This window comes from Lissotriton vulgaris, chromosome 6 (genome assembly GCF_964263255.1).
Source record: "Lissotriton vulgaris chromosome 6, aLisVul1.2, whole genome shotgun sequence".
Lineage (NCBI taxonomy): Eukaryota > Metazoa > Chordata > Amphibia > Caudata > Salamandridae > Lissotriton > Lissotriton vulgaris.
In genome coordinates this window covers 537,861,513-537,933,601 of record NC_141694.1, presented here as the reverse complement: position 1 = coordinate 537,933,601, position 72,089 = coordinate 537,861,513, and the positions used below count along the sequence as shown (strand labels likewise).

Here is a 72,089-nt window from a genome sequence, read left to right as displayed (position 1 = left end):
GCTAGCTCAGAGGTCACTGGAAACTTTCTTGAATGAATAGGAAGTGATCAGCTTCCCTGGCTCAGACAAGAAGGGATTCAGCTTCCGACAACCGCATTAACATGACAACTTTGCTCCTCCGAATAAGAGTCAATCTCTAGAGTCGTGTGAAACAATAGACAGCTATTTCACTCAGTCAGTTGTGCAGTTTTACTTTCACCAGGATGCAGAGAATAGAGAGACGGGCGTTTTCAATAAAAGATATTATTTATTGAGCAGTCTTCCTTCTCATGCAAGAGAAATGAATTGCCACAATTGCAAAACTTGTTATTATGAAAAGTGCGTACAGTAAAAGGAGTATTACGAAATAATACTGTAAAAGCATTGATATGGTTTCTTAGCCATAAGATAGTTAAAATGAATAAAATATATACATTCATATATACATTGGCTAACGACCTCAACTGATGTTTCTAACTACGCCTACCCCAGTGTACCTGACCTAAGACTAATACAAGGGAGGGAGTAGGTAACAATTTAAGTTAGGTTGGTTTTGGCAAGAGTTTGTTTCAAGAATTCTCTCTAAGGGTTTAGTCAGCACCGTACCTCTGGAATAGAATGCAGGAGGTCTGGTATCTCCTCTCAGGACCCGATATCCCAGTCACCCGCAAGGGTAGGCTGGAAACGCCGGAGCTGGATTTTCTCGGCAGGAGAAAAGACAGCGTCTTTCTCAGCGCGTCAAGGAGGAGGGGCAGCGTCCGTGGGCTTCTCGCATCTGCTGGGCTCTGCAAGGGGACAGCTGATCTGCTCCAGTATTCACCACCTTCGTGTGCTTGCTTAAGGCAACGTTGGTATATTTATACCTGAAAGGTGCCGAGTTTGACAGAAGTTTTTGGGCATAAGACGTCAATAAAGATGTCACTAAGAACTGGTCGTTCTTACAGTGCTCGAGGAGTTCTATTACTAATCAAAACAAAGCAAGCAGGGCTTTCCCAGGTTGCTGGGGGGTTTGAGATGTCGAAAGAATGTGGTGTGCTATCTAGGAATCTAAGGAAGTGGCTTCTGCTGTGTCATGGACTGTCATGAGCTGCAGAGACGAGTTACTGAAATATGGCTCTGATCGTTATGCCATTATAGTGATATGTATTGATTATAGCCGTATAGGGGCATGAGGTCACAATATTGATCGGGGTCCTAGATAAAACACAACACCCACTCCACAAATTTATGTCCATCAAATTACTAAAAACTAAAGCAATAAGAAGCACGTGTATTCATACCCACCCCAAAATACATTTTGCATTTGAAATGGTGTACTTGAAATACATGGAAATGAATGGGTACTGTACGTTATCAAGCATAGTAATCATTCAAAAATATTGCATATGTAATCATTTGAACGATTCTGCGAGGGAAAGACTTGCATTTCCCGACGCCATTACCGGCGAGCCACGAAGACACGCCCCCTCGAAGACACGCCCCCTCGGAGGCCACGCCTATCCCTCTCACCCTCTGCATAAAAACATGTGTGCTCCACGGACGCGCAGCGGACGGGCGCAGCGGGCGCGCCGTCAGCGCGCCGAATGCGCGCCAAGGGCAAGCCCGTCTGGGCCCGTCCGGGCCCGACCGGACCCAGGCCCAGGGATTATGCCGGATGCTTCTCATGAACGTCGGGTTTTTTCAAGGGAAATGCTTCAAACTTTGCAACCAGCGAAATCTCTGCCCTGCTACCATACGCACACGGAAGGTAAACCTTTTTTTTATTGTGCTCGATGCAACCCAATTACCCATAGCCCAGCTAAACCTAGGCTTAAGATGGGACTTCTTAACTGCCGCTCCCTCCCTAAGCACGCAGACGAAATCAACTTACTAATACTAAATCAGGAGTTGGATACACTGTTTCTTACTGAAACGTGGTTATCTGACTATTCTGATGCGGACATCGTCACTGCCCTCCCCCCGGGCTATCTGTGTCAAACTTTTCATAGACCCAGAGGGAGAGGTGGGGGATTGGCCCTAATCCATAGACAACAATTCATCTGTAGAACCTCTGAGGCTCACATTGATGACTGCGAGGGATGCAAATTCTCTATTCAAACCTCCCCGGCCCACACCCTGTCGGGACTCCTGATATATCGCCCCCCAGGTACCCCTGGGAAATTTCTTAACGCCATCACTGAAGCGGTTGCACAACTAGCCTCCTCTGCTTCTAATTTTCTTATAGTGGGCGATCTAAATCTGCATTTCATGGACCCCACCGATCGAACAGCGGTCGAGCTCCTTCAAGACCTGTCGTCTTTTAATATTCGTTTGATTAATAATGAGCCTACCCACGATAAAGGACACCTGCTGGACCCAGTCCTCACCAATGTCACTAATATCACCACAGGCCCACCCCTGACTCTACCATGGACCGACCATTTCCTAGTCCCGATCTCCTGGGATGTCCCCATTAAGACCCCTCAAACTAGGAAATCTCAAGTCACTGATAGACGGTGGCACAAACTTGTAGCTACAGAATGGGCCACCACTCTTTCACACTCCATTCCTGAGCTTTCCTCCGAGCCCAATATGGCTAATGAACAGTTTAACACCTGGATTACTTCCTCACTTGACAAATTAATCCCTAAAAAGGTCACTCTTAAACACACCAAAAGAGCGCCCTGTGCTCCTTGGTATACAGCAGAACTCAAAGCTCTGCACCAGGAGTGCAAGAGGGCCGAACGCATCTGGCGGAAAGATAAATCTATTACAAACAAAGGAGCGTATTCCACCTCCCTTGCAACTTATAAATCATCCATCCGCAAGGAAAAAACCATATTCTTTCAGCAAAGAATAGAAAAAGCAGTATGCTCGAGCAAGGAATCTTATGCTATTCTAAAAGAGCTACTGAAACCCCCAGCTCCTGAACCGACAAGCCCCCCAGACCCTACTGTGGATCAGGAAAAATGCCAACAGTTGGCTAATTTCTTTCAAGAAAAGATCCAAAAAATCCTTGCTTCAATCCCCCCCGCCAGTCTATGCGAAGATAGTGATCTTACGAACACCCACACACTCAGTTGTCTCCCCTCCTGGGGTCAAGTAACCACCGAAGATGTGGAAAATACTCTAAATTCCATTAAAAGTGGATCTCCTAGAGACCCCGTCCCGCTTCGGACCCTGAAAGAGGTGACCCCCATCATTGTTCCCCCTCTTACCCACCTGATCAATGCCTCACTCCAACAGGGAATTGTTCCCCTGAACTGGAAGGCTGCAGTTGTGAAGGCCCTATTGAAGAAGCCTTCCCTTGATCCCGAAAACCTGGCCAATTTTAGGCCAATCTCCCTTCTCCCTGGGATAAGCAAGATTGCCGAAAAATTGGTTAATAAAAAACTGTCTCAGTTCCTGGAAGACAATAACAAATTAAAAAACTCTCAGACAGGTTTCCGGCCAGGGCAGGGCACTGACATCGCCCTCCTGGCGGCGGTAGAGGAGGCCAGGACACTCTTAGACGAGGGAGGATCAGTGGCAGTGATCCTCCTCGACCTGAGTGCGGCCTTCGATACCGTCAATCACCAACTCCTCATTAAACGGCTCGAAAGAGTCGGTGTGGTAGGTTCTGCCCTATCCTGGCTCTCATCCTTCTTGGACCAGCGTACTTTTCAGATTTGGGAAAACAACACCTGCTCCTCCGAAACTCCCCTCCAATGTGGTGTGCCTCAGGGCTCCTCCCTGAGCCCCACATTATTTAACATCTACATGTCCCCATTGGAGGAGGTTATCACCCCGTTCGGAGTGAGCGTCGTCAGCTATGCTGACGACACACAATTAGTGGTATCACTATCTCATCCCAATCGAAAACCAGCAGATCTACTTAACTGCCTTACGCAGGTTCAAAACTGGATGAACAGCTCAGCCTTGAAACTAAACGGAGCAAAGACAGATGTCCTTCTTCTTGGTCAGAAAGGAATCATTCTCCCCCCAAATATCTGGCCTGACTGTTTGGGTCCCATTCCAGAACCAAAACAAGAAGTAAAAAGCTTGGGTGTGTGGCTAGATACTACCTTGTCATTTTCCTCACAAGCAAAAAAAGTAGCCGGGACATGCTTCGGCCTGCTGAAATCACTGAGAAAGATCCTGCCCCTCCTGCCACCCAACTCCCAAAAACTGCTTATACAAGGCCTGATAATTTCTAGGCTTGATTTCAGCAACGTGATATATCTGGGCGCCCCGGAAGCAACACTGAACAAACTTCAGAGAATCCAAAACATAGCCGCCCGGATTCTCACTAAGACCCCTGCCAGAGACTCGGCCAAACCAGCATTGAAACTCCTCCACTGGCTTCCTATAAGGGAGAGAGTTAAATTTAAGGCCTTGTGCCTAGCTCACAAATTATTACAAAATCAAGGCCCTCCCATTCTGAGAAAATTTATCAAACCCTATAAATCCTGCAGATCCCTCAGATCGGACACGGAGAATTTCATCAGCGCCCCTAGAATCAGGAAGGCACGCACAGGGGGAAGGCGGTTCACAGTCCATACCGCAAGCCTCTGGAATGCACTCCCCCGCGACCTGAGAATTGAACCACACTACCTCCGCTTCAGAAAGCGGTTGAAAACTTTTCTTTTTCCCCAATGATCCCTTCCCACCCGAACCACTGTATCTCAGCCCCATCCCTCACCCCCCCTCCTTCTGGCCCCCTTGTCAGGTTTAGGGTAGGGTTCTTAGCGCTGGGATACCTTCAGGTGACTACGCGCTCTACAAGAGTTTTTAATATAATAATAATAATAATATTACACATGAAAAATCTCTAAATACAGAAAAGAAGGGCGAGACTATTTCATCACATATAAATACAATTGCTGTAAAATGTGCTAGAGGCTAAGGTAAAATGTTGTCTCTAGATCTACTAAAAATAGAAGCTCTGTTCTTTATGAATAGTTCTACTTTAAGCAAAGGACGAGTGCCAGAAAAAAAGGTAAATATTTTGGAAAAATTAATTTCATGTTGGGCGGGGAAAAATATATCAAAACGCTTTTCAATAGCTTTTTGTTTATCAAAGCTGAAGGCCGAATTCAGAGTTCATGGGAACGCTGTGTGCCGGAATGTTTTTCCAAAAAGTTATTGTTTCTGTTCAGGGGAGAACATAATTTCAGACAGGCTCGCAAAGAATTGGTCTACATATTCAGGTGACAGTTCGACCAAGTTCGATAATGCTGTAACTTGGCAGTTGTGAGAATGATTGCTATCATCGATTTCAGGATCAGCAATGCTCACAGAAGGTTGTACCTGGGTGATGCTGCTTTCATTTCTTGCCTCACTGCCACCACCTAGTCGTAGTGCAGGAGTCTCAACGAATGCCGTCATCAGGATTGGTAACCGCTGGGGACAACACGATGCGTGAGCCGTTACTGGACTTAGCAAAGTATCGATGTCCATTGGTATTGCTGATGGTAGTGCAAGACAGGTGTCTAACACGCATTCTTCGCCGCATAGCATACATCGAAGCACAGGTAAGATGCAGGTCTGCCATATAGGTCTGAATGAAAGAAACCAGGTCATATTCAGATCTCGTCTCAGTGCTATCCCAAGGACTTTAGTTATGCGGTCCCGGTAGCGTATTGCTAGGATCGTTTCTTCCATCCGTGCCGAGTCATGTCTGCGTTTTGGTTTGCCATATCGGAGCAGGAGAGTCAAAAATAAAATACCTGCTACGAGTCCCAAAAGTAGTGGTACGCCGCCAAAAATCGAATGTACAAAATTTGGAAAGATACCCAGGACCGCTTCAAATGGTGTTAACAGTCCCGAAAAAACTGTCTTAAATACATTCCAGATACCACTGACATTCGACATATTTAGTATTTGGCTGAGCATTTCTTTGAAATGCATCGGACAATTTGTTGATAAAAGTGCATGTATCTCTGCCGCCGTCCTTGCAACTTGGAGATCATACGTCTCTTTTGATGACGAGATGGGCACTGTTGTCTGCAAAAGTACAGACTTCATTCTGCTTAAAGTATCAATTCGTATAGAAGAGATATTCAAATTAGGCCAAATCGGAGCCACTGAGTCTCCAGGGCCGTTTGGATACAATGCTTGCATACAGCAAGTGACCATGGAACTCACGCTTAAGAGATATGCTTTCCCTGGCACCAAGCCACAACAGCTGTGATCCGTTATTAGAACGTAACTTCCGTTAGAAAGTTGCCTAAAGAATGGCTCTATTTGTGCTGTAGGTGTGCCATGCTGGTGGCATGAAAGGTTGTTTGAAGTACCCTCACAGGCCCCATGTAAGTTAATACCTTGGCACAAAAGTATACCGCTTAGTGAATGTTTACACTCATTACCACTAAGAAATACATTGTTGTTGTTATCACTATAACATGTGTGTGTATAAGGTAATTTCCATGATGACTTAATGTATCCTTTACCCAACTTTTCATACTGGCCTGCCGGTATATACTCAAGGCAATTTTTAAATTGGAAAGTTTTTATCGGAATTGTGATAATCCTGTGTGTTATCCATTCAATGACAGGTCTTTCTGACATTGTCAATGGTAATCGCTCAGGTTTTTCGATGCTCAGGATTGTATAGTCTGCTCCTTTCTGTGCCAAACTGATTTGTTTATCAGTAAGGTTAAAGATGGAAAACAATGACGTTGTGTTGATTAAACGCCATGGCATATAGCCTGAATGAAGATTTTACAACGTCCAGCCTAGCTGTACAATAGAACGTAATTGGGACTAGCCATGTTGTAACATTAGGAAGTCCTGGACTATTATATCAATAGCAGATGATACAATACTGTCCAGTGAATATATTCTGGAGGACAGAGTCATTAACCCATTGTCCACAACAGAAAGTGATTTTTCCAAATTAATACAATCAATTTCTCGTATTTTCTCTGCTGTTTCAATTTGAGTTTCTTTCCAAGCCTCGTTGTATGCCGCATATATGCTGGCCGCTATGAAATGTTTTGACGCTGTTTGCGTGGTCCCATAATGAAATCGCGCAAGTCAGCACCATCTTTAAGTAAAGACAAGTGTTCCTTAATTTGTGCCAGTGTGGATGTTTGTAGCCATTCAAGGCAGAGTTTCCCTACACTGTATGTTGTTACTATCCCTGGATGTTGTCTCTGGGAGTATCTAGGGTCTGGTCTGGACATTTTTAACCCCTGTATTTTGTTCAGGAATCTATCTTGACAGTTATTTGTGTCTGTAGGCCAGATTAACCACTTTTTCCAATCAGGATGTGTTCTGTTTTCATTTAAAATTTGTGATACGTCTATCTCAATATCTGTGGTTGCATTATCAGGTATTGGCTTTGGAATAGACGGTTTGTTAAGGTCTTTAATCTTAGCTAGGCTAAGCTAGGTTTGTTGAATTGTGTCATTCAAGAACATTATTTGTTCTGGGATCATGCAGGCTGGAAATAATGCTTCTAGGCCTTGTACCTGCCAATCTTTTGTACCCCAGATGGTTTTTTGTTTCAATGTTATTTTTCCAGAAATCAAAACCAAATGTAATCATTTTCTCATAAAATGCTTCTGAATATATCAATTTAGTATTTGTCAGCATGGTTTTCGTCCCTGTTTTTTCCAACAGTTTATAATAAAATGTTTCTGCATTACTCGTGTTAAACCCTGAGAAGTATTGGAATTTCCCATAGAATGTTTTTGAACTGCTTTTAGGTGGAGTAGCACAATGCTCCCATTGGTTATATTTAAAAACATTTCTAGGTTGGGCAGATTTATGTAAATAGTGGTCCGCGTAATGTGAAAAACAGTACATCTGTTCATAATTAGATGAACCTTGTAAATAATCATGTTCTGTAAATTTTGCTGACAACACCAAATCTGACATCATATCATTTATACCTTTAAAGTCCCAATCATCAGAGAATGTACTTGGTTTTACAAAGTCACTTAATGAAACCTTAAATTGGTGAGGATATTTCAAGATCTCGACCGGGCCATATATTTCATAGTCTGTCTTGTCCCAAACTACCCCGCTGGGTACTGGAATGGCTGTGACATTTACTGATGATAGTTCTCTTTTCTTGACGTGAGATGATCTGTGAGGTTTCAGAACTAAGTTGATGTTCTGACTTGCTGTGTCCATTGAACTGTATTTTCCCTCAATGAATTTTCCCAAACAAAGTTCCATGATGAGCCAAAGCAGGAGGAAAAATACACCTAGCCCAATCCAAAGTTCTAACCGTGGAGAGATAAGATATGTTTCTTTGAGTTGATGAAAGAGTTCTGTTGCTTTTTCTTTAAAAGTCTTTGTTTCTGGCATCACTTCAGGGTCGCTTTGATCTTCAGAAAAGTTGTCGAAATTGATGAAGTAGCCAGATGCAATTCTGTCGATTGTTGGAATTGTTTTCCCCATTTGGCTTTCATTAGCACATTCTGATGCCACATCATTGTAGACTGGTATTTCATGACGAACTGTTTCAATTTGTGTTTCAAGAGGCACAAGTTCCATGGCCTTTCTGCATAGTCCTTTTTTATTCACTGCAGGTTTATCAAATGTGATTAGTCTTTCAGTTTGAACCTCTTGGATACTTGCAAATTTAGGTATTCTGTTACTTCTTGGGAGTCCACTGGGCCTGCTATTGATTATAGGCCACATGATTGTGGTTTTACCAGGTCGATTGATACAACTCTGTTCTCCTTTTTACCAGCAAGGGGCAGTAGTACTACTGATCTTGTTCCGTTGATTGCTAAGACAGGTACTGCTTTTCTGTAAGAAGGCCCAAATTCCTTCTTCACCGCTATTTTCTCTCTGACCAGATCCCCAATTTTTGGAATCCAGACAGGTCTTGCTGGGACAGGTGGTGTGTCTTCAGTGGTGGTTGGCTGTTGTTTTAACTTTATGTTGCTCAGGGCTTTTCTTGTTTCATTTAAGTCCTGTAAAACAGCCAAATGATCTTTGATATCAAAGTTTTTATTCTTATCTTCTACCACTGAAGCAAGACTATCTAAGTCCTGAACATGCATTCTAGTTCCGAACAATAGTTCGTACGGGCTGAAACCTTTTAGAGAATTTCTTGGCAGGTTGTTAAGACTACGTTGGACACTTATTAAATGTTTGACCCACCCATCACCTGAACCTAATACCTTTGCCGTTAAAGATTGCTTTATGTCTCGGTTTTTTCTTTCCACTACGCTATTTCCCTCAGGATGAAATGGACAAGAGTATCGCAATCCAATGCCCATGCTGGTCATGGCCTCCTTATAAGCCCAAGAGCAAAAAGCAGGACCCTGGTCAGAATGAAGCATGGCAATTGCGTATGTGCCGATAAAGACTCGCAAATCTTTTATAACGGTTTTGGCGTTAGCCGAGCGCTGGGGCCACATTTTTATAGTGAATGTAGTCTTAAACAATTAATAGGACGCTGGATTGCATGTGTAGATAGCTCTATGCTACCTTCATACAAGGCCATGGCATCACCCCGGCTTGACTCGTTACTGCGGTCTCTGTCGCAGTCTGGACAGCTCTTTACAAATTTATAATGGTGCAGGCTCATCCCCGGCCACCAGTATACTGATTGTAATTCAGTCAGAGATTCCTTCATCTGTTTGTGCTTTGGACCTTCACCCATGTGTGCGTCTGCTATTAATAACTTTCTCCGGTTCATGTTTGGAATTACCCTATCCCCCACTCCAGGGATTCGAGCAAAAGGAACGGAGTTTGCATCAATTACGTATGAATAATTGAGTGGATAGTTCACAGGTAGTGCTGCACAGTTGCCTTTTGAAGACGTTTTTACTGCCAACACGGTTTCCCCGTCTATGTATTTTTCTGAACGCTTTTTTGTGGCTACAGAAGCCGGTTTACTTGCTTCCGCTGTGGCTGTATTAGCCAATGAATTCCTTGCAACGTGTGTATCACGTGAGTCTTTTGTAGTTCTTTCTGTAAAAGAACTACTTGTTTCCAAAGCATCTTATGCTTGATTGTGGCACCTGTGTCGTCTTTGTAATCATTTTGAACCCAGTTCTGCAAATCATTATTGTAGGAGTTGACGCAAAAATGCGAATCGCACACGATTAGTGTCGGGAATTCACGTTCGGCATTTTCAAGCGCCATCTTTAAAGATCTGATTTCAGCTCACTGAGCCGAACATTTTCTCAATGATTCAGTTTTTGTTATTTTCGGTCTGAATTTACCGCAGAGCCAGCGACCTTTAACAATCGTGCAGGCTGCATCATAGGATTTATCTTCTACATTGTAATGCTGTACAAATCTGTCTGTATAGATTATACAGGAGTACTGTTATAGGGGCAGAATTTCGATTGGCAGAGGATATTCTTTTTCATATTTTAAATCATTCAGTTTTTTCATGTGCGGGGCAAAATAGTATTTCACGTCTTCTGCAGCAAAAGAATTTTCCCACTGTATCCATTTCGGATCCAGTGACACTGTAGGCAGATTTACTGGGCTGAATAGTGCCTCGAAGGCGGATTCTGCTGTAAGAACAGTGATCCTTTTGCCTTGTGCTAGTTCTCGTTCTTTCGCTATAGCAGTTTGCACTGCCTTCACAGTATTTTCTGCGAGACTGAATGTTTTTTCTGCTTGTGTGTACAAATGTGATTTGTAAGCTATTGGTACCGTTTCTCCCTCATTAGAGGTCAGGTACGTGAATCCGCATCTTCCTGGGATGACTCGGATTACAAGGTTGCGTGTATTGTCACGTGTTTCTAATTTAGTTTTTGCTAACATGTCTGTTTGCAGTGATCTCAAAATTTCCGTGTGTTTTTGAGTCCAGTTGATTGGTTTAAAATCAGGTTTAATTAATTCGTAGAGAGGTTTAATACTCTCTGCGTAGTTTAGAATGTAAGTTCTTCCGAAATTCAGGAAGCCTAGAATCGATTGTACGTTCTTCCGCGTTTTTGGTGCTTGGAGTACAGCGCATTTCTCTAAGAAGTTGTCCGCTAGGCTTTTTCCTTCACTTGATAATTCGTATCCTAAAAATAAGACTGTTAGATGGGCAATTCGTGACTTTTTAAAGTTGAATTTGTAACCCTCTGCTGCGAACCCAAGAATTATGGTGTTCACTCTTTTCAAGTGAGTATCCAAGTCATCGTCTGTGAGATAGATGTCATCGACATAAGATAATGCCTTATCATCATATATTTGTAGTAACTCTGTTACTCTGGCTGAGAATAGTCCTGGGCTGTTATTAAATCCCTGTGGGAGCCTACAGAAATTTTTCTGTGACCCCATTATTGAGAAAGCGGTTAAGTACCTACTTTCTGGTGCAATGTTTTGGCAAAAGAACCCATTATATATGTCCAATGTCGTTTTGTATTTTTTGCGAACTATGTTATTCATTAGTGCCGCACTGTGCGAATTTTGTACCGCAAATGTTTTGCAACATGAGTTAAGGTGTCTGTAGTCCAAGACTAGACGATACGAATCGTCCGGTTTGGAGACAGGAAACAAAGGATTGTTCATTTGAGAGGTGCATGTTTCAATTACCCCTTGGTATTCAAGTTGATCTAAAATCTCCCTGACCTGTTTTTTAGCTTCTTGCTTAATTGGGTACTGCCTTTGTGCAGTAGGTTGACTTTTTAACTGGATTTTGTGAGGAGGAGAGTCCTCATCCCATCCTACATGATTTTTATATAATGCTGGTGCCTGGGCTACTGCCCATTTCCTTGCATATATATATTTAGTGTGAATTGGAATGTGATTTGAGAAGGCAGGCATAATCATTTCTTCGCCATGAGGGCACTCCCTGACAAACTCTGGGGGCCAATCTTTCTCGGCTAACAGGATGTCATAGCCTTTTGAGAGGTTATCCCAAAATAGACCCCTTATTCTTCTAGTCTTATCTCCCTCTATACGCAGTGTTATTTCGTATATCTTATGAGGTTCGCTAACTCTGGTGTCTACAGTTTCTATCCGAATGTATTCATTCGTGTCCACTGTCTCCAGATGACTCATCAGGATCTTGCGAGCTATGCTGATTTCTGCTGCACTGTCTAGCAATGTCTGTGCCCACTCTCCGTTTTTCAACTGTGTCCTCAGTATTCTCGGCATGTTCGATTACTCTAATACTGGCTACCTTCTTCCTTGTGAATTGTAATTTTTTACTTTGAGCAGGTTTCTTGTCTTTGGACTTGGTGTGCTCTTCCCTTGGGTCTGACCGTCCTCTTCTTTCCGATTTCTGAGAAAAAGATCGAGAGGGACGTGTATCAATACTTTGATATCTATCAGGCTTTTTCAAGTTATCCCTATTTCTAAAGTTATATCTTTTCTCAGAGTGCTCCCTCTGGGGAGACTGGTGTTCTCGAGTCTGAGTTCTTTCCCTCCGTCGAGGAGACCTTCCTCTGGACTGGAAAACTTTTTCTTTGGGAGTGGATTGTTTATTTCCATCCCAGCTCTTTTTAGGAGTGTTTAGATTATTTTTAATAAATAATTTTTCAGGATTTTCGAGTAGTTGGGGTTTTACAGGTTTCCCACCCAAACTATCTCTACCTAATTCTTCATAGCATTTTTCTATAATTCTGGCAAGCTCAATTGGTTGATCTGTTATATCTGTTTCTTTCAATTTCTGGCGGATCGCCACAGATGCTGCTTCTCCTTTTATGTTGGCTAGTTATATAGCCGAGACCTGCTTGAAGTCTTTTAGTAATTTCATACCAAGAGTTAAAGCAGGTTCTGGACCGTATTCATTCTGAATTTGTTTTAGCACATCCGGTATTACCGCCATGGACGGAACACCATGTGTTTTTTTGTAAATGGAAGCAAAGACTGTACCCCAAGTGTCACAGTCCTCCACATGTGGTGCGACCCCCATTGGAAGACAGTCAGAATTCTGTGTTTCTCAATAGGGGTACTATTCGGGAATACTGCCTCTATTTTAGTAATTTTCTGTGCTAACCAGAAAGGAATTTGTTCCCGTTTTGTGGGAGTTTTTCCAAGACATGATTGTATGTTCTGTGGTGTAATTTTATTTGTGTTCCCCTGATGAGGGGTCAGCTGTAGAACATTAACAGCTGTTTGGACTGTTGCAGTCCGCATTACTTATTGGACTAACTGTCTATGTATTTTAATCAATAATTTTAGCTGAGCTAAAAGTTCTTCTCTTGACATTTTTTCAATGTCTGGATGTGGTGTGTAGCTGGCTAGAACCGGCCACGTTGCTCCTGGTCTACCTAGTGGACCGAGCCTGGTGATGTGATCATTATGTTTTAGGGCGCCTTTAAACCAGAGCAGGTGCTCTTGGTATTTTAATGGGATTTCAATCTCCTCGAAAGGAGCGTACTCTTCCGGTGGTTCCTCTATTTTGTAATAGTGAAACTCGTGTGTTGTAGCATTTGCCGCTGGAAAGTTTATCCAAGAATAGAATACCTCTGTCTGCCGATATTCGTGTGCCTCTATCACGAAAATGACTGTACCACCTCGTGATGTCAGTCCGTTTTCTATAAGTTTTAACGTTATAGTTCTTCTTATGTTTGCCGGGATGATAATTGCACCCGGTTCATTATGGAGGAGACTTGTGTCATCCTCTTTTGGTTGGGCTGCTAATCTAGCTGCATCCCTTTCTTCATCACTATCTGGCATTTTACTGTCAGAGAGGTTATTTGTTGCAGATCAGGTTTCAAGGAAACAAAGATTAGGTGCACAATATTTTGGAACACTGTATCCTTCAACGTTGACTAAACCAGAAACTTTACATAGGAATCTCTTCCTACTAAGTTCCGGCGGATTTTAACCTTTCACCCACTCCAGACGTCTAATGGAGTATTTACGGGGGAAAGGGTCTGTGTGAAAAAGCACGACTGAGTTACTCTAACGTCTTGCGTTAGTTTTATCGCCTTACCAAACGTTGGGCGCCATGTAGTGTAGTTCCTATTTTCCCTATAGGCCCTGCGCATTGGAATAACATAAACAGCAGTGTAGACTTAGGACTGCGGTCTTCTAGGTCTCTACTGACTATGTTAGACTTAATTTAGGTTTGCGCCAGCTAGCTCAGAGGTCACTGGAAACTTTATTGACTGAATAGGAAGTGATCAGCTTCCCTGGCTCAGACAAGAAGGGATTCAGCTTCCGACAACCGCATTAACATGACAACTTTGCTCCTCCGAATAAGAGTCAATCTCTAGAGTCGTGTGAAACAATAGACAGCTATTTCACTCAGTCAGTTGTGCAGTTTTACTTTCACCAGGATGCAGAGAATAGAGAGACGGGTGTTTTCAATAAAAGATATTATTTATTGAGCAGTCTTCCTTCTCATGCAAGAGAAATGAATTGCCACAATTGCAAAACTTGTAATTATGAAAAGTGCGTACAGTAAAAGGAGTATTACGAAATAATACTGTAAAAGCATTGATATGGTTTCTTAGCCATAAGATAGTTAAAATGAATAAAATATATACATTCATATAGACATTGGCTAACGACCTCAACTGATGTTTCTAACTACGCCTACCCCAGTGTACCTGACCTAAGCCTAATACAAGGGAGGGAGTAAGTAACAGTTTAAGTTAGGTTGGTTTTGCCAAGAGTTTGTTTCAAGAATTCTCTCTAAGGGTTTAGTCAGCACTGTACCTCTGTAATAGAATGCAGGAGGTCTGGTATCTCCTCTCAGGACCTGATATCCCAGTCACCCGCAAGGGTAGGCTGGAAACGCCGGAGCTGGATTTTCTCGGCAGGAGAAAAGACAGCGTCTTTCTCAGCGCGTCAAGGAGGAGGGGCAGCGTCCGTGGGCTTCTCGCATCTGCTGGGCTCTGCAAGGGGACAGCTGATCTGCTCCAGTATTCACCACCACTGTGTGCTTGCTTAAGGCAACGTTGGTATATTTACACCTGAAAGGTGCCGAGTTTGACGTAAGTTTTTGGACATAAGACGTCAATAAAGATGTCACTAAGAACTGGTCGTTCTTACAGTGCTTGCAGGAGTTCTATTACTAATCAAAACAAAGCAAGCGGGGCTTTCCCAGGTTGCTGGGGGGTTTGAGATGTCGAAAGAACTCAGTGTGCTATCTAGGAATCTAAGGAAGTGGCTTCTGCTGTGTCATGGACTGTCATGAGCTGCAGAGACGAGTTACTGAAATATGGCTCTGATCGTTATGCCATTATAGGGATATGTATTGATTATAGCCGTATAGGGGCATGAGGTCACAATATTGATCGGGGTCCTAGATAAAACACAACAATTACAGAGGGACACATTCATTTCTAGGCAAAGGGAGATTGCATGATTTGCCAAGAATCACAGGATGGTGAGTGTCCCTGCCGAGACGTGTTTGCGTGTTTGACAGAGGAGGAAAGGTGGAAGGGAACACGGCCTGGGGGAAGCTGGCTGGGGAGGGGGAGGAGAAATCCGAATAAGTTGTATGCTTGGAAAGAGTGCACGTCTGAATGTTGTCGTGCTACAGAGGAAGGGGTGGGTTCAGCAAAAGGCGCGCGCTGGAGCTTAGAAAGGGTAGAAGGAAAAAGCAGATGGTGTGCGTGAATGCGAAAGAGTCTGGAGGCTGTTGGTTGTGTATTAAAATGTTTTGAGAGAAAAGCGGGCATAAAAGTAGAAGGGGGTGGGAGAACGTGCAGATGAATGAGAGAGAAGCTATGGTGTGCGTGTTGCCGTGCCTGAATGGGAGAGAGTCTGGGAGGGGGGGGGAGAACGTACAGATGAATGAGAGAGAAGCTATGGTGTGCGTGTTGCCGTGCGTGAATGGAAGAGAGAGAGACTGGGAGTGTGGGGGGGCGGAGAGAGAGTCTGTGGGCTGTTTGAGTTTGGTGTGCGTGTTTCCGCGAGTGAAAGGTAGGAAGAGCTCGACCCGAATATATCAGAGCACTTTTCATGAGCACCAGGCAGTTGTATTACAGAGGGACACATTCATTTCTAGGCACAGGGAGATTGCATGATTTGCCAAGAGTCACAGGATGGTGAGTGTCCCTGCCGAGACGTGTTTGCGTGTTTGACAGAGGAGGAAAGGTGGGAGGGAACACGGCCTGGGGGAAGCTGGCTGGGGAGGGGGAGGAGAAATCTGAGTAAGGCTGTGGAACAGATGGCTGGGCAGAAATGCGAGTCATGGCAATCAAGCAAATGGTAAGGGGAGCCTTTGAAGAGCAAGGCAGGGGGATAGAAGCGCGTTCACGAGCACGTGCACTTCTACAAGTCCGGATCGTAAAAAGTCAGCTTTGTGGTTTGGTCGCAATAGGTCTCTCTGCGAGACCTAAAAACAGACAATTTTGGACCCAACCACTAGATGGCGGAATAATGCATAGCATGTGAATACAGAAAATTCTTCAAGCTGCAAAACTACTCCTACTGGTAAGTAATCATTTTGTTAATGGTCACCCTGAATTTGTTATTTGTTTATACGTTGGTGTAACCCCTCTGTATCTAATCTATATGTGAATAAAATTAAGATATTAATGATCATGTTTGACATCATATGCCAATAAAAATAAGTTTTAAAAAAACACCTTATTGATAACATCACTAAAACATCGGAAATTACATAATTCATGAAAACACTTCATGACAGTGGAGTTCTACTTGAGATAACTATAACTTGTTAATTTCTGTTTGCCATATAGATTTATACACCTTCTCCCCCTTTCTACTAACGGCTCCAATAATCAGTACTTAAATATGCTAACGGCTGATGTAGTGGGCAGCTCAGCATTTGAACCCAACCACTATGTTTTCACTGGTCGAAAGCTTTTATCAACTGCCGTAACCCAAAGCCATCCCTATACTTGCCCCCTTTCCATTGGCGGGCGCGCCCCTCTCCACCCCGTGGAAGGGCAACGTCGCTATTATCCGAAGGGGCGGTATAAGTGACGTCACCCATGCAGGGGGGTTAGAAAATGTCCATGGGAGGCGCGGCTGGTTAAACGGGGAGCCGAGTCTGTGTAGTTCAGCGCTCACTTGGAGCCCACAGCAGCATCAGCACCATTCGCGCAGCAGCGTCGTAGCTGTCACCATCATGCCGAAGAGGAAGGTGAGGCCTCAGTCGGAGTGCTCCTTTGGCCTAGAACGGTTGTGGGGGCGTATTAGGCGTAAGCTTACTGTGCATGACTGACTGAGCCGTGGAGATGGCACAAGGAACATCCCAGTTGGGTGTATCAAGCGGGCTTAAACCTCCGTTTAAACGAAATGCTGCGTACGCTGCTCTTTGATGGCACGCACCCGGTGCATGTCGCGGTCTGTGTGGGCTGCGCCTACTCCTATCCTACTCCTATAGTCGTTAGTAGCTGTCTGTCCCGACCGCAACTCAACGCACCTGGGGTTTGACCACCTCTGTTCTGGCCAAAGTACAGCGGGGCAATTCCCCCCACCCTCACAACAAAGAAACTCATTACGTGTCAGTGCGCCCCCTCGAATCTCTTTAATGGGGAACGGTTTTTTTTTTTAGTGGGTGGGGGTGTGGCTAACCAGAATCGTTCGACGTTAATCTATCGCAGCCATTTAATATTAATTTTGTGTTTGATTACTTTAGTTGATTATCATAACTTTCTTTTCTGCTGTGCTGTACTTCGCGTCGGTGTGGATTGTTGACTCGAGCCCGGCGCCCATCGGTTTCAGGTTGTAGGTGCAGATTTGCATACACGTTGCTTGTGTGCGACTGGGAGGAAAGCGACCATGCTCTTAGCGGATGGTTCTCACTGGGTGGCGAACTCGCTGTCGTCCATTATTCTGATAACAGGACATGCTCTACATTTTAGTGACGATGTTAAAACCCTTAATTGTGTTCTCATCACAAGCGTACTCCTAGGCGTTTGGAAAGTGTTTACTTCAAGGGCATACACACCTTGCACTGGAGGCGTAAGATTCCAAAGCAGCCACATTAATTCTTCATTGTTCGCTCATACGCCACCAGCTGATATCTTGCAGTAGTACAGGAACGGTTGACTACGCCTGCATTGTGGGTAAACGTGACGTTACAAGGCTGCCGTAGTTCCAGTCAAAATCCAACTAACTCCCGTTCCCTCGTATGTTTCCTCCTCGCTTTAAAGTGAACAGTTTCACGCAGGTGACCAGCAGTATCTTTCTCAGGATGTGTAGAGTTTTTATAAAAAAATATTTTAATTTTTTTTTTTCTGCTACTAACCAGTTTATGCCTAAACTGCGTAAAAACAAGACAACGGGCACTGTTATGACTCGGCGTACCGTTCAGACTCTCGTCATGACTCTACGCCTCCCCGGAACTCCCCCCCCCCCCCCCCCCCATTCCCACTACACACTCATACACACACCTGCAGCATACCTCACAACATCAGACAGAAACTGGGGAGTTATTTTTGTTACTTGCAGTTTTTTAGGGTGCCCATGAATTGTTTCGATATACGATTGGCCTGTGGCCATAAGGAAGTTATTTTTCGAATTCTAAATTGATCCCAATTTTCTTTCAAACTCCTTTACCGAATTGGAGAAAGGAGGGGAGGTATTGTCCTATTTGCCTACAGCAGGGATACCAAAGGATGGGAACCGTTTAAGTGGGGATAGTCAGATCAGGGGAAGTGCTGGGCACCACCATGACTTCTGGAAATAGAGAACACTATGATGTCCACCAGGAAGTATCGTATCTTTGCCTTTTGAAGTGGGTCTGGACAGATGTCTTTACACAATGCTTGCCACATAGCACACACCAACTTCTCTGCTACAACGTATTCTAGCTGTGGTAACCAGACTTTTTCTGAGGAGCCTCTTGGTGGATATTACTTCTCTATGTGCCTCATGGGTAGCGCAACCTTTTCCTGAAGCATTCGGGGAAATACCAGAAATGTTTCATATAGGCGAGACCCTTCGGATGACAGGCTAGCTTCCCTCTTTTAATTCTTTATTGCCCTGAAATCTTTTAAGGAACTGTGAGGCTGCCTTCTGTGAGTTCTTTGTTGTTCGTGCCCTCTCCAACTCAAGAAGTGTCTTTACCATGCACAAGGTGGGGCCATTGCCATCCACACTAGTAAACACAGAGATACTTGTTTTGCCTCTCCATCCCTAGCAAATCCAAATAATCAGCTTTTTTTTTTAAATTGACTTGCATCATTTTCTTAAGGAGTTTCAAATCATCATTGTGTGGCTTGCAATTTCTTTTAGTAACATGCAGTATTTGTGTAAATCATATCAAGTAATATATTGCACAAAGCCATTCCTTTTGCCAAGTGGCATATATATATATATATATATATATATATATATATATATATTTTTTTTTTTAATGTTTACGCGATGTACACGCACAGTGGAATATGGTTGGTTTTAAAATGCCTACAACAAAAGACCCTGTACAACGGACGTCAAAACATATCAGTGACTAAAAGAATAGAGCAGTCTATATGTACTGTTACCTATTCCTGTCCCCTACAATTTATGAGGGGACACTTCACTGTACTCCGCCCAAATTTCAGTTAAAAAAGGCCTATCCTCCTTGACAGACACAGAACAACAAGTACTCTGACCCTTCTAGGTCAATATCAAAGATCCACACCGCCAATGTTGGACCGAATTCTGTTTAGAAAAAGTGTGCGAGAAACAAGTGATACCTCACGGAAACACCACCAACGGGGTAACTGGTATGTAATTTCCAGACAAGCCCCTGTCTCATCATCGGTAGTCACTTGATTCTCAAAGAAAGTAGAAAGAAAGAAAGTGTCCAAAACAAACCACCAAATACGTGTGACAAACAGTGGAAAGCAGAAGCATCTGCTAGTGTTAAACACACAACATAAATAAGTGCATAAAACACAGCATATAGTTCCCTTAACCAACTTTATTTATAGGGAAATGATTATATGCTGCATATATAAAAAGGCTGGTAGCTATTCATGCATACCATTACCTATTGCCAGTGCCGACATGTTTCACTGCCATATCAATTTAAGCAGTTTCACCAGGGCTGCACTATATGCTGCCACTCCACTCTTGGACACTCGTTCTGTGTTAACCAGAGTCAGCCTAGTTGCTCATACCAGCCGCCCCGGGGTTGAGAAGAATGCAGGAGTACTCCAAACGTGAGTTCTCGCCTTCACTTAGCTTTGAGCTTTCGTGATGTTGCCTCGTTGGTGCTTCGTATCCTCCACCTGCAAAATGCGACATAACTTGTGGTAGGTATGACTGTTCCTGCAAGGGCTTTACCAGTACTGATTTTTACTTTGAAATTAATAAACAAGGGGTATTTATCTTCCCCCCACAAAGAATGTTATGTAGCCTCTGTAGTAGCAGTGGTAGTCAATGTTGAGATTTTCCTTTTTTTTAACATAGTTCCTTTTGAATAATTAACTGTGTACTTAAATACACAAAAGGACAAAGTTCAGAATATGGTAGAAGGTGGTCAGGGAAGACTTAACGCTGAAGTCTTGCACAATTGGTGATGCAACACAAACAAGCCGTTGTAATGCTATTCTAATTTGTATTATCAAAACACCCAAACAAGCAATATGAACTGCCCCACATAAAACAGAACCCAAAAAATAAATACAAAAATACCACCATGTACATTAATACAATAAAATAAAGTAAAAGTTTTTCAACACCAAAAAATAAACAACCTCACTTTGGTTTAAGTAACATTTCACACCAATCTTTCCAGGCAAACAATTTGATATTAAGTTTGTTTGGTATTGACACAGTTCGGACCCACTGTAGCATCTGAGGTCTCATCAGGACTGAAAAGTGTGAGGGACACTTAGTGATGGGAACATAAATGAATACCTAGTGTCACAACCTCGATACGGGCCAAGGTGTAGTAAAGGGCACATTAATCAGCATACCTGATAGCCAGGACACAGCCCAAAGTGCCAATCACCAGAAAGTACAAAATTAATAAACCTACTTGCATGTAGACACCCAAATTAGCAGAAACTGTATAAACACAAAAGAAAGTCATTTAATTACTTGTAAAGGCATCAGTTGTAATGGGAGGTTACGGGTCTGAGAACACTTAGCCCCATGCAAAGAAACCGAAGCCCAATGGCCAATAATCCGTGAGACTCCCAACATATCCCTGTGTCGACTGGTTGTGAGGTCTGCCCTATAAAAGAGGGTCGTCCTGACCACTCTTTTGGGGGGTATTCCCCTGAATATCAATTTATCTTGCTTCTCAGAAATAATCCTCTTTAAGAGAGCAGTTTCTGCGAAGATGCAGGAACTGACCAAACTGGTCTCTAAGCGGTCTTGGATGATAGCTGTCATTAGCTAGCAACGCATTTCGCTTTCGACTTCCTGTAGACTCTTGTATAATTTGCCCTCTGTAAAGTCCAGGAATGCAATTTCTGAGGTGTACTAGCAGCAGATAGCACCCATTGGTTTAAACCCCCACTCTGGGTGCGAAAACTCCACAAGAATGTGTGCTTCCCTATTCCAGCTCAACCCCTAAGGCGAGGGAGGCAAGTTGGAGTACATTTTTCAGTCCCCGCCATCTTGAAGATGGGAAGGCCCCACAGGAGTGTAGCATAATGGAGGGTGTAGTCTTCCCCCCCATTGGACTCACCTGCTACTTCCTGAAACATCCATAAATTTAGTATTTAGGTGGCTCCCCCAGGCCTAGAAACTAGATCTGCAACCACGTAAGACATCCTTGCAGAGAAGACTTAAGATGAGGACTGCCTTGGCCCCAGCCGTTCCGGCCTGTCTCCAGCTTATGTGAACCAGCAACCTCTGAAACCCTGGTAAGACTGCTGCCTTCGAAAAAGACTCCAAATCCCCAGGGACAGCAGACCTGTCTATCAGAAACAGAGTCCAAGGGTTCCAGATCCAGCTGGAACAGCGATCCTTGCCCACTCTTCATCCGATGCCCACAACCAGAGTCTGAGTGTCTCAACTGTGCAGTAAAGTCTCCGTCACAATCCTGACCTAGTGTTCAGCGTTGGCTGACCTTTACTGATCTCCACGGCAGCACCTGCATCGTGAATCCAGAGGCTCCCCCCTAACCGTGTCAGGCTAAGCTAAGAAGACTCTTGTCGAAAGACACCCCTGAACCTTGGTGAGATGAACTGACTGTGCCCCTACATCTCTACTTACCTCTGCTGTCGTTGGTCTCCTACCTACAACTTCTGGTGCAATGCCTACAGCCTGTTTGCCAAAAGAAGAATATCCGTTAAGAAGCAATACGTGCCCGATGCTGAAATTACACTAGGCACCCGGCCACTGGTGCTGCTTTGTTCCCCAGTGCTAGTCCTAATCCCTAAAGCTTGGCCCCTGTAACAGATTTACCTACTTGCAAACAGTGTGGTTCCAGGCACCCCAGTCCATTGATAATCATTGGGCCGAACTCAGATTTTGACCTCTGCATCCTGCTGCCCCTGTGCCGCTGGTGGTGCAGTATTGGTACTCACCTTACCCTTCCCCTTGCTGGCCTGTGGTCCTGAAAACTAGAATTGGAAGTGATTTCTCACCTGTTTAGCCGCGATAATGTTTTCGAAGTGTCATTTCAAAGTGAAACTAATTTTGATTTATAAACCTACTTACCTCATTGGGCAGATCTTGGTCTTAAAAATAAAATACAAAGTATATTTTTCTAAAATTTGTCTGAATCTCCTTCTTGAGTTGTGTCCATTATTTGTAAATATTGTCATAAAAGTCTTAAACTCCTCTGTTAGGCCTAAGGTTGCTCGCCCACACTACCACTCACTAATGGAGCACTTTGGGTTTTACATTGAGCCCGGTGCACTTTTGGGGAACTCCTGGACTCTGCACGGTATAACCAACTAGTGGCAATACCATATACAGAGACCGCTTCTTACACAAAACCTAATTACTTTTTTTTGCAGTTTGAAATGTGGGGTGGGGGGAGGACTGCAGGTATTTAAAGCCTGAACTAATTAGCCCCACCCCCAGTATTCTGCAGAATGTAGTTGAATACAAATGCAGCCCTCATTTCTATGCAGTCAAGAGCTCCTCTCCCACATTTATCTGAAGAATATCTGTCAGCTATGTGAACGTAAAGCCAACATTTCCAATTTGGAACTTGGTGTAAACCACAACTTTGCCGTGTTGCCCCACCAGCTCAGATTAACCACAACTATCGAACTAATCAACTTTTTGTTTATAAGCTTATTGCCACCACTGGATGGCTTAGTGAAGAAAGGACTACAGAAATGTTTGGCAAGCCGAGTTCAGAAGCCTATAGTATTGACGACCAAGAGCTAAGTTAGTGTCAAACTCCCTTTGCTCACGCCTTTGTCTGAAGAGGCACCATTATGCTCAGAACCTGCATAACAGGATGGATTTACTGGAGTCTGAAGTCCATCTGCACACCTATCTGGCTTGGACAAACCAAAAAAGACTTATGTGCTACATGCTAATGCGCTGGAGGTGTGAACACCCTGTCTTCATGGACCCAGAAAGGTGAAAAGCATGATTGAAATGAGAAATTATGCCATTCTATGTTTTTCCCAGTCGATTACAAGTTAGAGGGTTTAACGGCCGCAATGTGCTGCCATAACACAACCATGGCCCCATTCTAGTTAAAGCCTCCTGCATTATGGGGCTAGTTTGAACATTTTTGTTGGCTGGTTTTGGTTTGCAATCTGGCTGTGTTAAACTACCTGCTGTATGTTTGGGAACTGGGTGCCTCAACCACTTGATCCCAGAGATCCTTGTTGCACGTGGGTAGCACGAACAATCTTGTCTGCGTGAATTGTAGCACATTTTCTGGAACAATCGAGTCTACTTCAAACATTCTAAAAAACATGCTATTGCAGAATCAAGGGCTTGAGGTCCGGTTCATGCGTGTGGGCCCACAAACCAATGAAACAACACAACTTGCAAAGGAAGAAGGAAATTAGTTACAAATTAATGAGCTGTGACCCAATGCCTAGCCTATATAATTCCGTTCAGTGTTTTATAGTCAACCACTAACCTTGTCTGGTAGCTGTCAGTATTTCTTTAATAGAGTTAGAGCTCTTTAGACTTCACACAGGAGCAACCTATTCGAATCAACCTAGCAAGTATTTTGCACACCTGAAAGTGTTGTGGGTGATGTGGCTGAGGGACTATAATTGAAGTTAGGTGTACTGAAGAAATGTGGTCTGAGGAAGGAAGTAAGTTGGTAGGAAGTTGAAGGGACCACGCTGCTGGCCCAGCCCATAGCTGACCCTAAAAAAGTTTTTCCTTTGACGTCCTAGATGGAGAGGTTAAGAGGATTCCAAGTAGTAGGCAGAACCTGCTCCAACTCCGCAAGAAAACAAAAAAAAATGCTTACTAAACAAATCGAGTTTTAAATGACCCAATTCTTGCAATAAACCTTTCTGCCCCAGAACGTTAAAAAACCGATCTGCATGCCTGCTTTAAGCAGGGGAAGATCGTGGCTCTTTGGAAGTTATGGCAGGTTCGAGGTTCCAGTGGGTGTCTTGACCAACCCAAGACTATAAACTAAACACAGAGTGGTGTTGTAGGTTGTGGCAAGCTGTATAAGGTTATGCTCATGTACTATATACTCCTTGGAAAATGCTGGACTTAATTGTTTGTAATGTGGGGGTTGTTGACTTTGACAATACAGTTGGGATAACTGCTAAACTGCTTTTTTTTTTTCCAACAGACTCCAGAGGGTGCGGAGGGAAAGGATGCATCAAAAGCCAGGAAGCAAGAGGCAAGTATTCTGGGGATTCCAGACTCTATGTGAATATCTGAAATTGAACGTTTAGGTGCAGGTTTACTTGGGTAATGTATGACGACTTACTTGTTTGCAATACATATTTTTAGTCCTTATAAAGTTCCTTCTATTGTGTTCAGCTAAGTTTGTGTGTAACACTTTTGTCTTGTCCCTCTAGGGGATTGAGAAATTCAGAATTTACAGTGGCTGTTCACAATATGCATCAGGGTTTTTATGTCGTGGTCAAGTTTCTCTAAAACGATCTTATTTTTTTCTTTTTAGTTTAATTTCATGATTTTGCCCATTGTTCCACCAAGTGACACTGCCTTGGCGAGGAAAGAAATTAGTATCAGAAAGTTGTTTACCTGAATTTAGTTTATCCTAGTAATTGCTGACGTTGAAAGTTTAAGTACTTGTTGGCCTAATCTTTTCAATTGGCCATTCTACAGAGCTAATCTGTTTGCATTTTTTATTTTTACAAAGGTTTTAATTATGTCTGAACTGTAGTGCTTTTCTAGGCTATTGCACCGCACCCTACTCCATCCAGGAGATAGTAAGTTAATTTTAAATGAAGTAATTTGGAGGTAAGTTCTTGAGGGGCTTAAGAATAATGCCCCTCAGGATAGGAAATACTAGGATGTTGAGAACAATGAACTGCATCATTCTAGTTGACCATGTCTTCCTGTACAGAGGAACATATCTTAGACTTAACAGGGAGTATGAATAAATGTGATGTTTTTTTGGCCTCTAAGGAGGTCTTTACAGAAGGATTATTCTTGATGGTGTGAAGCATGGCCTTAATTAAAACTATTTAAACTTTCTTTTATCTTTCCTAGCCTACCAGGAGGTCTGAAAGATTGTCTGCGGTAAGTGGTGTCATTGTCCTGCTATTATAGTGGTGCTGCAATAAACTACATAGGGTTGATGAAATCTAGCGGGTCTTCAGATCCACTTCATAGTAAACGTCATGAGTTCGGAGCACCAAATTATAATTTAAAAGGAGTCTTGTTGATGGTGTGGTTTATTTTAAATATCAAATGCTACTTGTGTGATTTATCACTTTAATTTACCCGAAGACTTGAGTCTCTCTCACAATGTCAACTTTATAATTTTGGGCTGGGCTCCCACTCCCGAGCCTCTGAGAGGCCCCTGGGGCCGTGGTAAACGAAAGGGAGTGGGTACACAACCCTCTCCAGAGCCTAATTAGGCCCTGGCAACCTCCTACCCCAGGGTTGAAGTGGATAATAAAACGAGAGGGTGCCACAGGGCCCGCCTCCAAACCAAAAAAGGCCCTCAAGACCATCCTTGGGGCCAAATATTTGCAATGAAATTGACGAGAACTGTGCACGGCAGAGGTGCGAGTTAAAGTTACCTTAGGGCACGAGTTATAATTATTTGAGTTAACTATAACTGGTGAATTTCTGTCTTTTTTTGAGTTTAAAACATGACCTTGTTACTGCGCATTTTATCGAACTGTTACTTTACACTTGACTTTTTTTTCCCCCCAGTGAATTTCTAGGATTTTTAACGCAAAGTTACATAAATATTGTGTATAAACATATATTGCTCTGAAAAAAACAAAGGTTAATGTGAAGCTATAGTTACGTGAATTCCACGGGGTCAATGAATTAAACAAAGTCAGCAGTTGTAGTTAGTAGCATTAATTAACTTGCACCCCCCCCCCACATGCATTGCTTATGAACACACATATGACCTCACTCAAGACATGTTCTATGACCTCGCTGATGACATCATCTAATGAGTGTGCAAGTTTATTTTACAGTTTATATAGTGGCTATTCCGTCTATGTAATTTTATTCAGCTTATGCAGCCAATGGGTGTTAGCGTTTACTAAACATGTTTGCTCCTAATGCACCATAGCTGTGTAGAGGTATTAAACATATTTTAAATGTTTGCATTAAAGAGTAACTGTGTAAGGCAACAGTTGACTAGCATTCATTATGTTCCACACACCCTTTTGGTTCTACATAAAGTTTCCAACAGAAGAAAGATTCTTAGTAGTAGATACTAACTTGTTTTCCCAAAGAGCTTTTCACTCTATAAACATAGTGTAGAATACATTTACCAACATTAGTACACTTGTACTTCACAAAGTTTATAAAATATATTCAATACCTGAACTTGTGTTTTTTGTGTGTTTTTTTTACTTAAATGCCAGACCCCCCAGACACATACAATCTCGCGGGATCATAAAACCCCTCCTGGCAGGCCGAGTAATTTTCCATGTTAGTTGCGCGTGTGGCTCGCGAAACTTGTGGCAGGCTGAGCAGTTTTCCAGCTGGGTCTTGCAAGTGTCTTGCAAGGTCGTAAAAATTTGTTAAAAACAATATACATTTATTTTATCCAAGTAGGTATCCCTTTTACACCTCCTTTCTAAATCTAGAGGGACAGGATGCCTTTCTGCTGCCCCCTTATATAGCTTTTTACTTCACTTCCACAACCCCTCCAATTTTCATAGTAAACAATAATGGCAGGCAGTTAAAATTCTAACTTTCCAACAGCCAGCAAATCAGAGCTCTTGTGGGAACCATCACACTTCCATAGAACATGAAGGCTCGTGGGGAAAAAACAGGCCTCTCAACCAATGGAGCTCCATTTTAGAATTTTGAGCTCCTTTGGGTGGCTTGCTGTACTCTTGCGAACTCAATGGCCAAAATATAACATTATTTTTTACGCTTAATTTCTCAAACTACTGATCAGATTTACATCAAATCACAAAAAAAGCATAATCTGCGGACCAAGATCTAGCTTCCTGCGAAATTTGGTGTAATTCCGCTCAGCAGTTCTTGCTGTAGCCCCGCCTAAAGGAGTTTATAGAAAAATCCATGGAGATTTAGGCCCTAATTATGATGTCGGGCGACTGTTACGGTGTGGGAACCGACCGGTAGATCAGCGGTTCCGAACACACTATTACAATGCGACACTCATTCTGTGGTTGAAAACTCTCCTTTCCCTATGGGAGCTTGTGCAGCAGTCGGTAACAGGCCGCAGCACAAGCTCCCATAGAGAAATGGGAGTTCTTGTAAATATTTGAGCCTCGTGGCAGGCACCTCACGGTGCCTGCCAGTCAGTGCCGGGATTTGCAGGACCATACGTGCCCAACTGGAGGCATCGGAGCCCTGCTAGGGTTCCCCAAAGCCGCTTTCAGGTAGCCTTTTTTATGTCTGAAAGCCAGACCTGAAAAGCTTGTCGGAAACCAACATCATAATCCCAATGGCAGAAACATCGCTTGTAAAGGATTGTGTTGCGGCTTCCGACTTGCGCCTTTAGTCTGTCGGTAGCCAGCCGGGTTGACTTCCGACCGCCGTATTATAATTCTGTGGTCGGAAGTCAAACGATGCCGGTAAGGGGTTAGACGCTTCCTAATGAGGCCCTTAATGTTTGGGGACCCCTGTCCCCCCTTTTTAGGTCTCGCCTGAGCTAGCGCGCACGCACTGCTCTGCAAGACTTTAAGTAAGGTCTTTTCGACTCAACACGCATGCGTGTGCTTTCCTCACCCTCCCCCACACGCTATTGGCATGTCCGGCCTTGGCCTAGGCTGCTTGGGAGCGAGCATTAATGCCATTGGTTTCCAATTATCGCGTTCACGTAAATTGGAAACGGGTGGCACGATGGCAGTCAGTGCTGGTCGTACAGGTTTCTCCAGCGGCGGGCACAAGCTCGCCCGTGCGCGCACCACTTCCGGGCTGGTTTGCAGAAACTAGGTGCCCAAAAGCATCCCTCCTGGACGAAAGCTAAAGTGTCCTACATACAAGGGCATCTTCATACCTCCAATAATACTTGATAATTCGGCATCTCTTCTTCAGTCATCAGTCGCACTGATTTCGTGATTTCTACCTCCTAATAAAGGGAGGCGCGTGGGCTGCTTGCAACAAGTGTCTGCTGCTGGGAGTTTGTTGCCAGACAGAGCCAGCCTGTGCAACGCTCTGTGCACAGCCAGCTGCTTCGGGGAGAGGGCAGACTGGAGGAGACCGGCTGCAGACAAAGCAGCAGTCTGGCTGGCATGCAGACAGGCACCACGCACTGATGGTCGTGGAGGACGTGCCGCTTCTCAAAAAATTAATCTGGAGTTCACACACGTCCACGCGTCTCTCGAACTGCTAACGCTGTGAACGGGTGACCTCTGACATGGAGCCGCAGGTCCACTCTGGCATAAACATGCATTGGTCTGGATTGATATTTTAGAAAAACAGTAAATGAGAATCATCGGACCAACCTACCAGGTGTCTCCCGACAGATATGTGCTGGGTCTGAACTGTCAGTGCAGAGACGTAAAATCGAATCCAGACGCCCCCCTCCATTGTGTGGTCAGTTTTATTTTATTTTATTTTCCCCCTTGGGGGTCCCAGCAATGCAACCGTTTAGTGGTAAGGTGTCTACTCAGAGGGCGACAGTTGATCTACTTGAAGCCTCATCGTCATCCCTCCTCCCCTTAGACAACCAGCACCCCTGAGGAGAGGCTGGTGCCCGCCGGACCTCCTGCCAGAGGGCACTGTGCAAGGGCCGGTCTGCGCGCTGTCCGAGGCAGGAAGTCAGGCTCCAGCTACCTGTCTGTATTCCCTGCAGGTGTGTGCCTCAAGCATGCATGCACCCCTCGGTCCCCAGGCTGCTGCTTCCAGCACCCCCACCCTTACTGGTGATGTGTAGAGCAGCACCGGGGTGAGTGTCGGGGTCTCTGCGGGCTGGCAGCGAGGTCGTCTGGCTCCCCGCGGGGCATGCATGGGGCGAATCCATGGCACGAGGTGCGCTGTCTCCCCTCCGTTTCTCCCGACGGTTATGGTAATGATAGGTTTTAGCCGAGCAGCCAGCATGTGAAACCAGTAAATCCTGTTTTACATTTCCCTCTGGATTTAATAGGAGAGATTTCATTATGCCCCCAGTGTTAGAAAGTGAATGACAACCGCATTGCTTTCTTTTCTTTCCTTCTCTCAGAGCTCCACACACTGCTGCCTTCCCTTCTGCGGGAGGCCCCCTCCGCTCGCTCCCTACTCCCCACATAATTACACTCTACTCAATGCAACATAAATGGACTCCACACAGTGCCACATAATTATATGCTATATAATTACACTGCACTCAATGCAACCTACTCTAATACCACTCTACATATTACCACTCACTGCCATATAATTGCACTCTACTCAATGCAACATAAATACACTCCACATAAATACACTCTATACCACGCACCACCAATCCACATAATGCACTCCACACCATAACACAATTTCACTAAGCATAATTTCACTCAACACCACAGTTCCAGGCCTCACGATTAAACTCCACACATTTCGAATCCACTACACATAATTACACACAACTTTTTCAAATCACCAACGTACCTCCAATCCACACCATATAGTGTCACCACCTCCGCACCAAACATCATTCACCACCACCATTTTGCATCAGCGCACCACCTAAGCATCACGTCAGTCTGCCCTTCAAATCTAGCATCTATTAATTCTCCCCTAGTGTCTGTCCGCTGCTCGTATTCTAATTAAATTACTGTTTGTCAAACTCCACTCCCCTGTTATTTATGTCATGAGTGATGTCACTGACCATGTCATGAGTGATGTAATATGTGACGTCATCAGCAGTGCATTGCGGGCGCTCGAGTTAGTTAGCTGAACGAACTATAATTGGGGAATTTCAGTGGTTTTGTATGAGTGAAATGTCCAGCTAACTATAACGTGTGCAACCTATGGTTTTTTTTCAGTCCATTTCTAAGGTTATTTTAAATGCTAATTCCTAACTATTTTTTTTTTTAAATCGTTTTCATAGTATGCTCAAACGATTCTCATACATATTCATACACAATACATTGGCCTTGCAACACTTGTCCGATAGTTGTGTCCATATCATGACTTTTCCTCGCTAAACTTGTTTAGTCAGTCAGTCTGTTCCACATAAGGAGTGAGGCCTTTCATATGGCAAGAGGCATATCCCCGTTGACCTGATTCACAGTCCTACAGGGCTGAATCATGTTGCTCCTTGCTCCTTGCTCGTGCAAGCACTGTCCGCCTCTTTGCTTCAGAGCAGAGAACACAGAACATCGCGCGCCCCCCCCCTCAACCCCCCCCCTCCCCACCTGTAGTAAAGAGGGCACTCCTAGCCTGAGAGATCAATCCTCATTGTCAGTCGGGTTTTTGAGCAGATCTGCCCTCGCCACCCAGGTTCTCGCCGAGTCTCACAATTTTGTCATTGTCAGTCCTCCGAGCTAGTTGAGCCGGAGTGTCCCCTCGCAGTCCGCCCACTTTAAAGTCAGCCAGCGTGCAACACTGGGGGCCGTGACCGCCTTCCAATGGCTAGTGATTTCACGCTTGGCTAGAACAAATCCCAGGTCCAGGAACCTACTGGTGGTTTGTTGCGGAAAATGTGGGGGGAAAACAGTGTAACAGGCACACCCCTGGAGTATACTGCAAGTCCCTCTCCGTCACCTCTGTCGATTTGGCCAGTATCTCTCCCCAGTATCCCTGAAGCAATGGACAATCCCAGAACATGTGCATGAATGCTGCACCTTCCAGTCTGCATCGTGGGCAGGTAGCGTGGGAGCCAAATAACTCCTTAATCTTGTGAGGCGTAAGATGCGCCCGATGAAACACCTAGAATTGGATACGTTGAAATCTCGTGTTTCGGGAACACTTCCAGGCCTGTTCCATTAGCAATTCCCAGGGTTTATCCTCTGTAGGTGTTCCCAGATCAGTTTCCCACTTAACACGCAGTTCCTCTAGAGGAGTCCTCAAGCCCTGAGTCGGCCTCCAATATAGACACGTCACCGCCTTGATCTTACCTGCGGAGGTGACCACATATTGGCAAGAAAAACAAGAAAAGTGGTAAAGCTATCTTGCGCACTAGTCAATATTTGTACTCCCCAAATCAAAAACAATAAACAGTCAGTGTGCTTCCAAGGACAGGGACAGCCACTTGTATCCCCCGATATGAACCAGTAAACTAGTCCAAACTGAAAATTAGAAACAATGTCCTGAGCGCAACTTCGCTTCGAGTGTAAAGAAGTCCAGTCAATCTTCTTTTATGGTGATTTTATTCTTCAAATCAGATACAATCTTCTTGTCAGTCATATATGGCAATCTTCAAATCATCCAAAGCCAACACGTTTCGTCAGTAACAATGCCTCTGTATCTGACTTCTTCAGGGCTACAATTAGATTTAAAAACCATGCTGTATCATACATGTATATTTATTAAAACACCACCATATCGCCCATGTGACAAAAGATAATCACACAGTGACTCATAGGTGAGGGAATCAGTTCTAATAAAAGATCACATTACACTCCGCTACTCAAGATTCATTATGTTGCAAAGGGTCTAGATTGATTCAACTAAGTTCAACTGGCAAATGAGAGTACACAGTGCAACACCTTTATCTAAAGAAAGCAAGAAAGTAAAGATCAAAAATCCTTCAGTGAAAGAACCCCATGCTGATGTTCCAAAATCTGCTCCCCTATCAGGATAGTTCTTCAAATCCAAAATTACCAACAACTCCGTAGTACAGGAAGAAGATTTTGTTATGTCAAATTCATATACAGCTCTGTCAAAAGTAATAACCTAGTGTCACTAACCACACAGTGTACATATTCTGTTGTATCATAGTATGCAGGAATATAATTATTCTTACCGCTCAGTATTCCATTAGGCGTCCAAGTGAGAAATAGAAATTCACATGATCTGTTATGTATCCTGTAAATTGTAGATATATTCCATAAGGTTTCATCCCTTCATGTATTTTAAAACACAAATCCTCTCAAAGTTAACCCTGCCTTGTTATGAACTCCAGCATATGTAAACTTCCACAGTATCTACCCATCTGTACTACAAACTTCGGACCGATCTCACTCTCACATACTGCACCATCCTCAAATTCTATATCGTTTACAGTACGTGAAAACAATTTACCCAGCGCAAAAAAGGATAATACGTCCAGCTCCATGGATACAATCGTCACATCAACCTCTTTATGATCATAACACAATGCAATTCCTAAAATAACGTGACTATTGCTTAAAGCCCACATGCCCGTGCAGCCACTTACCGAGACCCGGAGAGTGCTTCTCATAACATCGGACTGGCAATCAGAGAAAGCAATATCTCCGTTTATAGGGCAGTATTTATATTCTAAAAGCCGCGAAATTGTGCCTCCGATAATTCAAAAACAGCACCTTATTTCCGCAATCAACGCAACATTTATACTCCTATTCTACTGATTATTCAGCATCTCGAGGAGTTTCATGTACATAATAAACTCTCAAACCGGACAAATTCTTATCCAATATGGCCGCCCAAAATTTCACTTCACAATCAGAGTGATTTTACTTCACTCGTTTTTCATTCAGAAGACCAACTTTATTGAACCTATATACGTGCAAAACCTACGACCTGTATACATTTAAATATACATGGTTACTACATCAAAATTAATCTCCGTATCTATTTGGACGGTATTATCAGCCATGTAATTACGGAGTACCAGTTCCCAACAATATAGTTTAAATATTCCACAGTCCGAGATCCATCCCTAGAAATCGAACGTTAACTACGAGAATGGAACATCAGCCAGAGTCATCCACAGAAGAAATTAATGGCAAAATTCCTATATACATGAAATGAAATACAATAAAAACATCATTATCATTTGAATGTTATCAACTGGCATCCATACATTCACCACAGATTGTACCTTATCACCTTAACAAAAGAAATTCATATATAGAACTTGTCATTAGAGTCTTAACCAGGTCGATTACAGGAGCAGGTACATGTATCCGATTTTACAACTCCTCTGTCGGTTACATTTCTAACATCATAAAGCAGCATGTGAACCCAACGTATTGGTACTCAATGTGACATGGAATTTTGAGAAAAGACAGACATCAGGTGAGTGTCTGAGGAGTTTTCATCATAGTTATCATGTGTGTCTTAAGCTGAGAATGTTCCAAACAAGAGAAGTGCAGCTCATAGTTCCTAAAAGATTTTTGCAGATGTTCGGGACCATTCATGTCCCAAGAAAATATTGCATTTCATGGTCCAAATTGAGGCCTTGTTTGATAGCATCTAAGGTCCTAATCCAACGTGCCTCGTTATGGCGCAATCTCAGCTCCCTATTGCCACCAATTCTATCAATAGGGGTTGTCTGTATTCCATGAAATCTAAACTGGAGAGGTTTGCCCTGAGCACTACAGGTGTTCATATGTTGTGCTAATGGGTATCTCATATCATTCTGTTTTATGGAGTGTTCTACTATCCTCTCTAATGGATCGGATGGTACTTCCTACACATCATCTTACAATTGCAGATCAAAATGTACACCACATATTTAGTCATACAGTCTATGTGATTCCGAATTCCAAACCTCCTTGACCCATTGTATTCAAACTCTTTGTCATCCAAAGCCATTTTACACATGCTGCATCTACCACACATGTACAAACCATTACTCAAGTTATGGAGCCATGTTTCTGTTCTCGCTGTTGATAACTAGGACTCACAATCCCTCGTATTGAAGTGCCCTTCTTGTACGTAATACTAGGTTATTCCTTCACAAGTTTGTGTGGATCCTTATTTCTCAATAGTGACCAGTGATTCTTAAGTGTGCTGTATAGTTTGTGTGATTCTGGATGATAAAGGATGATATTGTGCGGTTAATTACCAATTTTGTTGGTCACAAATTTTTCCCTCCATGTGTCTTGAGTGTTTAAGGTTCCGTGCTCTATTTTCATCTTTAATCACCACACTCATCATATCCCCGTGTATTGAACCGTGTCTTGATATCACATATGTTTTGATTAAACGTATCTTCCTGATTACAGTTTCTACATGCCCATAGCATTTCACCATACGGAATAGCGTTGATCTGGCTCTTGAGGTGTACACTCCCTGCATGCAAAACCAAGTTGCATGCGGTAGGTTTGCGGTGCATTTTTGCTGTGAATTCTCTCCTTCTACGTACAATTCAACATCTAGGAAAACCAACTCGTGCTCACTCTTAGTCATTGTGAAACTCATATTATCTGAATTGTTCAAATATTCGAAAAATGCGTACAATCTTACTACCGAGCCAGTCCAGATCATCACAGCCGTCAATAAAACGACCCCAGTAGTGGATGTCTTCCACCCACTGCTGGCCACGTGGGCCCAAGATATGCATCGCCTCAAACCAACCCATAAACAGGTTGGCAAAAGACGGCGTAAATCTGGAACCCATTGCGGTACCACACAGCTGTTTGTACCAGCTGTTGTTAAATAGAAAGGCATTGTTGTTCAATATCAGTCTTGACATTTCTATAAGCATGGTAGTGTGACACATGTATTCCACTGGTCGTCTGTCTAGGAAATATTCAATGGCATGCAGACCCTTTTCGTGTTAAATATTAGTATAGAGCGCTACTACATCAAAAGATACCAGGATCATCCCTGGTTCCCACTTCACATCAGATAACCTATTCAAAAGGTGTTTGGTATCTCCAATATATGATGGTAAATTGGAGACCTGGCCGTAAAAAGACATCAACAAACTGAGCTTTTCTGTGGGACCCCCTATACCCGATATTGGTCTTCCAGGGGGAAAGGCCAATTGTTTGTGCACCTTTGGCAATGTGTACAGACATGGAAACCTAGGTCTGTCAACTAGTAAAAACCTAAATTAATTTTCATTAACCAATTCTTACTCTCGCCACTGCTTCAAAAGGTCATTTATATTTCTTGTAATCTCAAAAATCTGGATACTAGACAGTTTCATATAACATTTACTATCACTTAGTTGTTCCAAGATCTCATTATCCATGTCACATTGAGTACTAATACGTTGGGTTCACATGCTGCTTTATGATGTTAGAAATGTAACCGACAGCGGAGTTGTAAAATCGGATATATGTATCTGCTCCTGTAATCTCGACCTGGTTAAGACTGTGATGACTAGTTCTATACATGAATTTCTTTTGTTAAGGTGATAAGGTACAATCTAAGGTGAATGAATGGATGCCAGTTGATAACATTCATATGATAATGATGTTTTTATTGTATTTCATTTCATGTATATAGGAATTTTGCCATTAATTTCTTCTGTGGATGACTCTGGCTGATGTTCCATTCTCGTAGTTAACGTTTGATTTCTAGGGATGGATCTCTGACTGTGGAATATTTCCACTATATTGTTGGGAACTGGTACTCAGTAAATACATGGCTGATAATACCTTCCAAATAAATGCGGAGATTCATTTTGATGTAGTAACCATGTATATTTAAATGTAAACGGTGTGAGAAGTTGGCCTGATATATAGTGCTCACTATTCTAGTGATTACTGTGTATCCTACCAAGCGACCCTTATTGATGATTGGTTGTAAGTCAACCTTATAGACCAGCTATCCTAGTAGCGTGGACAAAAGCAGTCTTTAGGCTAAACTGTAGAGGGCATGTTAAGCCAGCTGTTTTACCATCACATATAGCCCTTGAACACCAAGTTAAAGGACACCACACAAGTTGTTATGAAAATAAAAGGATATTTATTTATAACAAGTCTACCCTGAACTCTTTGAGTCAGGGAGCTAAGCACAATACAAAACTCTTACGGAAATACTTCAAGCTGCACAATTTACACAAATGCCCGAGGGGCACGAAAAACCATATACACTAAAAGTGGAATGCGAAATACTAGCAGGTAAGTAACAAGATCCAGAGGCTTCAGGATCGCTAGGACTACACTACTGGACCCTAAGGTTAGGAGCAGGAGGCCTAGGGAGATCGGGTGCAGAGTGTGCACTCTCACGCGGGATGCGGGACAAAGTCTATGGAGGCTAGTATTTCTTAAGTTACTGTTTTCGGACGAATCCGACTAGGTAGACTAAAACGACAAAGGATCTGGACACTTGGATAGTGAACCTGCGTTGGAGCACCGAAATGCTCGGGTTACCTAGCCCAGGGGCTGCGGCTGCATAGGGTTCAAAAGACGTCGGGAATCCTCGTTGTAGTCTATGGAGCCTGAAAGAAGAAGTTGCTGGCAGGCGACCAGTGAAGATGTTCGGAGTGATCCAAGCCTGGATCGATGATGGAGATGACCTGAAAGCAGAGGGGACTCAGTTCTTAATCACTAGCCAGTGATTGTGTGGGCACCAGGATGGCACCGGATGAAGTCACCTCGACCAGGTGAGTGGGCGACGCTGGACTCTGCAGTCACACGGGCTAGGAGGCGTTGTCGGCGATCAGGCTGGAGGTGAGAGCTGTCCCACGAGGGTCTCTGCTGATGGCGATGTTGGAACCGGGATTGGAGCAACAAGCCTTGGCAAAGGCAAGCCCACGCGCCGGAGTCAAGATAGCGTCTGGAGTGGACCAGGAGGGTCCAGGTGCTGCTCTTTTGGAGGGGAGCAAGGGCCAGTCTGGAGCAGCCAAACCAGCGATTAAATCGTCGTGGTACGTCGTCAAGAGGGCCACAAGCCAGCAGGCAAGTGGCCGGACAACGCGGTGAGCAGCAAAGAGCAGAAGGGCCCCACGCCGATCTCGTGGATGCTGGGGGGCTGGACTTCGGTGCTGGAGCTGCTCAGGGTTAGGGCTTCTCAAACCCCAGTGCACTAACTCGAGGATCCCTCGGCGGTTGTGCTGGTTAAGCGTCGTGCAGTTTCAGAAGATGGCCGGTCCCTCAGGTCTCGTCACACCCACGAATCTCAGCTGGGCTGATGATGCAGGTAGAGGTCAGAGATGCCAGGGAATCCGGGTCTCGTCGAGCTGGGCAGTCTTGATCCGGAGGATGGACGTGCAGCAAACCGCGATGCTTAGATGGTGCCTGCGGGTGCAGGGTGGCTACTCCTTAGCCACAAGGGAGAGTCTTCAGAAAAAGTCAAGAGTTCCTTTCGTGGAAAGTAGTTCAAGATTCAGAATTATCTAATTTGGGAAGGGGGCCTGCTCCTACCTTTATCCTAAGAAAAGGGGCTGGCATGCGATTAGGTCCTGCCCATGGGTGGGACCAGGAGGGGGGTGGTTACATCCCTCTCCTTTGTCCGGTCTATCCCCAGCTCAGGGGCTGGGGTGCCCCTGGAACTGGTTTGAGCCGGCATATGCACAGTGAGCACAGGGGTGCCACTTGCAGTCACCTTCCTCTCAGCCCTGCCTACCTGGGATAGACAAACCCTGTCTGGGATGGTGCTAGCACCGCCCCTGACAGGAAACCCTTTGTTCGAGCTCTCCTCGCTGGAAGGACTCCCAGCAGCAGGAGGTCTGACTTGTGTCTGTGGTGGCAGCATCCATTTTGTGATGCTGAGGCTCGAGTTAGCTTTAACCGGGGTTCACAGTTACATCCATGTCGTGTCCCTCTAGAAGGGTGGAATGCTAACCCCGTCGCCAGAATTGGTGAGGGGTTATTATTCCAATTCGTTAGACACCTTACTCGACATGTTTTAATAAAGCGATACCAAAGTTGTCAAATAACCGCGAGGATTATAATGCACTTAAGAGTATATGGTACGCGTTATCATGGAACAGCTATTAGGACTTGGTTCCGCAAGCTGTAGACGGGCTCAGCTAATGCCAGAGCAACATCTCACATAATTCCAAGCACTCTGCCTTCAGGATTGATAAGGCCTGCCATAGGAGTGACTGATAGGAATACATGTGTCCATTTTAGGGTTAGATATAGGGATACTATATCTAAAGCAAAGGGTGATTACACCACCTTGCCCCAGCTGTCGTGCAGCCAGTTGTGTCAGATTTGGATGGCCAGCCAGGGGTGGCATAATACATGCTGCAGCCCCTGGTAGGCCCTGGGTACACCTATGCCCTGGATACCTAAGGTATGCTGTACAGGGACTGATAAGGTGGCCCAGTACCAATTAGATATGTACCTAGAGTACATGGAATCCATTTTACAGAGAGAGCAGTAGGCCTGGGGCCCTTAATTGCAGGGTCCCAGGTCAACTAAGTCGAAAAACCAGCAAAACACCAGGCAAAAAGTTGGGGGCAACCATAGTCAGATATCCACCTTCCTACAAACGGGTAGTAGGTTTTGCACGTATATAGGTTCAATAAAGTTTGTCTTCTGAATGAAAAACGAGTGAAGTAAAATCACCCTGATAGTGAAGTTTTGGGCGGCCATATTGGATAAGGTTTTGTCCGGTTTGAGAGTTTTATGTACATAAAACTCAGAGGCTGAATAATCAGTAGAATAAGAGTTTAAATGTTGCGTTGATTGCGGAAATATGGTGCTGTTTTTGAATTATCGAAGACACAATTCCGCGGCTTTTAGAATATAAATACTGCCCTAAAAACTAAGATGTCGCTTACTCTGAAGGCCAGTCCGATGTTATGAGGAGCACTCTCCGGGTCTCGGTAAGTGGCTGCACGGGCGTGTGGGATTTGGACAATAGTCGCACGTTATTTAAGAATTGTATAGCCTCGTGTTATGATCATAAAGAGGTTGATGTGACGATTGTATCCATGGCGCTGGACGTATTATACTTTTTCGCGTTGGGTAAATGGTTGTTTTCACGTACTGTAAACTATCTAGAATTTGAGGATGGTGCAGTATGTGAGCATGAGATCTGTCCGAAGTTTGTAGTACGGATGGGTAGATACTATGGAAGTTTATGTATGCTGGAGTTCATAACACGGCTGGGTTAACTTTGAGAGGATTTGTGTTTTAAAATACACGAAGGGATGAAACCTTATGGAATATATCTACAATTTACAGGATACATGACAACAAATCATGTGAATTTCTATTTTTCACTAGGACGCCTAATGGAATACTGGGCAGTAAGAATCATTATATTCCTGCATATTATGATACAACAGAATATGTACACTGTGTGGTTAGTGACACTAGGTTATTACTTTTGACAGAATTGTATATGAATTTGACATAGCAAAATCTTCTTCCTGTACTACGGAGTTGTTGTTAGTTTTGGATTTGAAGAAATATCCTGATAGGTGAGAAGATTTTGGAACATCAGCATGGGGTTCTTTCACTGGAGGATTTTTGATATTTACTTTCTTGCTTTCTTTAGATAAAGGTGTTGCACTGTGTACTCTCATTTGCCAGTTGAACTTAGTTGAATCAATCTAGACCCTTCGCAACATAATGTATCTTGAGTAGCGGAGTGTAATGTGATCTTTTATTAGAACGGATTCCCTCACCTATGAGTCGCTGTGTGATTATCATTTGTCACATGGGTGATGTGGTGGTGTACTGGTAAATATACATGTATGATACAGCATGGTTTTTAAATCTAATTGTAGCCCTGAAGAAGTCCGAGATGCAGAGGCATCGTTACTGACGAAACACGTGTTGGCTTTGGATGATTTGGCTTTGGAGTTTTTTGAAGATTGCCATATATGAATAAGATCTGATTTGAAGAATAAAATCACCATAAAAGAAGATTGACTGGACTTCTTTACACTCAAAGCGAAGTTGTGCTCAGGACATTGTTTCCGATTCACATATTGGCAAGGGAGGAAGACCCGTGGTTCCTCCAACCCTTTTTTCCAGTGCTTGCACACAGCGGCCGTTACGCCCGCATGTAAGAGAGTCCTGAGCAGGTAGTTTGTGCCTCTGCATGAGATCTTGAAATGGTAGAAGTGTACCATCCTTCATACAGATCTCCAATGGAGGAGATCCCCCAGCTCCTCCCATTCATGTAGCCGCTGCCAGTCCCCTCCGTGGGGAAGCTCCACGCAGAACCACACCGGAATCTCGGGGGCATAGGCCAGGCTCCCTTTATTGCATTGCAGAGCCCTATACCAACATTGCCTCCAGACCCAGATCTCCCTGGACACCTCACTTTCCCGCACCGGAAGCTGTAGCAAAATCAGAGTCAAGTGGCGGAGCCTAAGGTCCCCGCCTCTCTGGTCTGCCTCCATTCCCAGCTTCCCTGCCAACCGTTGTGTGAACCATTGGAACTGGGCCTCATGGTAGTAAGCCTCAATCAGGCGCTGCAAAGCCCCCTTCCCGTCGTGGGCGCATCATGGTCTGCAGAGCTACTCTGTCTTCCCGTTCCCCACAAGATGCTCGAAACCATGGAGTTGAGTTGGGCGAAGCACTTTCCAGGTATCCAAATCGGCAGGGTAACAAAATAAAGTAAATGGGGAGGGTAATCATTTTTAATAATGCCGCACGTCCCGCAACCGACAAAGGCAGAGTTGCCCAGAAGTCAAGGTTACTCTTGGTGGTGCGCAGGGCCCGCCCTATGTTACCCTCAAATAAGTCCGCTGCCTCATGGTAAATTCTAACCCCAGATACGGTAAACTACCCTCCCATCTCACATCAACCCCCTTGGGAGGATCACTGCGCTTCCCACGCATCGGAAACAGACAGGTTTTGGCCCAATTGACTTTGAGCCCTGCAACCCGCCCCAATCTCTCCAGCAGAACCCGGGCTCCCCGGAGCTCATCAGTAGTATTGGCGAGGCACATCAACAAATCATTGGCGTACAGGGCAATATAGTGCATCTGACCCATCTCCTCAAGACCTCAATAATGTCCCCCTGTCCATGCACGGACCACCATCAGCTCCATTGCTAGGGCGGACAGGAGGGGAGACAGCGGGCAGCCCTGTCTCGTCCCCCTGCCCACGTCACAAGCAGCCGAGATTACACCCCCCGTCCGAACCCTGGCCGTCGAGCCAGAGTAGAGAATCTTCGTCCATGCCACAAACTCCTCACCTAAGCCAAAGGCCCTCAGAACTCGGAACAGGTATGGCCACTCTAGACTATCGAAGGCCTTTTCGATATCTATGGATAGTACACATGCCTCATCGTCTCTTGCACCCGCTTCATGTAGTAATTGACAAAGCCTCCGAATATTCATGGCCGTGTTTCGGGTAGGGATGAACCCAGACTGGTCTACGTGGACCAGAGTTGTCATATGCACCACCAGAAGACTGGCCAAAATACCGCTCAGTATGTTATCATCTATATTTAGGGTTGATACGCGGTTCGGTTCCACTCCGGTTTACCCGGTTAAGGAGCGGTACGATAACTGCCTCCCTCGTCGAAGCAGGCAGATAGCCCACTTGCTTTGAACGGTTATAAAGAGACACCAGCTGCGGAGCCATCACGTCTATGTAAGAGACGTAGAACTCCAAGGGTAGTCAGCCTGTGCCTGGGGTTTTCTTCTCGGCCATATGCTTGAGAGCTCCCCTCGTTCCATTCTACCGATCAACCCAGGTTCTCCGCCTCTGCAGGTTTGATATGAGGTAACTCTGTCAAGGAAACCCCCTTCCTCTAGCTCCCTAGAGGTCCAATGTGCAACTATAAAGGGTGGAGTAGTAATCTAGGAATTGCACTTTAATGGCCTGCTGCCCATAGTGGGTCGTCGTTCGTCCCCCCCCCCCCCCCTCCCTCCTTTCCCCACTCTTCCCGTAGTTCAAGGATCGGCGTGCCCCTGTGCGCCGGATTGGCCAACCAGGCTAGAAGTGCCCCTGACTTATCACGCTCCTCATGCGCCCGCACCAGGTAGGCCCTGTAGTCTAAACCCCTCTGCCTCTCCACCTGTGATGCTAGCTCTTCCTTTGCCTTCAATAGCCCCTCCTGAATGGCCTCCCGCCCCGGTCTCCTGAGCCGTAGTTCTGCCTGCTGCACCTCACTCAATAGAGCTCTACGCACTCCCACAGCCTCCCCAATGCACCGCCCGCGGATCACCGCTTTGAATGCATCCCACTCATTCTGTTCTGGAAGTAGTCCTCTATGGCAGTACCTATGGTGGTTCGGAAGACCTGATCCTCCAAAACCTCCGGCCGGAGTCGCCATTTAGGAATCGCCGTTCTAATGTGAACCCAATTCAGGGTCACCAGTAGGGGGTTGTGATCAGAAGTCACCCTAGCCAAATATTCACTAATCGTGATCATTATATGGACATCAGGGGAACACATCTCCGCGTCCAGCCTGACATGTAACTCATGGATTGCGGAAAAACAGAGTAGTCTCGCTCCCCAGGGTGATGGGCCCTCCAGGAATCTGTAAGCCCCAGCTCCGCTGCCAGTCCCGCCTGACCTCCGCTAGTCTGCGAGTAGGGGCGTTGGGGAGTGGTGGGTGGGAACGGTCCAAGTCTACATCTGTCACACAATTAAAGTCTTCCCCCTAAAAGAACAGGACCCGTCATCACCCACGCCAATGTCTGTGAGAGCTGTGTAAAAAAAGGTGGACTATTCAATATTCGGGGCATATATGCTTCCTAGTGTAATGTCCCGCCTGTCCAGTTGCCCGTTGACCACCGTAAACCTACCCTCTGGATCAATCACCTGCCTCACACACTGAAATGGAACGCCTGCCCGCACCCAGACTAATGTCCCCCTTGCATAAGCAGAGTAAGAGGCGTGGAAGACCTGCCCTCTCCAGCGGCGTAATGCCACCCCCTCTGCCTCCGTCAAGTGAGGAGTTTCCTGAAGTAGTGGGATTTGCACTCACCTGTGTATTAAATAAGCGTGTATTTTGTGTTGTCGACACATGGTATGCATCCCCCGTATGTCCCAAGCCATGACTTTACGACCTATGGATGTGCCCATGGATCCAACGCATGCACGCACGCGCTTGCCTAAACCCCCCCCCCAAACCAAACTGTTCATATCCGTAACATAACCAGGAGGTAACTTATAGATCACGCACAATGCCCCCATAACCCGCACCCCCCCCCCGCCCCCCACCCACCCATGAGAGAGATCTGCATAGCCAGCTAGGACCCCGGCAGCCTTGAAACATCACCCCCTGTCGTACTGCCCCACATCAGAGCGGCCCCCAGTACCAGTAAGTGCAACAACCCTTGCAGCAAACGACCCACATAACCTCATTGGGCCCCATCAACCAAACATCCCATCAGCTGTCTGTGGGGTGACATTCGGCAGCTCCACGTCTGAGTCCTTGGGTGCTTCCAGACCCCGGGCTCCCTGCTCCACTCTTCTCCGCATCGGTATCAGTACTCGCTGGACTGGCCACTCCTCGGCTGATGGCCGCCACCGCTCTCACTGCCCTGTCTCGCTCATGCCGCTGCACCATCGGGGAAGTGGGCCGCCCCCTCGGTGGAGTAGTCGCCTGTCATTCCCTAGGGGAAGCCACCCGCGAGACACTCGCAGCCGCACCTCCGCGACCCTCCAACCATTCCTACGCCGCCTGCGGGGTAAGAAAGAAATGGGTCTCCTCGTCTGCCGTCACCCACAGACGCGCCGGGAACAGCATAGCATAAGGGAGACTGAGCTGACGCAGCTTTCTGTGGACAGCCAGGAAGGAGGACCGTTGATGCTGGACCTCGCTGGTGTAGTCAGGAAATATCAGCACCTTACTGTTCTCTATTTGCAGGTTCTGTTTCCCGGCTCTCTGCAGGATGAAGTCACGGTAATGCAAGAGTCTCGCCACCATTGGCCGTGGAGGGGCTCCAGGTTTTAGTGGGCGGGCCGGGACCCTATATGCTCGCTGCAGTGCATAAAATAGGGAGAGGCTTTCCGGCGCCACCTCCGACTGCAACCAGTTCTCCAGAAACTGGACCGCGTCAGCTCCTTCTTCGCGTTCCAGGACCCCCCACAATACGGAGGTTGTTGCGCCGAGAACGCCCTTCGCTGTCCGCCCGCATCTCAAGGACTGTGACTCTGTGAGTTACCTCGTTTAAAGAGTGATGCAGAGCTGTCACCTCATCCGGAATGTCCTTCATGGTGGTTTCGTGGGTTGTCACTCTCTCCTTGAGCTTCCAGTGATCATCCTTCAGCAGGGTAAGATCTGATCCGATGGCGTCCATCCTTTTCTCAAGCGCTTCCCGAGAGCCACTATGGCCTGCATTATTTCACCCAGGGTAGGGTCCCCAGGCCGTCCCGGCCTCCTTCTCACCTCATTGCCATCCTCGTCCTCTGTGCTGGTCCGGTTTGTCCAGGCGTAGCACCTCAAAGCCCTTATTTTATTTTTTAGACACGCGGCCCATTGTAGTGGTCAGGTGCAGTCAAAATGAGCAGTGTCGGGGGAGCCCACAGTCACACTCTACCCCAGCAGTGCACTGCTGTCCCCGGCCGTCCGCTCCAAAGATCTCCACCCCAATCGCCGCTCCTAGCGGGTGCCGGACCAATGTCACGCAGTGACACCTCTCAGAGGAGCTTCACGACGCCGAGCTGTCTGGTAGGACTAGTTAACGCGGTGCCTCCAGTGTCCCTCTTGCCAAGAGATGGCCCAGCACTCCACCGGTCCGTCACCAGCACAATGGTATCGTGACCCAGTGCCACCTCCTATGTCGCAAGTATCCTTCAGGCACAACTCACAGCGCCACACCAGGAGGACCTTCAGTGGGACTTCTGGGCTGCGAAGGCAGCAATTTCAGTCCCGGGCAGGCCGCAGCCCTAGCACACGCTCTCCGACGCCCTTAGTAAGTCCAGGGCACTCCACCGTCTGCTGCTGGGCACCACAGCCCGTCAATCAGGAAGTGGGTCTCCCCAAGGCCTCAAGGGCCCCTACCTGATGCTGTGGAGGGCTGGTGACAGTTAATGATTTCGCGCCGGTCTCCAAATGGCGCCCATTATGTCTCGGGGGCCGCCATGACCAGGTCAGGCAGCCGCATCTTCTCGGCCAGGGCGTCCCCGCCTGCACCCGCTTGCAGAGAAAGCCTCCTCCCCGCAATGGCCCGGGGAAAGCAGTTGTCAGCCCTCCGTCCCCTACAGTGGGACCCCCGTCCCCTTAAGGAGTCCTCCGGTCTCGGTCGCCACTTCCAAAGTCAGGCACCGGACCCTTAGGACAGCGCCGCCATCTTGTCCGCCGAGCCAGCGGCCTTCAGCACGGGAGGAACTGAGGCTCTCCTGCCAGTTATCGCCCCTGCCAGTATCTGAGCTCAGAAGGGGCACCAGGTATTCCGCTTTGCAATGCGGCGCCGGGGCCAGAGTTTGCCAGCCAGGATCAGTGTGTGTAGAGGGCAGCCACGGGGGAGCTCCGAAGCCCACTTCTGCTTACATCGGTGCTGTACAAAAGGGGGTGGTAATGGACGGAGCATCTGAACCAATCAAACACTCACACCCAGTCAAAAGATCTGGGTGTGAATGCCAGAAACCGGTCCTCGGAAGCTTGTTTCCGGTCCAGGGAAGACATGGCTTGGCAGTTCGGGCTGGACTGTTCCCATGAGGCACAGGGTCAGACTGATTTGCATATAGCTATGTCTGAACTGGGGTGGCAGAGTGGACTAAAGAACGGTGATGGATTAAACCCAGATCTTTTGACTGGTTGTGAGTGTTTGATTGATTCAAATGCCCCGTCCATCACCACCCCCTTTTGTACATCGGTGCTGTAGCCACGCACCCTGCTAAATCCTAACTATAACGTGGCTGAAACCTATGGTTTTTTCAGTGAATATTATGACCAATTAAACATTTGCAACATACCACAATGTTAATTAATATGACTTTGTTTTCTTTGGAAAACTTGTTTGTTTCAAAATCAGATCTATCAACAGACAGAGTGGCCATGGGGGCCAGTTTCTCCCCCAGCTACAAGTGTTTACACATGGGCTGATGGGAGGAGATTGTCCTTGGGGTCAAATATGAGGCCACATTGAAAGAACATGTGGTTATATAGTTGTGATTTATAGATTTATTTATCAAATGGCGAGGATCTGAAGAAATTGCTTTTATTATTATGCGGTTTTATTACGCGCTCTATTACTACCGGAGTATCCTGGCGCGGAGTGAAAAAGAGAAAAGGCGGCCTTGAAAAAGATCAGCATAAAGAAAACTAATAAGCAATCCTAAACAGGTGAGTTTTCAAAGCCTTTTTAAATGGACCAAAATTCGGGATAGATCGTAGGAATAGAGAAAGTCTGTTCCATGCGGAGGCTGCACGGACTGCAATTGACTGTCCTCCTAACCGTGAGCGGCGAAAGCGCGGAACCAACATCAGATTTTGATCAGTGGATCGCAGAGGTCTTTTGGGGGAATAACGACTGAACCTTTCCCTCAAATAGGCAGGACCCTGCCCATTAACGGCCTTAAAGGCCAGTGTCAGTATTTTAAAGGTAATCCGTTGTGGCACTGGCATCCAATGCAATTGCTGCAGATAGCCTCCTACACTCACCCGATTAGGGATATTGCATAAGTCTGGCCGTAGCATTTTGCATAACTTGGAGGCGTCTCACCAAGAAAGCAGGGGACCCACTTAGCAGGGCATTGGCATAGTCCAGGCGTGAGAGTATTAAAGCTCTCGCCACCTACTCTTGCTAAAGTGGGGAGATATGGAAAAACGTCTGCATTGCCTTTAGGGTACCAAAACAGCCTCCTGTCAACTTTTTAATGTGAGCCTCGAAACGGAGATCTTCCCCAAACTAAATTCTTGGCAGGGATGTTAACTGAGCAAAGTAAAGGGAAGCCCGCCGGCCAAAGCAGTTCTCTAAAATTAAGGGGAAATTTTCCATAGAGCAGGATCTCAGTTTTATCCTCATTACATTTTAATTGGGAGGCAGCTAACCAATTTAAAGACTGAGGAAAGGCAAGCACGAATGACCTCAGTGCCCAGCTCTACGCCAGGCCACGTGAACAGTAGCTGTGTGTCATCGGCATAGGCTATAATTTTGGCCCCAAGTTGTTCGGCCATCAAGATCAAGGGAGTCAGATGAATATTAAAAAGTAAGGGGCTCAACGTAGAGCCCTGAGGGACCCCCGTCGAGAGGGGCTTAGCTGTGGATGAAAAGGGAGGGAGCCACACCTGCTGGGACCTAGCCGAGAGAAAAGAGCTCACCCATTCCAGAGCTGAACCCGTGACCCCAATATCAGCCAACCGAGTGAGTAAGTGCTGATGTGGTACTGTGTCGAACGCGAAAGAGAGGTCCAATAAAATTAGAACCGCTCTGCCGCCACTGTCCAAACATTCTCTGATAGCTTCAGAGATTTCAACCAATGCTGATTCCGTGCTATGAGCTGCACGAAAACCAGATTGGGCAGGATGAAGAGCCCCCACTGATTCGACAAATGCGCTCCATTGCCGGAACACCATTTTCTCCCCAATTTTTGCCATAACTGGAAGTAATGAGAGGCCGATTGTTGGATCAGCGCCTGTTTTTTTTTTAGCAAAGTGAGCAGTTTGTTTCCTGGATTAATGTAAATTGTTTAAAGATGGTAAATTGGTAACTTCGCTATATTGTAAAGAAACAGCAGGAAACTCAGTGCTCCACGCAACCAGCACACACCCACATTATTTAATTCAAAGCATACCATATGTGGAAATGCTAAGATTAAGACTTATTTGTAGCATCAATGCGGATTTGGTGAAAGTGCAAAATGAGAGGAAACCAAGATATAGGAGGATGGTGGGGGCAACATTGCTATCCAATAGAAAAGGTTTCTTCAAAGGAATTATGTGCCGGATATGCAAATTCGGGGAGAACAAAACCTTTTACTTAATGCCATTTTGTGATAAGTCAACCAAGATAAATACATTTGTTACATGTAAACTGATCATGTAATATATGTATTGGAATGTAGTTGTGGCCTTCGTTACATTGGGAGTACTTACCTACAGACACACAAACGCATATTTCAGCACATTAGGGCTATCCCCAAATCAGATCCCACCAACCCTGTGGCTCACCATTTTACAGATAAAAACAAGAACAATTTGAATCACCCAAGATATTATCTGCTTGACGCAGTCCGTTATCTCTGGAGAGGAGGCAATAGGGAAGCCTTGTTACGCAAACTGGAGACTCTATACATCTTGGAGTTGGATACTAAAATACCAGGGGGGGCTTCATACTAGTGAGCATCTGTTTACCAGCTTATACTGTTGATATGGTTTTGGCTTGGTCATAAAATGATTATATTATAAGAAAGATGCGTACTACATCAACTAACCCAGCACCTGGACTTCATCAAACTCCTGGATCCCCCACCAGTCTGGCTTAAGAAAAGGCTGTAGCACAGAAACAGCGATTCTCCACATAAACGACGATATACATGGATCACTAGACTTTGGCCAATGCTGCCTCCTCATTCTCCTTGACCTCTCGGCAGCATTCAGTACTGTTGATCACAAAATCCTCATAAGGGCTCTCCAAGAAAGAGCTGGTTTGGGCGAGGTAGTCCTCAAATGGGTCTACTCCTATCTTCACAATCGCACACAAAAAATAAAAATCACAAACTTCACTTCCGACCTCCAGCAAGTCAACAGGGGCGTCCCTCAAGGCTCTGTGCTTTCACCGCAACTCTTTAACATCTACATGGCACCTCTCTCCAAACTACTCAGATAAGCCAACATCCACTTCCATCTCTACGCTGACGATACTCCAATCTATCTGGAAACGACCTCTCTCAAAGACATACAAAGACTGAACGATGTCCTGAAAGATGTCCAACACTGGTTGACAAGCAACCATCTGAAACTAAATCCTGATAAGACTGACACACTCCATCTCGAAATTGTCGAATGGTTAAAGGCCATAGACTCACTCAGCGGGAATCTCATTCTAGCGGACTGTCAAATCTCTAGGCATCATTCTAGATCCAAAACTGAACATGACAAGCCACATTAAGAACTGACAAAAGTGTGTTCCTTAACCTCAGACTACTGAACAACATAAAACCTATATTCCGCCTAACGATCTCAAACTGGCCACCCAATCTCTGGTACTGTCAAGACTGGATTATGGAAACGCAGTCCTCTCAAGAATCCCAATATCTCATCTGGCTCCCATCAAAACAACGCTACACGCGGCGGCCAGAATGATCACCGGTATCAAATTCGATCATATCTCCCCTGCACTCAAGGAACTTAAGTGGCTCCCAGTGGAAATGCAGATTAGCTTCAGAACAGCCTGCCTCACCCACAAAGCCCTTCCACTGGCAAACCTGAGTACCTGGCAAACTCATAAAAGCCGGCCAGTTCAGGAACCTGAGAAGCTCAAACTCCCTCCTACTCATCAATTGCAGATAGATCTTTCACCGGAAGCGCTCCCAAAATGTTGAACGCCATTCCCCCCCCCCCCCCCCCCTCTCCTCAGAACCATTGCCTCTTTTGTAGAATTCAAAAGCCAACTCAAAGCCCTGTTCCTCAACCGCTCCCTAGGTAATGAATAACGTGGGGCAAATAGCAAACATCAACCTCTGCTCCAGCTCTAAGACTCCGAAGAACCTGGAAAGCAAAAATGTCCTAAGCTACAATGTGCTGCTCTTTTACTTGCCCGCCTGATATGTTGCTCCTCTATCTTGTATCTGATGATTATCGGTTCCGTACCTACTGTAAAGCGCTCGGATACCCCTGGGTCTGGCCAGCGCTATAGAAAACTTCTTAAAAAAAAAAAAAAATTAATATATCCATCCATTTGTGTTAATGGATGAGGTATTGGATTTATCCTGTATAAGTTGCTGAAATGTGATAAACACGGATCTAAAATTATAAGATTCCTTATGGCACCGTGGCAAGCATACATACATGTAAAAAATGGACAGAAAAATTTGTATATAATATACTAGCAGCCCGTCCCGACGTTGCCCGGGAGCAATTAGGCTTCAGGGCCCCCACCCGCCCCGACGTTGTCTGTGGGTCCCCCGGAGCCTTCCTCCATATATTGCAGTATTATACCTCTATGTTTACTTTCTAAGCTTTTGTAACCTGTACACGTAACTTTTTCCTCCTGTAATGCACCGTTTGGCTCACTTTTGTAATGCTCCGTTTGCTTCCTCTTGCTACCTGCACACGTCACTTTTTCCTCCTATACCTCTGTTTACTTTCTACGCTTTTTTAACCTGCACACGTAACTTTTTCCTCCTGTAATGCACCGTTTGGCTCACTTTTGTAATGCTCCGTTTGCTTCCTCTTGCTCACGATGGACGCTTTTGTAACCTGCACACGTAACTTTTTCCTCCTGTAATGCACCGTTTGGCTCACTTTTGTAATGCTCCGTTTGCTTCCTCTTGCTCACGATTGTCATTTTTTGATTCATTTTTCCACCGCTCCTAACTAAATAAATTAATAACCTACCTCATCCGCTCCTCACCGCCATGTCCGCCGCTCCTCACCGCGCCATGTCCGCCGCTCCTCACCGCGCCATGTCCGCCGCTCCTCACCGCGCCATGTCCGCCGGTCCTCACCGCGCCATGTCCGCCGGTCCTCCTCACGCTCCTGGACGCCGCTCCTCCCCGCGCTCCTCACGTCAGCACGCACGTCGCGGCCGGCGCTTCTTCCAAGGGACTACTTTTTTTCAGTAAATTTTTTAAATAACGTATATTTATTACGTTTATATAGCCTATGTCCATCTGCACACCCTGACGATTACAACGATGTATCAGGTGTGTGGATTGGTGCTGTGGTTCCCGAGTTTACCCGCCTCAAAGGTTCAAAGTTCTTCCTTTATAATAGTAGTATAGATATAGATTTTAGGATTATCAAACCTCAAACTGATCATTGCTGATATATATAATATTTTTTTTCAAGAAGCCATGCCATCCGCACTGCTTTACCAGGACAAACAGAAGAACGGCACGTAAAAATCCTTTAACGGGGCGCTTGATTAGGCTTCAAAAGCTACCATGTGCCGTGGAGCAGATAGCAAAGTGCAAGGTGCATGAACATCCATTGACAGACCTATATATAATCAATTTTTAAATTTTAGTAGGGTAGCATTTTCACAATATTTTGGTGTTGCACACTGGCACTTTATTACTTGGGTATTGGTAATGGAGCACTTAAGACTGTGTGTTTTTTTTTTTTGTTTTTTTTTTAAATTAAGTGGGGATAGCCGGTGTGAGAACAATTATGAGCATTTAAGCCTATAATGTGGATATGAACTCAATATAGGAAGATACTATCATTGTTAAGGACACTTTGAATACTGACAACACAGGATTGAATAGGTAATTTACTGTGATTTTTTTAAAACCAGATGAAATTTAAGTTCCTCTTGATTAGTCTTACATTTTTATTCATCATTGGGAATATATTTACATATGTATGTATTCATCTATATTTATATATTGATATGTTATGGCAGTCTGTTCTCAGTGACAATTATAATTGTTGAATGCACTCATCACTTTAAATAGCTTGTGACACATGGTAGCATTGTCATGTGATCAAGGCCGTGTTGGGCCGAAACGCGTAATGGCGGCCGTCCCAATAAACATTAATAAGCACTATTCTATTGTGGTCTGTATCTGTTATCCTTTTAGATAAGGAAGCGAATAAAGCAGAGTGGGTGTGTCTTTTTCCCGTTCCTAATGATAGCTCCCCCTTAGGGTGGATCTTCTTTATCTTAATGCTGTTCACCATATGCAACAAACATTGACAAAGCTAAAAGGTTAGTTAACTCTGGCCAAAGCCAAAACCTGTTGGCTTTCCAGTGTTTGTTCATTAGCCACTAAGACTGACCTGAAATAATACAGGGTTTGCACCAATACAGAAGCCTGAATGTGGCTATAAAAAAGTTTGTATGGGTGCACATACAGATCAAATGGCACCTACCTTTAATCAGCCTAGTACTGTTTTTAAAAAAAATTTATTTTATTAAAAAAAGCCAATTACTTCAACCATTTCCAACTCCTTAATGTGTTGTTGTCTCACTGTCTCCTTTCCTGCATTATTCCTGTTATTTCTCTTGGCATGGTTTTCTTTTCACTAGTGGAGACGGAGACTTACTACTTCAACTAAAAACAAGAGCGAAGGAAGCAGTAAATTGAGGATGTCTTTTCTTCCTGGTTCTTTTCGGTTCTTCCCCCTTACACTTCAGCATGGTCATTTGCCATGTAGAGCTTCCTGTTTGCAGACTGCAGTTTTAAGTTGCTGCAATACTATGATCCTCCTCCTCACATCATATTGTGGAAACCTGGATAACTTGGTGATGCTTATTTGCAACCAGTCCACCAACCACTTAACCTAATTAATCACCACCTAATTTGACAGTTATGACTATCAGAATTTAGGTAAGTGAAAGAGTTTATGCGAAGGTAGTCTGGGCTGACTAGGTTTCAATAGTGATCTATTATTATGAGAGTATGTGGTACCTGTGTGTGATTCAATGTGAGGAATCCTGTTGTACTTGGGTCTGACGTATTGGGAGGACCATATTTAGACCTGTGCTTTTGGATTGTTCTATGCTCCTGCTTTGAACCATGATGTTTGGTTCTGGTTAATATATTGACGCACAGTATTGTTGAGCACTCTGAGTCCGTGCCATAAGATCAATCTTTTTGGATGCCAGTGGTAGTGATGCGACTAGTGTTAAGTATTCAGAGTAGTTAATAAAAGAAACTTGGTAGTTAACCTTACTTTAGACTTGAAATGTGGGGCAGTTTTGACTTTAGTATGTTTACTTTATTTTAGAAACCTGCTGCACCAAAGCCTGAAGTGAAACCGAAAAAAACATCAGCAAAGGTAAGTTTGTGCTGCCCTCCCCAAACATTTTTTTTTTAACTTGATTTTATTGCAGTTTCAAAAAATCATACCACAAAATCACTGTGCATACAATGTGGAGCATATGAAGCAAGTGTTGAAGGATAGCAAGTAAAGTGGTCTATAGCAGCATTAGCTCCATAATAATCAACAATAACATAACAGGCTAAGATATCCAGTCTTTTGGCAATCCTGAGCACCAGGACCAGTCGGCTAATCCAGCAATCTTGTCTACATAAAATGCATTTCATTCCGTTCTGGGTGGAGTACCGAACCATTTTATTTAAATAGCTTCTGGATATCTGCCTCTTAGAAAAGCCCGATGAAACCTGTATCCCAGTGTTATTTTTAGTTTGAGTTGGAAATTGCCAAGGAAAGTTACTAAGTCAGTGCTTCCCAAAGATTTTAGAAACACAGCCTAGTTTCATAGAGTAACAACCTTTTGTATACCACCTAGCTACAATGGACATAAGGGTGATTTATTTATTTAATGTAATAAAATGTAATAAAACGTAAAACTTCACAACCATGAACGCAACCTTCAATATTGGACTGTTGCCAAGATATTGATATGCCCATGAAGTAGCATAATGTTGACTGCACTGGAGCTGAAGCGCTTTTCAGAGTGGGGTGCTGGCCCTTGGCATCAATTCACTAGAAGTACAAGGCTGCTAAAAAAATCTTGATACGTGTGAATTTTGAAAATTCGAGAAACTCTACCAACACAGTATGATGTAAGGCCTCCTGTTCATGTTTGTATTGAAGGACCCACTAGGTCATTTTGAACTGTATTTATTGTAGTTGTATGTAGTGCAAACACGGCCCATGGGCATTGGGGAACTTTAATATGTTTGAGATACAATAATATCCAACTTTCCTCTTCTTGCTAGCATTTGACTCGTAGTGTATGTAATATTCACACAAATAGAAAATACTTTAACTTTAGAATAGGAGTTTGGCAGTTAGCAGTTTATAGTATGTCACTTAGTGAGACATTTTGGCTTGTCTTGCTTTTTGTGGTGGGTAATGACGAGAGTAGACTACAGCCTTAATGGTATTCTTATGGGAATCTTGTCATATCAGCTGTTCATGTTTGTGTGTCTTCATGGTGACCTAAGCAAACACAAGGAGATGATGGACGGAGCGCTGAAACCCTTCAGACACTCACCCCGGTCACAGATCTGGGTTGAATCCATCATCATTCTTTAGCTCACTTTGCTACCCCAGTTCAGACATAGCTATCAGTCTTGACCATGTGCCTCATGTGAAAAGTCCAGCCCAAACTGCCAAGCCATGTCTTCCCTGGACCAGAACCCAGCATTCTGGGACCGGTTTCTGGGAAACTCCCTTCATCAGCCAGGCTAGCTTGAATCCAGGGACAAAGCGAGCAAGGGACCCACGTCTGGGCATACCCTGCCAACTTAGGGCGAACAAAGCAAACACAACGAGATGATGGACAGAGCGCTGACACTGTTCAGGCACTCACCCCCAGTCACAGATATCGGTTGAACCATCATTCTTTAGCTATCTGACTTGTAAGCGAATTTTCTCATGATCATGTTCCCATCTTCACCCTACCTCCTCTCTGCTTCTGTATTCATTCAGTATTTCAATCCCTGCCATCACCCCTGTTTGTAAATCCTTCAGCTGTCCAGTCCAAAGCAATTCTCTACTTGCCCTGAAGCAAGTTAGGAATGTATACAGCATATCTACTAAGGCAAACTAATTTCATTAACTAGATACCCGCGCTGTACCTAGTTTCTGAAATTAAGTTTACCCTAGTAGAAATGATGTATACATTCGCAATTACTAGTCACAATGGTTTCTTTCCCCCATGTGTAGCAGCACTGAGTAATTGGAAGACAATTTGAAAGTAAAAGATTGTCCACTTGCTGCTTTTGTTTTTGTGAACTGAGACCGGTGTGGTATTATATTCACTAATTGTTTGTTTTAATGGTTTCGTCAAAGTTGATTTCAATGTTATTTTACATTTTGTATGCCAACAAGAACATACCCTGTTAACAAGTCTGATTTCTATATGGAGGCACATTATGCCAGTGATTTAGGTGTTGTTGACATTACAAAAAATTTATGGACTTGCCTCGCACACCACCAGGTGTCATGCTTCATCGGCTGTCCTCGCCCTTTAACCCTTTCGATGCTGATGACGAGCTCAGCTCGTCATCACCCACGGGTGTCGTGTGCTGATGACGAGCTGAGCTCGTCATGACAGCAGCAAAATGGCAATTTGCAGCACAGCGCAAAAATCACCCCAGCAGCGATGCGGTTAAAAACCACGTTTGATAAAGGGTAGTCCTGCACCTTGAGACAGGGCTTTTTAAAATAAACAAGGGGGACCCACTTAATGGCTTTGGACCATGGGTATCAACTATTTCAAAAGAACAAAGGTCCTAAGCTTAGAACAAATTCTGGAAAAATTAAATAACATATAGACCACAATCGGACAATATGTACAGTTCTTCTTATACCCAGCCGGGCAAAGAATTTATTTTAGGAATGTTTGACAGGGAGTCAATTCAAATATTACAATATCATATCAAACATAGTAGTGTTTGAAGTAAGGCACAAGCCTGTGCCGTACTCATCAAGATAGAGAAAGGTTGTGAAAAAGGGGTGCAGAAGAAAGAATAGTTTACATGAGGAAGAGTTGAGCAAAAGAATGGTACTGCTTTAGGATTTAAATTGGCAGTATTCCCTTTAGTAGATCATACAAAAATAAATCACAGTAATAGAAATGTATGTCTACATAACAGTGTCGACGGCGTTTCGATCCTGTGCTCTAAAATAAAAGGATCATCATCAGGACTTAATATGTGCCTGGAATAACATAGAACAATCAAGCCCAGGGGCGGGTTTGAAGAGGCGCTTTCAGTAAATGCTGACCTCAATGTTGTGGTACATTGGGGGCGTGCTTCAGGAGGCAATATATTTCCAGCGTCCTGGGGCGGCTGCCCAGTATGGCGTGCTCGATTAGAAGAGATTATGGGGGAACAATCTTGGAAGGGGATACGTTATCCCGTAACAACATCAGATAGCTAAGTAAAGTTGAGTGAGCGCCTCGTTTGGCGTTCTCACCCGGTTTCCAGGGACTCCGTAGCGGCGGTCGGGAGATTGCACGATCCACTCGCAGTAGGCAGGATGACGGTGCATCTGTTCCTCGCAAACGTTGTTGCTTCCTCAGGAAGCAACATCGTTTGGCGTTCTCACCCGGTTTCCAGGGACTCCGTAGCGGCGACAACGTTTGCGAGGAACAGATGCACCGTCATCCTGCCTACTGCGAGCGGATCGTGCAATCTCCCGACCGCCGCTACGGAGTCCCTGGAAACCGGGTGAGAACGCCAAACGAGGCGCTCACTCAACTTTACTTAGCTATCTGATGTTGTTACGGGATAACGTATCCCCTTCCAAGATTGTTCCCCCATAATCTCTTCTAATCGAGCACGCCATACTGGGCAGCCGCCCCAGGACGCTGAAAATATATTGCCTCCTGAAGCACGCCCCCAATGTACCACAACATTGAGGTCAGCATTTACTGAAAGCGCCTCTTCAAACCCGCCCCTGGGCTTGATTGTTCTATGTTATTCCAGGCACATATTAAGTCCTGATGATCCTTTTATTTTAGAGCACAGGATCGAAACGCCGTCGACACTGTTATGTAGACATACATTTCTATTACTGTGATTTATTTTTGTATGATCTACTAAAGGGAATACTGCCAATTTAAATCCTAAAGCAGTACCATTCTTTTGCTCAACTCTTCCTCTGCCTGATGTAAACTATTCTTTCTTCTGCACCCCTTTTTCACAACCTTTCTCTATCTTGATGAGTACGGCACAGGCTTGTGCCTTACTTCAAACACTACTATGTTTGATATATTGTAATATTTGAATTGACTCCCTGTCAAACATTCCTAAAATAAATTCTTTGCCCGGCTGGGTATAAGAAGAACTGTACATATTGTCCGATTGTGGCCTTGAGACAGGGCGGCACTTCTAAAGCTAGGTGGGGGCCCATGCTGAGAAAGTGAGTGATGTTTAAAAAAGGATGCACGTTTCTGCGTGAAATCTTTTAATGGCGCAGACTGTGCTCGATATTAACAATTAGTGGTGGGGACTAGGATGTTTAGTACCCCATCTCCGTCTGTGTTGCCAACGATGATGAAGCATGACACCTGGTAGTGTGTGAGGTCAGTCCATACATTTTTTGTCATGTCCAACGCCACCTAAATTACTGGCATAATGTGCCTCAATATACATTAGAAATCAGACTAGTTAACAGGGTAGCTTCTTGTTGTGTGATGCATGTTAGTTGGAGGCCTGTTTGCCCCACAGCCTCTTGATTCCCCCATCCCTTTTTGAATAAAAGGGCTTTTGTGTTTTGATTTTACATTTTGTCACATGATTTGTTTCAGTGTAAACTAATTGATGCGTATCCATGCTTGCCTGACTTATGATCTAAATTGGATCAAATTTGCTTAAACACCTGAATGATTTTGCAAATAAATGCATAAAGTACATATTAATTAGGTTTATGGACTCCAGTCTTTGCTTTATCAACACACGAATAAGACTGCCGGGACAAACTGCTCTTTTAGTCTAACTTTCTAAAAGTGGCATTTTCAGGATTGCAAGTTAAAATCAGACTTAACCATACATTGGGATTTAAGATTCGGATTCGAGATGTCGTTGCTTTCTATTTGGAAATTACACATACAATTTAATAAGGTAATCCCAATGTTATCCTATGGGCGATGTAGGACTTGCAGTGGTGAAAAAACACTTGAGTTTTTCAGTACCAGGACCTGTAAAAATTAAAGGTAGATGTTCTGCTTTTTAAATACATTGCATCTTGCCCTCCCACTTTCCATGTCCTACCCTAGGAGTTACATAGGTATTAAAAAGGAACGTTTGAAACTGGCAAAAGGTTTATTTTGCCAGGTCAAAATAGTAGGTTAAACTGCACACACAGGCTCTGCAATGGCCGGCCAGAGACCTGTAACTGGCTACTTAAGTGTGTGGCACAATCAGTGCTGCAAGCTCACTAGAAGCATTCACTTTACAAGCCCTGGGCACATGTAGTTCACTTTACCAGAGGCTTATGATTGAATTAAATATGCCAATTGGGTTTGTGCCATTTTTAGAGGAGAAAGTGTGCATTTTAGCAGTGACACGATGGACTAAGTCCTAAGGCCAACAAAAAACAATTCAGCAAAAAGTAGGAGGAAGGCAAAAAGTTTGGAAGTGACCCTGCAAAAGGCATTTCCATCACTAGGGCTGGTGTCTTCCTGACAGCTAATGTCCCCAGAATGAGGGGACATCACCTAAAGTCAGCACGTTCCGCTGGAAGAGTGGAGTGTCAACCTAGAAGCCTGCTAATGCTGAGAGCGTGCCTGCCCCTGCAGGAGAGACTGTCTATGGGGATAATCTGTGTGTTCTTGGTTGGAGACGCACCCACATAAGGTTAGTTTGTTGGAGAGTGAAGCCTGGCAAGACCCTTGCTGAAGAGGGTCTCTTAGTCTTTCTGCAGTTCTTAGCACAAACTACTACAGTTTCTGCGGGGATCACTCCAGCCCAATGAGGGATACAACTGTCATGGGATTCTTTTTGGCCTGGATTAGGGCAACAACTGCCTTAGTTTGTTTTGACCCCAGCGGGGCTGCCGTGAATGTGGTGCCTGCATCGGGTATAAGAACTTGAGCAAAGCAGTTAACTGATTTCACAATTGACTTGTGGGGCACCTTAAATCTGAACCTGAGTTTTTTTGTTGTTGTTGTCCTGCTTCTTCCATAGTTATTAAACGTTGTCTCCAAGATCGCCTCCCTCTATGTTGAATTGAGTTGTGTAGTATTGAGATTAAAAAACTCTTGTCTGAAGACTCATTGGGCTAGGCCTTGAAATTCGTGTCTGTTGCATGATTTGTGAGTTGTGAACTCGTGCCCACCTGGCTGAAGTTTGTAACTGTTCACTACCCGGGGAGTTCCATACATAAAGGTGTGTAGTTGTTCCAGTTTTTAGAGCAATAGTAGGATAGAACCCAGAACATAAGTGGCAAACTCAGTCACAACAGTTATCGGTTTGTAGCCCCCTCATTGCCTTGTGGGACACAGAACATGGTCTGACGGATAATATTCAATCTCAATATAAATACCCTCCTTCTCCTATACACATCAACCTTGCTACCAATAGTGAGGACCTTTGCCAACTGTCAAGACTAGCTTTTAGAGCCATTCACGGGTCAGCCCTATACTAAAGTTTTGCTAATCTAGCCCTATGTATCTCTGTATGCAGTTTACTGAGAAAATCAGCACATCATAAGTGTACCGATACTGCCTGTGCACTGTTCAGCCTCTGCCTCTTCGACCCATGCTTCTGAAATGCAACACCCTCCCCCAACACCAGAGCATGCCTATGGCAACAATATTTATAGATGCTGAAATTGTTAGTCCTCCTTACCTAACATTGTAAATGTGTTTATATATAATAGAACGAGATGAGGCAGCTGCCCACTATGCTAATCTACTCTGTATATTTTGTTGCACAGTATTAAAGTGCCTATTTGACCTTGCTGTTGCTTTTCTTGCAGCAACTAATGCAACTGTGCCCACCTTAGGGTTTGCAACTCAGTCAATCTACAGTTCCTGTTTGGCATTGTTTGTTTCTGATCAAAATGTTAATTTATGCTTGTGAATAGAGTTGTGTATCTGCCTAAGTGATTGCAAATCATGAGATTTTCCTTTTTCAGAAGGAATCTGCAGCAAAGGGTAATCCTGGTGCAAAAGGCAAGAAAGATGCTGGAAAGGAAGGTACTGCTCCATCTGAAAATGGTGAAACTAAAACGGAAGAGGTACTTGGTGTACAGAGTTGGTAGCATCTGCATTTTTCAGTGTTCAGTCTCACGCTATGAAGTGCATGTTCATAACACTTCTTTTTATTACCCATGGTGTTATTTCAGATACGAGTCTCTCGATCCACTGTTAATGTTTCAACATCCAGAGGGTTCCCTCCAAGCACACTTTCAGTAAAAGGGCACATTGAAACAGTGAAAGTTAAGGGTATGGTAGTGTTGTTTGCAGTGACTAGGAAAAATAGTGTGGCTTTGTTTTTTTATTTAAAGACGGTTGCAGGGAATGTGTCCATTGGTGTAAATCAAAGGGGACATTTCTTCTGTTGTGAAGTAGGCTTCCAAGTTTACAGGCTTGGTTAATGCTCCTGGTGGGTACATGTAAATCTGTACAGATATTTTTAATTAATGTCAACTTTTTCTTTTTGCAGCAACAGAAAACTGACTCTGGCAAAGACAAAGATTGAATACACCTTCAAGATTTTTAAATTGGTTTTAATTACCTCTTAAAAATGTAAAATATTTTTTATCAAATTTTGTAAATGCAAAAATATTGACTAGTGTCTTTAATCATCATGCTTTCTGATCATGTCCATTAAACTGCCTTCAGTCTGTTGTGAATTTGTTTTTGACATTGCTCTGACTATTACTTGTAGTGTTTTCACATTGGTCTTTGCATGCCCTCTTTATCTTTTAAAAAAGCAATGGTGCTTTTATATGTGATTAAAACAAAAAGATAGGTGTGACCACTTGCCATGGTTTGCTTTTAATTGTCTTAATTAAAGTCTGGATGGATTTTAAAATCTATTGTGCTCAGTTTATTTGTCCTCCATTGTGCTTGTGTTGTAATTACTCGTTCACCTTGAAAAATCCTAAGGGCAACTACACGTATGTTGATCTGGGTGCCAACCCACAAGTTCTTAACCTACCTGCCACAGTTTCATCCCCAGTCGGTCTAACATGTCTAGTTAACTTCTAAGCTGGGAAAATGTACCACAAGTGTTAGTTTGCTTAATCGCTGTCCACTAGACCGAATTGTGAAGAACCACAAACTACACTTATGTGAAGCAATTATGTGGTTTTAACTGACTATTTACTGTGTAATTCTCCTGTTCCTTTCCCAGCTTGTGTATAGTCTTCAACTGACAGAACTTGGTACTCATACTATCTTATTCCTGCGTTCCCGGAGATTTCTTTTGCAATTCTGATGGATCCTGTAATCCCTAAATCACATTCATGGTGGCCACCATTTTGAGGTCCGGATGTAGCTGAATCTGCCAAGAATATTAGATTTTTAATAAGTTTGTTCTCCACAACTGGCTCTTTCATAAAATCACATGCCAATTAAATATTTCCCCATGTCAAGCTTGAAATCCTCTGGCAAAAGGAGACCAGTTTGTAGTTAACTGAGAGCACTTTACCCCATACTACTTGCCCTGGGATGATTCTTCCTCCTAGCACCTCCCTTGTTGAGATTCGTAATACACATGCTGGTGAATAGTGACCTATAAAAGCTCCGCTTGTGCTTAAAGTGGTTAGAAGAATATCTCTATATACTGCCTCTATCATGACCATGATATCGCAAAACATTCAATAAACTAATATTCTTGTGAAGGAAAACTGGCACTCGGACTGTGAAAGGCTGAAAATTCTGCTGAAACTATTCGATCCTCTATTTTAAGTTCATGGTACCATGAATGCAATAACACATTAGCAATCTAACTTGAGTGCTGCCTTTCATTTGCAGTAGTATTTGCAAGAAAAAATTTGTTCGACGTTAATCACAGGTTTGGGCAAGCAACGTTCAAAGCACCGTCCGTGATTGGGTGCAATTGAGGAATTTGCCTGTTTGGAGCTAAAACTTTATATACACTTTCTTTGAGACTTTTAGCCATAAATGTATCAGCTTTACATTCCCAGGCATCAGACTGAATCTGTAAAATTTTCAGCAGTACTTCTGCACCCTAGAGGATGGCGCTGTGTTGCTCTGCACTTCCACCATTCCACTCCAGAAATGATGTGCAGATCCAAAATGGATGCCACTCCTGTGTGGATGTCCATTCTTTTTACGCCACTAAAGGCGATATCTGAGCTACCTCACGTCGCTGAAACACCTACATCAAAAAAAAGTTCTATTTGCAATGGAAATATCACCTCTCAAAACTACAGGTTTTAAGCCTTGTAAGGACTGTTGCAAACAAATGACTGACAGATCCTCATCAGGTTTGCCTATGGTGCACCGAGACAAATCTAAGAGTTCCTTGAGGCCGTGTTCTGATGCTTCGGATCTTTACTGACTTCTTCTGGCACGTCGAGATGCCCTCCACCTGGGATACTGTCGGTGGGTTCACCTTTAGTGCCAGTTGGGTCCTCTGAGCCTCCCCTAGCACCTGCTCCAACTCTGCGGCAGGTGATATGCTCTAACATAAACAACGGGACCCCCTCTAAAATAATTAAAGCCAGGGAAAAGAGAGGAAAGTATAAACACGACAAGAAAAAGGTCCCTCATGGCCTATATACTTTGTATGTTGTGACATGGTTCACATCATTTTCTATGTCCTTCAAGATATACCAATAACACATTCTTTGTTTATATTTTCAAAAGTTTATTTCTTTTTTTTTTTGTATAAAATCAAACTTTTTTTCTATTTTTAAAAAAAATTCTCTTAAATTAATTATACTTTTTTTTGATCAGTTTAAACAAACCTAAAAACATGATTCATCATTTAAATACATTTTAGGTTTTATACACCGAGAAGAGAAACCCTGATACCACAACACTATTCACACTCCTACTACTCATACATACACTTACACACATCACTTCTCATCCAAAACAATCTTTTTCTGTAGATCAGGTATATTCTCAGCAGAGAATAACTCTGAGTGAGAACCACCAAGTGTTATGTAGGATTCCACGCCAGGTCGACGCGCGTTTCGGTGGGTTTGTACCACCTTCCTCAGGACCTCGACAGAAAATTTATTTTTGTGTGGATACAGGGTATCCTCTGGGGACTGTGGTTGCAGGCCAAAACGCCTATCGCTGTCAAAGGAGGAACTTATTCAGTTATTAGTCCTAATGAAGTAGCGATTATTAAGGACTTGTTTTGGAAGAGTTCCAGTGTATTTGAGAAGTCACAAATATTGTCTTTTTCTGGGATTTCATATTATGCTCAAACATTATTGTCTCTATATTCTTCTATTTATCCAAATCACAAAATCATTTCGATGGGCATACACAGAGTTAGAGATGCTGTTTAGGGTACTATATACTTCAACAAAGTCTCCAATGTCCATCCGCCCGTAAGACCCACTTTGTCTTCTCAAAGAAACTGGAACCCTTCCAAAACAAGTCCTTAATAACTGCTACTTCATTAGGACTAATAACTGAATAATCTCGCTCTTAAAGCAAGAGGTTTTATCCCGGTTACAAAAGCACGCTATAGAACCTGTTCCGCTAATACATCAAGAGATGGGAGTGTACACCCTGGATTTATTTATTTTTTTTAAATCTTTTTATTAAAATTGAACCTCAAGTGGGCGTGGCTACGCAGGCCAGCAAGGCAGACGCAGCCTAGTGAAGCTCCGCCCGACATTGATCCGTTCATTTATCCTGTCCCTTCAGTATATCCAGCTGCCCGGAGGGGTGGCGCTGATGCTGGAAGCCGGTGTCAGGTCTCCGGTTGTGTTTTGAGAGCTCCAAGGTGCCCGGTGACTGTATTGTGGAGCTCTGCAGTGTGCGGCCTAGGACGGCGAGGTGAAGCCGGGCTCTCGAGTTTTGGGCATCCCGGGAACCAGCACACTGGTGGCAGCTGCCGCCGACGGAGCGAGGCCCAGGACTGGAGGTATCTGCGGACGGCGCCTGGGGGCAGATGCTCCCCTCGGAGATTCCTCCTGTGGCGGCCCCTCTCTTCCTTCTGCTACACCGGGGCTCCCACGCAGCGAGGCTGGGTGTCGCATGGTAGAGCCCGGGGCTCAAGTTTGGAGCCGCCCCGGGGTGGACATTAAGCATTGGTGCCAGTGGAGAGTGATCGGGGGCAACTCGGCCCTCGGGGGCGGCATTCTGAGAGTGAGGGAGGTGAGACTGGAGTGGCGCTGCCCATTGCTGGACTAGTCTTCGCCGTCGCCCTGGGGGTGTGCCCAGACTGATTAGGAGTGCATCGCCATATTGAGCCTCAGACCTGGGGAGTAGAGTGAGACGCCTGTGGAGGGGAGCATACCCATGGCATTGCTGGTGAGCACGCGATCAGACGCCAGCGCCTTATTTTGCAGTAATCGGCCTGTAGTGGATACGGCCACTCTTCCGGCCCGCAATCCGGTGAGGGCGTGGGACACGACCCGGGCAGTGGGTCCTTGTGTAGGGGTGCCAGACTAGCGGCCAAGAGTGGTCCGAACATTCGTTAGCAGTCCCGGTGGTGCCTGAGTGGGATAGCCTGTGGACACAACGACTGGGCTCCTCGTCTGTGAACCCCAACAATTAGCAGCCATGACGAGAGATAAAGGCAGTGGAGAGGCCACGAAACACTGGCCCATCGACAAGTTCACAGGACCAGATGGAAGTGCGGGGGCGGCGAGTGGCCCCCAAGACTCTGGACGGGATAACGCGGCGTTATTGGCAGACATTACCCAGTCCTGGGATATGTTGGACGCGAAAATAGGCGCAGTGGGGTCGGATGTCACCCTTTTGCGCCAGGATCATGAATAGCGTCTGAACTCGGACGTGGAGCAAGGTCTCTTTCTGCAGTGGGGAGAGACTTGGTTAGATCTATTCGCCACCGAAGAGAACGGAATTTCCAAAGCAGCACTTGCTCGGTGACGCTTTTCGTCGCGAGTGGAACTCTGGTCTGTTGTACGCATTTCCGCCTATACCACTTCTGCCCAGAGTGCTAAAGATCAGGCACGACCGGGCCCAAGTCATTCTTGTGGCTCCGGATTGGGCACATAGATTCTCGTATCTCGAGCTACTCCGCAAGGCGATCGATCCCCCGATCCGACTGCCTCTTCGGGAGGATCTTTTGTCGCAGCAGCAGGGGACGGTCCTCCACCCGAAACTGTCCAGTCTCCACCTCCATTCGTGAAGATTGAGCGGCGACAGTTGACAGTTTTCGAGCTTCCTTTTGAGGTCTGTGATGTCCTATTGGCAACCAGTTGTCCCTCCATAAAGACGTTATACGCCTGCAGGTGGAACAAGTTTGTGGCATAGTGCACAGCGAAGTCTGTGGATCCCCTTTCTTCCCCTCTTTCTGAAGTCCTTCTATTCCTTCTTTCTTTGGCCCAGCAGGGATCTGCTCTGGGCACAATCAAAGGTCCTCTTTCGGCCATCTCCACCTTTCTACAGCTTCCAGATCAGCCTTCTCTTTTTAAGTCTCCGGTTGTTAACAGTTTCCTAAAAGGCGTTGCGCACATGTTTCCTCATGTGCCGTTCATTTATGCCTCAATGGGACTTAAACCTTGTCTCAACATATCTGATGCGTGCTCCCTTCGAGACCCTTCATAACTGTCCTTTGCGTCTTCTCACTCTCAAGACTGTTTTCCTGGTAGCTATCACCTCTGCCAGAAGAGTGAGTGAGCTCCAGGCCCTTTCTTCAAAACCTCCTTTCTGTTCATCCGGACAAGGTGGTTCTAAGGACCCGTCCTTCCTTCTTGCTAAAGGTTGTTACGCCCTTCCACATTGGGCAAACCATCACTGTGCCCACCTTCTTTCTGCCTCTGCATCCTTCGAAAGAGGAGGAGAGGCTCCACCGTCTGGACCCAAAACGTGCGCTCTCGTTTTAGCTGAAACGCACACAGCAGTTCCGGGTGGATGACCAGCTCTTTGTTGGCTATGTGGGCGCCAATAAAGGTTGGGTCGTGCACAAACAGACCATCTCTCGGTGGGTCATTTTCTGCATCAAAGCATGTTACTCGTTGGCTAAGAAGGAGCCTCCTGTGGGGCTGCGTGCCCATTCCACCAGGGCAACAGCAGCCACCACTGCCTTGGGACGCGGCGTTCCCTTGCAGTACATTTGTCAGGCAGCTAAGTGGGCCTCGCTGCACACGTTTACCACGCATTACTGCCTTGACCGTCAAGTCCGGAGAGACCGCTTCTTTGGCCGTTCTGTTCTCTGTGACTTTCTGGTGTGATTTTGGTTCGCAGACCCACCATTGGGGTTGGTATTGCTGGGGTATCTATTCTAAGGTAAGGAATCGGTCTCTAACGTAACTCTTTCAGATGCACAAGTTACTACTTGTGTAACGATATATCTGTAAGAGACATTAGTTAGTGATAGATTCCTAACCACCCAACCCATCCTTCCCGTTCTGCGAAGTGATTACTAGGGTTAAGGACATCCCTTTCAGGGCCCTAGTTTCATGGCACCAGTAGACTGTTTCTTGCATGGCTCTGTGTTCCTGTCGCGGAAAGTCTTGCAAAGAACTGACGTCAGCGAGCATGGGTGGTGCCTAACTAGTCTCGGTGACGTCATCTCGGCGCATACGACGCCAGCAACGGACGCGGAGCCGCAGGACACCACCTACTGACGTGCAGGGGTACTGCTAAGCCAAACATTCCGGTTACAATCTGACGCCTGGGGATATTCTAAGGTAAGTGGCCATTTTCAAATTATGTCAACCACATCCCGCTCCCAAACCTACACTGCACGGAGTTCCCCAAGGCTCGATACTTAGTCCGCTATTATTTAACCTTTGTTAGACCTCTAGCGGATGTAGCTGACCAAGCTGGACTAACACTTTTTACTTACGCAGATGATTCACACATTATTTTCTCCCTCACTAACTCCAATCCCCTGGCACCCTCCGACCTCAAATTAGGTCTCCGTAATATTTCGGATTGGATGACAAAGAACCAGCCGAAACTTAATGGTGGGAAGACCGAGGTCCTTATCTTGGGCAAACCGTTCCTTTTTGGAAGCTTTCTCACTGGCCCACTCAAATGGGTAACCTCAGTCACATTCGGAACCTGGACGTCATTATTGACGATACACTGTCCATGCACCAACATACAGTTAAAGTGACGGCACTCTGCTTCACTATTCTAAAATGGCTTAAGAAAATCATATGGATGTTGCCCGTCTGCACTCAAAACTGTAGTTCACGCACTTATCACGTCAAGACTTGATTATGGTAAAATTCTCTACCTGGGATTAAACAAGCCATGGTCCGGAGACTGCAGCTAATTCAGAACTCCGCTGCAAGGCTACTTTGTAAAATTCCTAAGACCTATAGCATCTCTGGGTATCTCCGAGAATTACATTGACTCAGGGTGGAGAACCGGATCACGTTCAAAGCCCTGAGCTACATGTTCAAAATAAAGGCAGGCACAGCTCCTCAATACCTTCAGGCCTTAGTTCGCCCCTACAAACCTTACCGCTGTCTAAGATCTGAAACTCTAGGTAACTTTTTTGTGCCTAGGATCAAACTTTCTAGAATGGGAGGAAGATCTTTTTCTTTCTTGGGCCCGTCCATCTGGAACACACTCCCATCGAGCATACGTAAAGAAACAGACTATATCCGCTTTCGCAGAAACCTTAAAACCTGGTTGTTTGATCAGTAAGATCACCTGCAGGACCTGCTAGCTCTAATTCATGTTCGCTCCGGCGCCGGGAAACCCTTTTTGGGTAGCTGTGCGCAATATAAAATCAATAAATAAAATAAATGAATAAGGAATCTATCACTAACTAATGACTCTTACAGATTTATCATTACACAAGTAGTAACTTGTGCATCAGATTATCTACTTTACGGTGGAAGACATCTGTGAGTAGGAGTGCGAGCATGCTGTTCAGGTAGTTGATCATTGGGGTGATCATCATTTTGATCGTTTCGATTCTGCCTCATAAAGTTATACATTTCGGGGACCAGGCTTCCAAGAGTTTCTTACATTTTTCTAGCAATAGATAATCGTTGTGGCCTAGTGTGCTCATGAGGTCGTTACCAAAGTGTATGCCTAGATATTTGAAAAACCCTGTTTGCCAGGCCAGATTCCCCTAGGCTGTCCCTAGTGCAGTGGATGTTCAGGGGTTGGCATTATGATTTATCCCGGTTGAGCTTCTGTCCTGAGTATATCTATATGGGGTCTATCAGGGCCTCAATTGAGGTCTTTGGATTGGATGCTCTGTTACAATTAGAATGTCATCTGCGTATGCGTACAGTTTTATTTGAACGCCATTATTATTGACCCCTTTTATTTTCGTGTTTGCCTTGATGTTGTTGTTCTGGTTTTCCAATGCGAGCATAAAAAGTGAGGGGGACAGTGGGCAGCCCTGTCTAGCGCCGCGGTGTAGCGTAAGTGATTCGGAGAGTGACCCATTAATGACATTACCTGCTCTTGTGTCCCCATACAGCGCCATCACCTTCCGTATGTAACCTTCACCTAAGTTGAAGGATTGCATGCACTGCTCCAGGAAGGTCCATGATACTCTATCGAAGGCCTTCTCGGCATCACGGTAAATAGCTACAGCTGGCTCTGTCTTTTTGGCTGTTTGTTCTAGTATGTGGCAGAGTAGTCTGGTATTGTCATTAGACATTCGAGTCCTTAGGAAACCTACTTGGGAGTTGCTTATTAGGTTGGGTAGGATGGAATTTAGGATGTTTGCATATATTTTGCAGTCCACATTAATTAGGGATATGGGCCTGTAGTTCTTGGGTAAGAACTGATCCTTACCCTCCTTTGGGATGACTATTCTGTTGGCTTCGGACATGGATTGTGATACCAAACCATTCTCCGCACAGTGATTGAACACTCTTTATGGTTGGTTTCAGCTGCTCTAGAAAAGACTTGTAAAGGTGGCTGTGTACCCATCCGGGCCTGGGGCTTTATTATGCTTCATAGATTTGACCGCCATTTCAATCTCAGTTATGCTAATTTCTTGCCCTAATCTCTGTGCTTCTACACTGGTTAACTGTGGAAGAACAAGTCTGTTAGGGTATTTTGTGCATGCCTCCAGATTTTTATAGAGTTCCTGATAAAACTCTTGAAGGGTCTTGTGGATGTCTGTCTTGTGTGGTTTTTATTGCTTGGGTCTGTGATGGATGAGATGGTAAATTGGTTATGCTTATGCTTCGGATAGGAGGCTAGTAGCTTCCCCGCTTTATTTGCTTCGCGGAGTTTCAGGGCCTTGTATTTGTTAAACCACAGTCCGGCTCTCTAACTCAGGATCTTATTGTATTCATACTTTTCTCTGGTTCGATCCATTAGGAGTTGGGTATCGTGAGTGGCCCTGGCATGGGCCCTCTCTAGGCTTTTGATGTCCTGCTCGAGCTGGGTCAGTTTGTGTTTTTGTTTATTTTGGATTTAATTTTGATTATTGTGTCTCTGACGGTAGCCTTTAGTGCGTCTTAGGGCAGTGGTGCTAATCCCTGGTGAGTCATTGTATCTAAGGTGTTCCCTTATGGCACGGGTACTCATAGTACGGCCCGCGGGCCAGTGGCGGCCCGGCAAGCCTTCCCTGGCGGCCCGCGGACCTTCCTGACATCGTACCCGTGTTGTATTTGAATGAAAATGTAAATCCGTGTTGTATTTAAATTGAAAATTAAAATGTCAAACACTGCTGGTTGCTGCAGCGCGAGTCTGAGAGACTCTGCTGCTCTGTGGGGCCTGGCCGCCGGGTGATTCCAATGATAGTAGAGCTGCAGGGGCCTAAGAAGAGGTTAAGTACAGCAAGGCATCATTAACATACAAATGGTCTTTCTAAAGACCTGTGAAGTGCTCGGCTGGGGCTGTGTGTGCCAGGAGGCTGTCTCGGCCCAGGTTGACACACGCAGGGTGAGGTGAAGAGGGTGACAAAGGAGGTAGCGGGACGGAGAGAGGGAGAGAGGGAGGGAGGGAAAGGAGACCGAAAGAAACATCGGGGCTTGTTAAAGTAGGAGTTGGAAAACGATTAACTTTGCACCAGGCTTGTGAGGTGTACACAGCGCCACTCTGCCCGCCCACCTTCTCTATTTTTAGCAGCTAGTTTGTTGTGGGTTTTAAATTAGGGTAAAACAGGTAAGCAGGCTAATGGAATCCAAAAAGTAATGTTTGAAAGCAAAGGGCATAGCATCTAGTTTCAATACAGAATCCCTAAATCGCACGTCATTACTATGCACCTACAGTCCAGTTAGATCACGGGTACTTATAGTACGGCACGGCAAGCCTTCCCTGGCGGCCTGCGGACCTTGCATACATGTACCCGTGTTTAACTTTTTTTTTTACAGAGTGTCAGCAAACACCCCTGCGGCAGCGCGACTCGGACTGCTGCTCTGTGGGGACCGGACGATTTCTGTCGTAGTCAAAGTGGGGCTGCAGGGTTCTAAGAGGTGACAAAGCCTCATTAACTTACGAATGGTCTTTTAAAGACCTGTGAAGTGCTCCGGTGAGGCTGAGTGTGCCCAGAAGCTGTCTCAGCCCGGGCACACACAGGCAAGGTGGAGGGAGGGAGACAGGGAGGGAGGGAAAGGAAGGGAGAGAGACAGGGAGGGAGAGAGACGGAGGGAGGGTGAGGGAGGGAGAGTGAGGGAGGGAGAGTGAGGGAGAGTGAGGGAGGGAGAGTGAGGGAGAGTGAGGGAGGGAGAGTGAGGGAGAGTGAGGGAAGGAGAGTGAGGGTGAGGGTGAGAGGGCGAGGGAGAGCGCGGGAGAGGGCGAGGGGGATCGAGGGAGAGGGCGAGGGGGATCGAGGTAGAGCGAGGGAGAGCGAGGGAGAGTGAGGGAGAGCGAGGGAGTGCGAGGGAGAGTGAGGGAAGGAGAGTGAGGGAGAGTGAGTGAGGGAGGGAGAGGGAAGGAGAGTGAGCGAGGGAGAGGGAAGGAGGGTGAGGGAAGGAGAGTGAGGGAGGTAGGGTGAGGGAGGTAGAGTGAGGGAGGGAGGGAGAGTCAGGGAGGGAGAGTGAGGGAGGGAGGGAGAGTCAGGGAGGGAGAGTGAGGGAGGGAGGGAGAGTCAGGGAGGGAGAGTGAGGGAGGGAGGGAGAGGGAAGGAGAGTGAGGGAGGGAAAGTGAGGGAAGGAGAGTGAGGGAGGGAGAGGGAAGGAGAGTGAGCGAGGGAGAGGGAAGGAAGGAGAGTGGGGGAGGGAGAGGGAAGGAGGGTGAGGGAAGGAGGGTGAGGGAAGGAGAGTGAGGGAAGGAGAGTGAGGGAAGGAGAGTGCGGGAGGTAGGGTGAGGGAGGTAGGGTGAGGGAGGTAGGGAGAGTGAGGGAGGGAGAGTGAGGGAGGGAGAGTCAGGGAGGGAGAGTGAGGGAGGGAGAGTGAGGGAAGAAGAGTGAGGGAAGAAGAGTGAGGGAAGAAGAGTGAGGGAGGGAGAGGGAAGGAGAGTGAGGGAAGGAGAGTGAGGGAGGGAGAGTGAGGGAGGGAGAGTGAGTGAGGGAGGTAGAGTGAGGGAAGGAGAGTGAGGGAAGGAGAGAGTGAGGGAAGGAGAGAGTGAGGGAAGGAGAGTGAGGGAGAGGGAAGGAGAGTGAGGGAGAGGGAAGGAGAGTGAGGGAGAGGGAAGGAGAGTGAGGGAGAGGGAAGGAGAGTGAGGGAGCCCGCCAAGAGTGAGGGAGCCCGCCAAGAGTGAGGGTGCCCGCCAAGAGTGAGGGAGCCCGCCAAGAGTGAGGGAGCCCGCCAAGAGTGAGGGAGCCCGCCAAGAGTGAGGGAGCCCGCCAAGAGTGAGGGAGCTCGCCAAGAGTGAGGGAGCTCGCCAAGAGTGAGGGAGCTCGCCAAGAGTGAGGGAGCTCGCCAAGAGTGAGGGAGCTCGCCAAGAGTGAGGGAGCTCGCCAAGAGTGAGGGAGCTCGCCAAGAGTGAGGGAGGGAGGGAGACAGAGTGAGGGAGGCAGGGAGACAGAGGGAGGCAGGGAGACAGAGGGAGGCAGGGAGACGGAGGGAGGGAGGGAAAGGGAGGGAGACAGAGTGAGGGAGAGAGAGGGAGATAGAGGGAAGGAGGGAAAGGGAAGGAGAGGGAGACAGAGGGAATGAGGGAGAGGGAAGGAGAGAGGGAGACAGAGGGAAGAAGGAAGAGGGAAACAGAGTGAGGGAGAGGGAAACTGAGGGAGAGAGAAACAGAGTGAGGGAGAGGGAAACAGAGTGAGGGAGAGGGAAACAGAGTGAGGGAGAGGGAAACAGAGTGAGGGAGAGGGAAACTGAGTGAGGGAGAGGGAAACTGAGTGAGGGAGAGGGAAACAGTGAGGGAGAGGGAAACAAAGTGAGGGAGAGGGAAACAAAGTGAGGGAGAGGGAAACTGAGGGAGAGGGAAACAGAGTGAGGGAGAGGGAAACAGAGGTAGAGGGAAACTGAGTGAGGGAGAGGGAAACTGAGGGAGAGGAAAACCGAGTGAGGGAGAGGGAGACAGATGGAGAGGGAGACAGATGGAGAGGGAGACAGATGGAGAGGGAGACGGAGATGGAGGGAGACAGAGA

At 45.4% G+C, this 72,089-nt stretch overlaps 1 protein-coding gene across 2 annotated transcripts; it reads left to right on the top strand.

Moving 5' to 3' along the window:
* Positions 1-16,741: 16,741 nt before the first annotated feature.
* HMGN3 (high mobility group nucleosomal binding domain 3) lies at positions 16,742-60,537 on the top strand. 2 transcript variants are annotated; one of them, XM_086926534.1, is made up of 6 exons: positions 16,742-16,921; positions 24,461-24,511; positions 25,351-25,380; positions 52,801-52,851; positions 59,632-59,733; positions 60,162-60,537. In XM_086926534.1, exons 1-6 carry the CDS (start codon positions 16,907-16,909, stop codon positions 60,195-60,197), a joined length of 285 nt encoding a protein of 94 aa, XP_086782660.1. In that variant the 5' UTR covers positions 16,742-16,906; the 3' UTR covers positions 60,198-60,537. The 2 variants fall into 2 exon arrangements, with proteins under 2 accessions (XP_086782660.1, XP_086782661.1); XM_086926535.1 differs by having other exon boundaries at positions 16,779-16,921; positions 59,635-59,733.
* The last annotated feature ends 11,552 nt before the right edge of the window (positions 60,538-72,089 follow it).

Excerpts from the sequence above, each read along its gene's own strand:
- HMGN3 (XM_086926534.1), top strand. Across the intron at positions 52,852-59,631 it reads CGAAAAAAACATCAGCAAAG|AAGGAATCTGCAGCAAAGGG; the intron begins GTAAGTTTGTGC and ends TTCCTTTTTCAG. Across the intron at positions 59,734-60,161 it reads GTGAAACTAAAACGGAAGAG|CAACAGAAAACTGACTCTGG; the intron begins GTACTTGGTGTA and ends TTCTTTTTGCAG.